General features: G+C 42.8%; 2 protein-coding genes across 6 annotated transcripts; both read left to right on the top strand.

The window, feature by feature from the left end:
• Window positions 1-52,083: 52,083 nt before the first annotated feature.
• Window positions 52,084-54,758, top strand: LOC110520125 (ATP synthase F(0) complex subunit C3, mitochondrial). Of its 2 annotated transcripts, none has more exons than XM_021597203.2 (5): window positions 52,084-52,173; window positions 52,358-52,452; window positions 53,643-53,717; window positions 53,836-54,026; window positions 54,155-54,758. In XM_021597203.2, exons 2-5 carry the CDS (start codon window positions 52,414-52,416, stop codon window positions 54,267-54,269), a joined length of 420 nt encoding a protein of 139 aa, XP_021452878.1. In that variant the 5' UTR covers window positions 52,084-52,173; window positions 52,358-52,413; the 3' UTR covers window positions 54,270-54,758. The 2 variants fall into 2 exon arrangements, with proteins under 2 accessions (XP_021452878.1, XP_021452879.1); XM_021597204.2 differs by having other exon boundaries at window positions 52,139-52,251.
• A 303-nt stretch (window positions 54,759-55,061) lies between these two features.
• On the top strand, window positions 55,062-71,487 carry atf2 (activating transcription factor 2). Of its 4 annotated transcripts, none has more exons than XM_021597198.2 (12): window positions 55,062-55,814; window positions 56,601-56,670; window positions 56,761-56,857; window positions 56,946-57,064; window positions 57,165-57,293; window positions 58,053-58,231; window positions 58,619-58,730; window positions 59,822-59,908; window positions 62,124-62,327; window positions 62,568-62,765; window positions 65,626-65,731; window positions 69,514-71,487. In XM_021597198.2, exons 2-12 carry the CDS (start codon window positions 56,623-56,625, stop codon window positions 69,732-69,734), a joined length of 1,500 nt encoding a protein of 499 aa, XP_021452873.1. In that variant the 5' UTR covers window positions 55,062-55,814; window positions 56,601-56,622; the 3' UTR covers window positions 69,735-71,487. The 4 variants fall into 4 exon arrangements, with proteins under 4 accessions (XP_021452873.1, XP_036830347.1, XP_021452875.1 ...); XM_021597200.2 differs by lacking the exon at window positions 55,062-55,814 and adding an exon at window positions 55,837-56,047; XM_021597199.2 differs by lacking the exon at window positions 55,062-55,814 and adding an exon at window positions 55,837-56,125.
• The last annotated feature ends 602 nt before the right edge of the window (window positions 71,488-72,089 follow it).

The following is a 72,089-nucleotide window of genomic DNA, read 5'->3' as shown; positions in this document are numbered from 1 at the left end:
TTCAAGGTTTAAAAAGGCTTCTAAAGTTTGTAATTTCCACTTTAAAATGTAAAACTTGATTTACCCTAACAAAAAATGTGTCAACCCCTACAAAAAATGTTCATTAATTATAATCCACATTATAATTCAAATTTCCTGTTGCTGCAGGATTATTATCCCGCTGTAAGAATGTCAAATTAAGATCCTACATCTGCCTCTCACACTCTCCTCTACACCTAGACCAATTGAAGGAGAGCAAAGGAAAATACGTATTCCCCAATGCTGATTCTTAGTGCTCCTTGTTCAGGATCTGTAATTGGATCTGTGTTTTCGACTCCCTGCTAATAAGCAGCTTACTCTGGCTCCCTCTAGACTTGACCCACCACATTTTTTGTTTTATGAATTTTACAAGGGGATTTTAATAGGTGCTTTAGGCTATGCAAACATAGGCTGAAGGGAAGTCATGCTGTAGCAGCCTTGACACAGAGGTTGCCTGAGTGGTTGCTTATCATTGCGGACAGGTCTCATAACTTTCATTAAGATTGATGGAGGACAAAAGGGGGAGCGGCGAGGAGAGGGACATGAGAGAATATTAACCTGTGTTCCTGTAACTAACTATAATTGTTTAGTACTGTGGCTTTCCTCAGGCAGCGCACCTCATTACCGTGACTCCTACATGATGGTGTGGTTGATTCTAGTAGCAGGGCTTGTTAGAGGAGGTTGGGGGTCAGGACACAGTGTAGTCTGCCCGGGCTCTTTTTTTAAGGTAGAATCAGACGGCCAGAGGCTGAACTGGGATCAATGGACTTTACAAATATGACTTTGTTTCCTTTCATTTTACATCACTCTAATTGTTAAATGTTATCTACGGGGCTGGTCAAAAGGGGGAAAGCGCAGTGTAGAATTTGGATTCACAAAGATGGTGTTGTTTTAAAAAATATATATTTTATATTTTATTTTTATATAATGTATTCATATTGTAACACATGGTATGATCTTGAAAGATTTTTCTCGTGTCCCATGTATATAATAACAAATGTTAAGTGAACCAGTCCACGCTCACATTTCCCATTCATAATTGGGACGGTCTCTTGTGCCAGACAGCAGGATGTAGATTTTGATGCCCACACCTGTCTCCTCTCTCTAATATAGAGTCCGGTGTGAACGCCGTGCTCATTTGAGAATCGCAGAATGACAGTGTCTTCCACACAGGGTCACTGAGATGAGATGAATGAGAAATGTAAAGACAAGCAGTGACCAGTGGCCCACCCACAGTCTATTCAATCATTAAAATACTTCCAGCGACCACAAATTATTCCATAAGTCATTATGGGAAATATCTAAGTGATTTTAGCTTGGCTGTCAACTTATAATTTTTCTCTTTCACATTAAATGAAATCTGAATTCATTTTCTCAAGAAGAGAAATGAAATAACGTTTTTCAATGTATTTCTAGACGGGTATGAGATGGGCGCAGTCTTAGAGGTGAACATTGTGCGTAGATGGAGCATCTCTTGGAAGATACTAACTAAGACAGTCTATTGGTTATTGGAACACTAATGAACAACACAATCACCTGTCTCGACATGAATACCAAAGATAACGAGAAGAGGTGGGAATAGGTGGGATGCTCTTGTCTTCCATCCTCTCTTCTTTCTCTCGCCCTCGATGGGACTCCAACAAGCCCGATTTCACTTCATCACAAAGCTAACGTGGCATGGAACTTTTAAACCCGCTATTGTCTTTTGTATCTTCCTCTCCCCTTTCCTCCTCGGCTGGTGGGTAATTCTCCCATCTGGAGGATGTTTGAGAGAAACAAAGAAACAATAAGAGGAAGTTGGGAGAGGGGGTGTCAGGCTGTCAGTAATCTGACAGCTATGGTAACTACCCTCTAATCCAGACGGCTCCAGCCACGCTCCGGCCTGACACCCGGGCCTCTGACTGACAGCTGAAGACCGGCCACATTCCACAGGCAGAAGTGACATCCAGTCTATTAAGGAAGACAAGCACAAAGCAGAGATTTGCCCTGACTGCCTGGTACTGAAGCCTACTATGGGGGTGATTGGAGAGGTCCTGGAGAAGGTGTCAGACTCAAGCTCAGATGATAACCATATTGTAATGATGCTGCTGGACAATGAAGTGCCATGATTACCCATGCTGACAGAGGAAGTGTACGTCTAGATATCAGGCAGGCAGCTCACAACGGCACGCGCGCGGTCTCCAGGTCCCACATGCCAGTCAAAGCCTGGCCGCAAACGGATGCACTTCTTATTCCAACACTGGAGCACAGCAAACACTGATCTCTAATGGACTGACCTGAGGCACCGCGTTCTGACAGACAGAGAGAGAAAGAGAGAGAAAGAGAGAGAGAGAGAGAGAGAGAGAGAGAGAGCATTATAATTGTTTATCTTCTCTTTAGATATTTGTGCGAGAACATGTAGAGACTCCTCAAGATTGATTTGAGCTGCTGCCACAGACAACCCCAGAACCCAGATCGTGGTTTCTTTATTGGTACACACTCTCAGAGAAAGATATACATGATTGCTTCCAGGGGGTTTTGTGATGGCAAAAAAAAAAAGGGGTACGTAATTGGTTTCAGTTTAGGTTAATTATTTGCACTGGCAGGTCGTATTGTTGTAAGCCGTTCATTAGACTACACATCCAACACACAGAGCAAATGAGATGTGCTGGCAGTGCTTTGTTGTAGGTTTGCTTTAAAAAGACGCCCGAAAAAACCAAGCTAGACCCTTAATGATACTCTCAGCAGCCTATATAATGGAACAAGTTTACATAAATTAGGCCACAGTGCTGCAGCAATAACAGACATGCCAGTAGACTATCTGTTTGTATGAGAACACTTTACCTAATTAGAAGAGCCGGAGGGTTGATTCGCTCTCAAATATACATGTTATTTGATACGATTATTTACCGTCGATTCTCTGGAGCGCCACAGGATATATCCCAATACCCTTACGTCCAACCTCGATAGTTGCAGGCAGCAGTCCACGTCAAATGCCTATGATTCAAACTTTTCTTTCACAAAGCCTGATGGCATGGGACAAGCTAGACGATTAAATGCTCAGTCTGTGATGTCGCTCGCGACGCCAATGCATTGCAGAGATTTGTAAGGCGAAGAGATCAGCCGGAGAGGAGATTTCCTTTTGGCCGCCTCACGTATGAAGGAACTAAATCCCTGAAACATCTGTAGCTAGTAGCTACGTCCAACATTCCCTCAGTTGAACTCCGATTAGCTGTGTGAAAGACACGCACTCTCCTCCCATCAAGCCAACCCTGAAGGGTATCCTCTCGCCCTTAGCTGAACATTCAAATAAGTCTGAAAGAATTCCGTCCCAGGTGAGTTCACCAAAGGTGGCATTTCTCGTCTCTTTCCCAACCAAAGCCTCCTTGTCTTCCATCTTACTTAGCCCCTCTTGATGGAGACTCAGGGTGTATGCCTTGTTAAGTGACAGGGAGTTAAATATACATTCACACTGTCTTGAGCAGCTCGTTAAGGTGACAGAGCAGCTTTAAATCTAGTCGGTCAACACGAAGCCCATTCGCCCTCCGATCAGGCATGATAACTAGTTTTGGGGGCGTGTGGAATTATCAGTTTGCCGGGTTCACTGGGGAATTTTCACATTATTCATTTACAAACTCATCTATGTAATAGGTATTGCCACTCCTGATTTGAGAGAAGTCGCCTTGGCTCAATCTTTGAAAAAACACGAGATATACCTGTAAAATTCTCTCATAACATAACAATAACAAGGCCATACTTTTGGTCTTAGCCGTTCTCTTGTCTTTAAAAAAAAGATTATCTCTGGACAAAAGGTGCAAGCAATTCTGTCTCATTGAGAGGTAGATTAAAAAAGGTTATATCTTCATCAACATGATCAGTTTGGGGCCCCGTACGTACGACTTTCAGAAACCAACTGCTGATGGTGCAACACATACCCTTCTTTCTATCAAAGAGTAACAACACATCATAGGAATATTGCATATAAATGAATCATTACACAGTGCAATATTATAGCTGAGGAAACATTATAGACATTTTACACCGTGTAGCTAAACTGTTCAACATCCAGCCATTCGTTTCCAATGCTTTTACCCAGCTCTGGGTTTTTATCCACTGAATAGCACCAGATGGAAGTTTTCTGTGGAAATATTTTATTTGCACAGCACATCCTCTTCGCTCTATGTACAATGCAGTCCAATATAGCTGTAATGAGACAGATAATTGAGGATATTTTTTTATTCAATGGCTAGTTAATTGGTTGCCACCAGTGTCTCAGCAAAGGTTAAACTTAAAGTTGCATGTCACCAATTACAATTCCAGCTGGCTTTGTTCATCTGGAAATATTTATGGCAAAAAGTCAATGTTTGGGCGACAAATGACAGGGCAGACGTGAACGCTTTGCAGATCATGCCTGGAAGAGGCTCGCGTTGCGTTCTCTCCAAAGCATTTCATCCGACTTTGCCATGCAAAAACACTCCTTTTTGAGAGTAGAATCAATGTGTGCATAATGAAATCTCCTATTGACAGCACTCATATCCTTTTTTCCCCCCGTAGCAGAAAAGAGGATGTGGACAGGAGAGGAAGGAATGCATTTAACATCCTCTCAGTCAGTCTAGCAGAAAACAAAGCTCACCGTCTCACTGTTAACACTGGAGATTAGGTCAAGTTTTTACCCCTCTGAGCTTCTCTCCTGTAAATGACGAGTTCTGATGTGAAACAAGCAACATGTCAAAGCGAGTTGAAAGATGTAGGCATTTTTCTGCCATGTCCCAATGACAGGCTGCTGAATATTTGGGCCATTAGGGGCTTATTAGTGAATAAATGACCAGATGGTTCAGTGATGCACAGAGATGGACAGAACTGGATGCTACTAATCAGCTGTGTCTGTAGCTCGGTGTCAAATCAAGTGACATGGTAACCCATGGCAACCGAATAAAAGTTAATATTAGCAAGTCAATTTGAGATCTGGGTGCTTTAAACAGACTTCCAAAATGGCCATCCAGTGATCTCTTGGAAAGAAGGGAATGTCTGCTTATTCTAAGGAACAAATAGGATTTCAAGCGCTTCCGTGTGTTGTTATTTTTTTCATCACCTTCCCCACTTGTACAATACATGATTTATGTGTTTTATTTTATGTGATCGTTGACACTTATATTTTCAATTTGTCTGTTCAATCCCGAGGAAAATGTAAATGCCCCGTTGTCATGGGACTTTTGAATATGCTCTCCTAGCAACCTTTTTGTTAAAATGAACGTATTGCTTATTGTTAAGAAACGTTGCCGCTATTTCATATAAATGGTAGGTTATGTCCTAGTCAATATAGTCCAATCAGGTTTGAATGTGTGGAATTAGATTTTTAAAAGAACAGCATATGTACAATACTAGTTTTAAAAAAATATACATTTTATTAGAGGCTTAGTGTTGAGACTTTGTAAGTAAAGGTATATCTTCACAGAATGTCGGGCGATCAGTATGTGACATACACGTTTTCTGCCACAGCTGCAATGTCAAGTTATTTTGGCTCAGATTTAATACAGTAAAAAATCGTCCCATAATATCGCATGTGAAATAGATAATCACGTGTTTTCAATGTCATGTTTTTAGGCATTATCGGCTGATACTGTATACATTTATCTGCCACACCCCTGTTTTACAATATATCCAAAGTAGTAAACATTCACAGTGTGGCCGTTTTATACAGAATACTGATCTGTATCCACAATGCAATGGGCCCTTCAGTTCATTTGAGTGGGAGTGTACAGTAGTGAAACATATGCAGTATATAGTAGTAATGCTCGAATGTTGTTTCTTCTGGAGAATCTGACATTCATATGTTAGACATACGGTGGGATGCCCCTTACAAGAGCTTCACTTTTGTAATTGTCAATATATTTGATTCAATTTCTACTTTTGAGGTGCTTTGATTCGGTTTGATTCCGAGATGCTTCTTTACAGGAAGTAGCCTTCAAATTCCCAACCAGCCGTGTTTGTGCATCAATCTAATTGGGTTGATCTGTGACAGAAAGGGGTTGTATTGCAGCCAACACAATGGATGGTGTGCTGTGTTGGAGTTGCATATGAATGTGGAGGTAAACACCCGGGGTCTCTTTAATTGTATGGTTTGTGAGGGTTTGCTCCAGACCTACAACTGACACAAACAGGCAGCTTGTTTAATGGATGAGAAGAGCCGCGTGGAGACAGTCTGTCACTTCTGATTGGTAGAGGCCTGTTCTACAGAATAATTGATCACTTGTCTCCTAATACCCCACCATTTAACATGTGTTCTCATCGTCATTAGGTCTAAATGGATAGTCTATCAATTAGAGATCTAGTTTAGATATGGCATAGAGGTAGATTTGCAATTAGTTGCTCATTTGGCTTTTTGTAATGGAGAAAATACATTTCTAACAGGGTTAGTACACAACAATGATATTGTGCGTTTTACGGAACACGTTTTTCTTCCTAACAACAGAGAAAACATGATTAAAATGAATAGCTAATCATTTTTTCCTCGCTGATATCTTAACAGTAATAGGCTATGATGAGATTATGATAAATCAGGCATTGTGTGTAGAGAGTGCACTTTGACTTATTGATGTAACTGTGATATTTCCCAATAAACAACCGTATTTGAATAATTTATGCACGTATATTGTATGGTCGTCCATTATACCTTTGAACAGCAGCGTAGGCACTGAAACATAAATATTGGGAGCATTATGTAGGGTGGAAACAGTGGGATTCCATGTTATTATCCCACCCCCATTACATTGAATGGAGCACATTGTTATTATTTGTCATCATATGCTAATTACACATCATTAATGTTAGACCTTAATGGCCCCAAGAGTGGGTAATAGGCTGTAAAGCTGAGTTTGTTGCTTGCAGGGAATCCGAGTCTGGGGGAAAGAACACATGCTAATGAAGCCGAGACCTTTTATCTTAGCAGATTAAAAGGGAAAAGATCACAACCCTCAAAATAAGCGTTTTGACATCTGTAATTGGAAGAGACAACAAGCTTTTGTTCCATTATAGGGTGGCGGAGGCATCAGGCCGGGTGTATAAATCTCTCTAGCGAGAGCTAGTGCTCCCTCAGTGCCTTCAGTCAGTTAGCCAAATGAAATCTCACTGCTGCTTTCATGCTTTTAGCTGCACTTAGACAGAAGATGGAGTGAGCCCTAGCTCCTCGACTGATTCCAAAGTACCCAGGAGTCTGTGATCTGGCTGCATGCATGTGTGCTTTCGGTAGCTTAGCGATGTCAAATAAATGGATGCCCTTGTATGCTGATTCTGAACAGTGACCCCCGCCAATTATAAGGGGGAATTGTCACGACCTGTCTCGTCTCAGACCACTCTCGCTTCTAGTTTACTATACAAAACCACTCATGTTTCCTAAAGGAGACAATGCCATTGCTTATTCTTTGCTATAATAACTAAGTATTCCTTACTACAATGGAATTAAGTGAAACAATGGGAGTGCATTGAATATTACTTACTGAGGCCCTGAGCATGTTGGCTCTGGAAGAGTGAGTGAGAGTGCGCATCTGGCCTCCTCCGAAAGGCCTGGCTCAGAGCTGGGAGGAACAGGGAAGTGACAGCTGGTCCAGCATGGCTCCATGTTTGACCCACAGCACTGTGTGTCCTCCTGGATGGCCAGCGGCGCTCTGTACCCCCACGACACGGATGCCATCCCAACACCTGGCAGGAGGTAGCCCTCCTTGGAGCCTAGGGTCAAGCTGTCCCCACTCTGGGTTATGGGTGGAGGGGTAGGGGGACCATGGTATTAGGTCTCTGACCCCCCCCCCCCCCCCCCCCCAGCCTCTAGATCCTCAGTGCCCCAACAGGCTCAGAGACCAGGGGGCCTGTTGACCGTCCATTTGCTTTCTCTCGTCACCTGCTCAGAGGTCCTGCTACCACAGGCAGCTCTGCTGTCATCCAGAGGTTAGGTGACCCACACCTATCCATACTGTTCGTCACCTGGCTATTTACCTGGCTTGATTTCTCCCAAACTAATGAACTGTACTCGATATACAGTATAGTGTGTGTTATAATGTAATACAATAGGACTGTAATGTTGATTGTATACTAATACAATTGGGTGGAGTTGTGTATTTATATACAGTGCAAAAACCAATCCCAAAGTAAGCATGATATCCTTGTACAGCCATTGTTTAAGTATTTGTTTAAGTATGGCAGCGCAGTTGGCTATAGAGTGAAATCCTCATTGTTAGTTTAATAGCAATTTATTTCAATGCATGAAATCTTATGACTTGGAAAGTCTCCACCATTTCACTCTCCGTGTCTGTTTCATGAATATTTTATGTAAGGAGGTAGGAGATGTTGATCAGGGAAAATGGAATGGAATTTGTCTCCATTATGCATGCTTATCATAATCGCAGCAACATTACGCAGTAACGGAGTAGCAGCGGCAATAAGTCTCCCGGATGACAATGGGGAAAGAAGGCACTCTTCTGTTGTAAATCTCAGCCACACTGCCACATCGTTTCTGTGAACATCATTGGGTTATTGTATGCACTGCAGATGCTACCGCGCAAGAAAGGAAATTACAGGGGAAATGATGGTGCTAAAATGTCAGTTTGTTTAATTATTGCTAGTTATCACATTTACCTCCTCTTTGACTTCAACATGTATGTAATAAGAGTGTTCCTGAGTGCCTGGGAGAAATGTGAAAGGTCAGATGTCACTTTTAATATGACTAGTGCGCCTCTAATGAAACGCTGTTGCAATATATGTTGAATACGAATGCATTAATTTCTTAAATGTCTTTCACATTTCCGGGCGCCTCAGCCATTTTTAACAGGGATAATTTGACAGCAGCCCACAGCCTGGCTCTGACAGCTCCGAGGAGCTGGGGCTCAGCACCTGCGTCCACCCAAGCATTAAACCTCAGATCCTGAACCCTCCTCACAAATGAACTGTCAGATCATTACGGCGCGTGATGCAATATAATCTGTCTCAGAATTAGCATTGGCCGGTCCACACAGGCTTCTCTCCCATCTCTCCCTCCTCGAACCAGCCCAGCTCAGAAGGCGCCGTTTTGAATATGCATCTCGACTGCATTTCCACGAGGGACCCACAGGGAGTACAAGCGGAGAGCAGCTTTCGGCATTAGCATGTCAAGAGAGAAGGGTCCTTTTGGTTTTTGGGTCCCACTGCAGATGCTCTGCCCCACTTGTTCATTACAATTGCATTTCATCAGCTTGATGATGTCCACATGTCAATTGAGTGTGAGGATTTTGCACACAAAGGAGCCTCTGGGAAAAGGACTTCATCGGCTAATCAGCTGATTATCATACCTCAAATGGGCTGCAGAGCTCAGTTCCAAACGCCAGTCAGAGAGGAGAGGTAGAGTAGACGGGCACCGGATGGCCCCAGATAGACAGGCTGCTGCAGGCTGATTAGACTAGCTCCTTTACGAGCACACATAGAGGAATGCAAAGTGGGCAAATGAAATTCAGCACCAGCAGGACAAATAAAAGAGAACAACGAAAGCATTTGTGGTTGTAACCCTGAGGTGTAGATTGATTTACTCACCGTTTCAGTGATGCATGGAGTAAATGTATCTTTCCACCAATTCGGTGCCCTTTGAGAAGTGTGACTTGGTCAAGAAAATACTTTCAATTTCGAAATTCTGTCATGAAGAGCAGATGTACAACTTTATAAAAAAATCCTGTTTTCCCATCTCAAAAAAAATGTGGACTATAGTAAGTGCCAAATAAAGTAACGGGGTTGACCATAACAGGGCTGACCATAACAGGGTTGACCATAACAGGATTGACAATGTCTTCGTAAATCCCCTTGTGACAGGGGGAATGGAAGCTTGTTGTGTACAACAAGGAGTGGCAATTCATTTCAAAAAATGTGTTAAAACATTTCAAGTCTCTATGGGCAACAGGGTTGGCGTGTTATGCTTGACCCTCACATTTTTACCACCAGAAAATGGCAAAACAGAGTAGAATTAGTTCACCTGCTCTTACCCTATGATTTGACTAGTAGATGTTTTATGTTTCTTTAGAAAATAAATCTTTAAAAAGGAATAGTTTCACCGTATTCAAAAAAGGGTTCAGTTCACATAACGGGGTTGATCTTAAAATGAGGGAGACAGATGTAAACTAATCACTAGTCACAGGAAATAGATCATCTTCAGAAATAGTTAGTCAAAGCAACAAAATAACTCGGGCTTTACAATGATGGTGAGAATTTTGGATTAAAATCTTCCTAGAAGTGACGCAGGGTTGACAAAGGGACATGGCATAATGCTTCATTTGGGCACCTTACCAAGCCTTTATTCCTATAAAACAATTTCATTTATTGAATGATTTGGGTATTCAACAACTAATTCACGACTTCGGTTCAATTACTTGAATTCCACGTTTGTTTGTTTTTCTGTGAGCCCAACGTGACGTTTCTCTTGAGAGAAATCAAATCATTCACGAGAGAAATTAAGTCAAGAACTATGTGGGACGCTGGGCTGAAGTAGTTGTAGTATTCATTAAGCAAATATATTCAAATATTCAACCTAGTTTAGTGCAGAAATGTGGTAATTAACTACAATGACCATACTCCATTGCACCTGTTTTTTTCCAGCTCAGACAGAGACCGATCAGAGAGGAAGAGGCGAAGCGAGAGGTTTCATTCTCGCCAGATTGTGTCAAAAAAGAAGCCCAATGCATTTCTATGAGTTTATTTTGGACCTAAGCTTTCGCCTGCCTTTCTGCCTTTGGTACAACGACTCCCATTGTTAGGGCGGAGACATGAGGATCTCATCATTATACAGATCTTTGGACGGATACACTTGTACGCCTTCTACGTTAGGTTAGATACAAACAGACTGCATGAGAGAGGAATGTACACAACACAACGACGAGAGGGGATAGAGACAGTTTGCGAAAGTATGCCTTATCTACTTTGAGGAGCTAGTAGAATGATTTTGTCAAACAGCTTTGCAGCATTCGTCAGACAACTCTGTAGCATACTAGGATGACTGAAGACAGTACAGTATGGAGGACATAAATAACGTTAGATGGTCTGGCTGGCTGCTAATGCCTGAGCAGAGATGAGGTGATGACCTTAAGGAAAGAAAAATAATAAAGTCATATACACAACTGAAATATTGTATTATTTCTTAGTCATTTCCTCTTTTTCTATTGATGTCTACCCATTGTGGACCTGACAGAGATAATGGAATATTTTCAATGTTTTTGCATTTGAATGTTCACTACTGTTGGCTTTGGAATTCCCATTAAAAAAAACTTCAAAATTATTGTAACATTAAATGCATTATCAAAAATCGATAACCGTGCAATTTTTTTTAAAATAATCGAACCGACAATATCTGTAAACCATATTCTTTCTTTCCAAGCCGTTGACTGTCACATTTACCATGTAACAGGCAATAGATTATAATGAAAACCTTTTCATTACTGTGCTCAATAAATAAGGTTGCATGATCGCATTGTTCATTGTTTAGCTATTTCTTGTGTTTAGTCGAGGCTCTATCGAGGCTTTTGATGTGTAATAAATTCATGTATATTGCACATATGGTATGTTTTTTTATTTTTTTATTCCGAATCTCATTGTGTGGCTCATAATCCATCATACATCTTCCCCGTTGCATGTCCTCAAAGGGCACATCTCTCTGTTCTCATCCCCTTTTGTTTGAATGGAGATAGCCTAGCCAGGCAGCCACACACACTGGAAGTCACAAGTGACCGGAAAGCCCAATTATAAAGTCTGCAATCTGCATTGTTCTTGGAGCAAAAAAGAATCAATGTGCTGAAGGCATATCCCCATCACAAGACCTAATGATGTCTTTCTGGACCACAGCCTTGCACACTGCATAGTAATCTTCTGCTAATTAAGTTTATAATGCTCAGGCAGGCCTCCGCATCAGCACTATTCCAGGGAGGACAGTGAAGTTATTTATTTATCTCGCTGTGCTCTATTGTTACTGCTATTATAATTAAAGCAAAATTATTCAAATAGAAGAAGGATTTATTGGAATTAGTGTTGACTGTAAGCATGAGCCAGGGTTGTATTTTCAATCATGAGGCCAAATGAATTCAAATTGAATGCACCCCATATATCAGTCAGGAAAAGTGTTGCTCTCCTACTTAGCTTTCTCAGAAGCTCTTGGTGAATTGTAAAGCCCTGTTGAGAGTCATCAAAGTAAAGCAACGGGAGTGGTACTGTATCCACATGGCTCTGCAGCGCCCAGGTTGCCGGATCAATAACAGCAGCCATATTCTCTATGTAATGCCTTTGTGCTCCATTCACTCATGTGGCCATATTAAAATAGTTCAATAAGCTGGATTCATTGCTGCAGTCAGTGGAACCATAGTAAACAAGAGCGGGAGTATATGCAGGCAGTCACTTGGACAGACAAGGTGTCTGTGGGACACAGGCTCAGAGGAACTAGAGGACAAATACTCCAGCTCAGCTCACCTCAAACAGATCAGTATTGTGTCCCTGGCTTACAGAAGAGGCAGCCCTTGGGCTACTTTGTGTGAATACTCCATGATGGAGACAAGCGGACTGAAAGATACAAGTATCCGTTTCTCAAAGGAACACTGCAAAATGCTCTGCCAAGACAGATACACTACATCACCAAATGTATGTGGACACCCCTTCAAATGAGTGGATTTGGCTATTGCCGTTGCTGACAGGTGTATAAATTCGAGCCCACAGCCATGCAATCTCCATAGATAAACATTGGCAGTAGAATGGCCTTACTGAAGAATGCCATCATAGGATGCCACCTTTCCAACAAGTCAGTTCAAATTTTTTGCCCTGCTAGAGCTACCCCGGTCAACTGTACGTGCCGTTATTGTGAAGTGGAAATGTCTAGGAGCAACAACGGCTCAGTCGCAGAGTGGTAGGCCACACAAGCTCACAGAATGGGACCACCAAGTGCTGTAGCGCGTAAAAATCATCTGTCCTCAGTTGCAACACTCACTACCGAGTTCCAAACTGCCTCTGGAAGCAACATCAGCACAATAACTGTTCGCTGGGAGTTTCATGAAATGGGTTTCCATGGCCGAGCAGCCGCACACAAGCCTAAAATCACCATGTGCAATGCCAAGCGTCAGCTGGAGTGGTGTAAAGCTCACCACCATTGGACACCGGAGCAGTGGAAACACGTTATCTGGAGTGATGAATCACCCTTCACCATCTGGCAGTCCAATGGATGAATCTGGGTTTGGCGAATGCCAGGAGAATGCTACCTTCCCCAATGCATAGTTCCAACTGTAAAGTTTGGTGGAGGAATACTAGTCCGGGGCTGTTTTTCATGGTTCAGGCTTGGCCCCTTAAGATTTCCCTTCACTGGAACTAAAGTTACAGCATACAATGACATTCTAGACGATTCTGTGCTTCCAACTTTGTGGCAACAGTTTGGGGAAGGCCTTTTCCTGTTTTGAAAGTGACAATGCCCCTGTGCACAAATTGAGGTCCATACAGAAATGGTTTGTCAAGATGGGTGTGGAAGAACTTGACTGGCCTACACAGAGCCCTGACCTCAACCCCATCGAACACCTTTGGGATGAATTGGAACGCCGACTGCGAGCCAGGCCCGATCGACCAACATCCGTGCCCGACCTCACTAATGCTCTTGTGGCTGAATGGAAGCAAGTCCCCGCAGCAATGTTTCAACATCTTGTGGAAAGTCTTCCCAGAAGAGTGGAGGCTGGGATCAACTCCATATTAATGCCCATGATTTTGGGAAGAGATGTTCGACGAGCAGGTGTCCACATACTTTTGGTCATGTAGTGTACTTCTTATAAGCTACAATGGTATTTGTCAATCTGAATCTATCTGATCTGTGTCCCACATGCAGTATTTGCACATGTGAATACCATACATTACCTTTTATTATCTTAGGTTCCAAAGGTTAATTTCACCACAAGTTATCAGTCATTTAATTTAAGAATGTGGATCTTCAAACTTTCCCTTTTTAAAGGGGTAGTAACTTTTGGTCTTTGTCTTCTCTCAGGGAGGTTAGTAGCTTTCCACCTCTCCTGGCAGACCGTTAACTGACAAGCTTCTAGCATTTGGCAAGATGTTATCCCACAGCCCAACTCATCTCCAGCCCTGACAGCCCAACGCACCTGCCAAAGGAACTTCTTCATACCTCCACTATATTGCTGTGAGTGAGCAGCGCTCAAAGCTAAGGTAACTGTTTCATGCCCCTCACAATGGAAGATTTCTTTGTGTTCACATATAGTTCCCTTTTTTTCCTTGATTAGACAGAGGGAGTTTAGGTCTAGGAGACTTTCATGGCTAATGAGACAATGGATAGGGTTTTTAAAAAATGTATTTTCCATTTCAGGTCTCCATTTGTCTGTGTGCCGAGCAGACGCACTGTTGGAATTCGAGGAAGAAAATACATTTGATCAATGTCATATTATCCCGGTTTAGTAATCACATAATGGAATTTGGCTAAACTTATTGAGGAGAATAGAGTCCTTATGGAGTGTTGCCTCTCAATTGCAAGGTGCTGGTATTAGCCTTAAGAACTCGTATGGCTCTCTGTCTCCGATGGAGTGATGCAATTGGACACAGCTGAAGAGGTAGATGAGAAGAATTTAATTTGCTCTCCTTTCTACCTCGCTGCCTACAGACGTGAGGCCTTTTCTCTAATGCAGCCATGACCATGATAGATAAGCCTGCATAAGTCTACAAAGCCCGCTTCAATGCAAGTGAGATTAGTACATGGTCTCCCTCTGTGGACACCCCTCGGCACTAAGGGTGACCCTGGCCTTGGTGACAGGACAGCTAACCACGCTGGCCTCAGGGAAAGCAAGACACTTCAACACGCTAGCATGTTCCATAATTAGCCATAATGGCGTCTGACTACAGGACAGGTTAATGAAACCTTGCCTAGATGAAGGAACTAGGGGCTTATGGGTAGAGAAAACAGCAGGGCTCTGCTAAGAGCCCGATGATAGCAATTTGCAGAGTGAGTTATTTCCCATAACCTCGACGCAGCGAGTACTTTGAGCGTGTTGTGTTCTTAAATAGGGTATAGTGTTCCATTTCACAACCATTAATATGCATGGAACGGCTAATGAGGCTGAACCAACTAAGATAATAAGATTCTGGTGCTGCAGCACCACACGCTGCATTAATACTGTGTGACTTTGTGTTGAGGCATTTGTCTCCAGATGCCGTTGGACATGGGCAAAAATGGGACTCTAAAGAAATCTGTTCATTGGAACATGGATACAGTAATTTTGATATGCATTTTACAGTAATTGCACCATTAAAATGCTTGAGGAAAGACGTATTTCATCCACTGAGCATTAGTTTAGGCTTTTCTGGGGTATTACGATGCATAACTAGTTAGTCTTTTTAGGTTTTCATTTGTGCTCTACACTCATAATTCTGTACAGTCAAATAGGATACTGAAATAACCAATTTATTGTAGTGTTGTACTATTAATTGGTATTTTATGTACATGAAGACTAATCACAAAATGGCTGATCTATCAAAAACAGTTCCGAGGTGTATACATGGGTTTGTGTTTGCCTTCATCTTGAGGAGAGACGATCATAGTAAACACTCAACATCTTCATCTGGCCAACTCTACATAAAGTATCGGCGATGATAAGCACTAATGGATTGTTATGAGCTAATTGTTACGTGTGTTTTAATTGCAAATGCTTTCAGGTTTGCATTTGTTACCGAAGGATAGGAACCAAGTGAGCAGGGTCCACACGCGTATGTAAAATAAAAGCATCATTGATTTCTCACATTTCATCTCTCATCGAAGTAGAACAAGTGGGGAGTGAGGTTTTAGAGGTCGCGCACCAAAGGACTGTCAAGTTGTTGGGTGTCATTAAACGTTACTATAAATATAAGTAAGCGTAGCATGATTTCTGCCAGGAAACTGGTCCTCTCCCTGTCAGCAATTTTTTCCGCATTGAGAAGGGGGTGCGTTACGTTGTCTCCTCTCAGTAAATAATGTGTCCTCATTCAGTCACTGTGAGGAGAAAGAGCATTTGACTACAATGGGCTATTATTGGCTATCATGGGGATGAAACAGACTCTCAGGAGAGACTGGGAGACTTTGGGAGCTGGAAATGGCTGCTGTTCATCACATCATGTTGTAGACAGGGTTTTCCTCTTAAGAAACGTTAGGTTCCTCATGATAACTTACACTTAAACCTCTTAGATTGCACAGCGCTGTTTCACTATTGCTTAAATAAGAATGACATCACAATGTTTAGATACTGGACCACTAACCCCCTTCCCCAAATGGATGAATCCCTCTCCCTGGCTGGACCCCTTCATGCTCTTCCTCCCTGTTATGGACACTCACCCTGGGCCTGAACGGACCCCTTCTATAGAGCCTCCCACCTTGACTGAACCCCTTCTCCCCCTCCCTCCCCTGTTAAACAGTACGTACCCTCACCCCTCCCGCTGGCTGGATCCCTCTCTCCCCCCGCCTTCCTCCAGAATGAACCCCTCTCTCCACCTAGCCTGGACTCCTCTCCCCCTTACCCCCCCCCACCTTTCTCCAGAATGGACCCCTCTCTCCCCCCTCCATCCCTCTGACTGGACTCCCTCTCTCTACCCCCTCCCCTTCTAGACTGGATCCCTCTTTCTCCCCTCTCTCCCCCTATTCCTTCTTTCAGAATGGACCCTTCTCCCCCTCCCCTTCTAGACTTGATCCCCCCCTCCACCCCTTAGCCTGGACCCCTCTCTCTCTCTCTCCTGAATGGACCCCTCTCCCCCTCCCCTTCTAGACTTGACCCCCCTCCCTTCCCCCCTCCCTCCAGAATGGACACCTCTCTCCCCCTTTCCCCTCTAGAATGGACCCTGCTGTCCCCCTCACTCCTCTAGAATGGACCCCTCTCTCACCCTCCCTCTCCCTGGCTGGACCCCTCTCTCCTGTGCGGGGCCTGGCTGTCAGGCCCTCTCCTGTGAGTGCGGCTGCTGTGATTTCCTCTGGGCCATCAGGTGGGCTGCAGCTAACTAGCCAAGCCTGAGACAGGGTGACCTCAAGCCTCAACATGATGGGTCTGAATCAACAATGTGTTCGCCTAAACAGGGAGGGAGAGACCAAACAACTTAGAGGGCTGCCAGCAAGTAAACCAACGCCCCTGCATCTCAAAGTTGTTTATGTACCTGAGGAAATACTACAAGTAAGCATTGCATTCTTCTCCCAATCTTTTTAGTAACTGGTCATTTCCATCTTGGATTTCAAAACGCTGTTGTTTTGCGTGTGTTTATCACATGGGTTTTGTCGCAGTGGTGCTTCACAGTAGGTGTATTGTAAATCAAACGGCTGTTGCTTGAACTGTCGTTATAGCGATCATTAACACTTGTGGTACCATCAGTGGATGGCAGGTACTTCATTACCGGATGCTTTGCTGTGTTTCAGAGGCCCTGATGTATTTTTCTCTTTCAGAACAATTTCTAGTGTATGCAAAATCCATATTAGCCTGTCTGATTACAGGAAGCTCAGCTTTAATGAGTTCTTTCAGTGGCACGCTTTCAGATGGAACTCATTAAGGCTAATCATACTGTAGTAGGAGTTTTAAGGAGGAATTTATACCCAGGCTTGGTCTTTCTAATTGATTTTACCCGGCCAAAAGAAACATTTAAGTGGGTCAGATTGGATTGCTCTAATAAACAAATGTCACTCTTCCAGTCAGTAAGACACATCCAGTTAATTGGACAGAGAGAAATAACTATTAAGCAACATTTCGGAATTAAGCACTTTATCATATCCCTTTGTTTTTACAAATCACAGCCTCTATTGTGTAATGTGCACATGGGGTAGTTAGCATTTTGAAGTGCTAATCAGATTTGATGAGGGCGTTACTGAAGAGCTTGAGTCTTGCCGCAATCCCTCTGTTCTCTCCCGGGCCCTCCTTTTCTCAAAATGTTTCAAACTTTTTCTCCTCCACAATTCCCTGGAGCTGGCCTCCCATCATATCTGAAATGCGCTTACAGCAGTGGCCGTCTTTTGCTTGAGAGCTCTTTGCCTTATGCTTCCATCAGAGGAGTGTAAGTCTCACAGATGCACTGCTTAACAATGCCATCCCCCGCTCCCATCAGAAGGGGGAAGGTTGCGGAGCTGCGCCCTGCAGAATAAGGGGGGCAGGTCCCCTGTGATTGGCGAGAGCTGAACATCGATGCCAGCTTCCATCTGTCATGATAGCCTATCTCTGAACCTTCAATCTGTCAAAAGCTTGCAGCCTAGCTGAAGGCTCCAGGAGATTTGGCGTGCTAAACAGATTTGACAACAGGCATTATCACTGCGAGGGGCCTAGGCGAAAAACGCCATCAACGTGTTAATTGTGGCTGGAGATGTAAACTGTCACTTCTCATCTCATTTAACAATCGCATTGCCAATTTCTCCACACCTTTTTTTATTTACTTTAACCAAACATATGGGAAGGTTTAGGCACCCTCTGTCCCCCTCTCGGTTGGTGGGGACCAAAAGCTTCTGTACTGTGGTTTTCAGAGAGATTTAGGCAACACTGTAGTACCACTGAGAGCAGAGATGATAAGAAAGTCTCATGTTGTCTGCTTGTAGTATCATATGAAAACAAAAACAAAAAAGCAGAAATATTTTTGCCCATGAAATTTAAGGGTGGTCAACCATTGTACGCTCACTTAAAAGTAATGTGTGTTTAATGCTTTTGTTCCCTTCTTGTTGTCCTTATCTTGTTCCTTTCATCAAATGAGTGTGAATTGCTACAATTAATGATGAAAGCAGCCTATTATATGTAACCAGTCCCCTGACAGGTCTTCATGGTGATGCTTGGTTTAACCCCCAGGCTGTGCTAATGGGATCTAGCAGCAGGTGACTGGTAACACACACACCCACACCCCGCTGACCCTTAACCCCTAGAGACAGTCCCCCAGCCCAGCCAGCCAGCCCCCCTCCAATTGGCTGCTCAGCGCCCAGTATGAGCGCTAGCTGTTTGTTTGTTTACGGTGTTAATCTGCCTAGTCACTCTCCCCCGGTAAGACCTGACTTTAGCATAGAGAAGCAGGTCTGTAATCATGCCAGTCCTGGCTGACTCCCCTTTGTGTTTTTTTCTCTTCTGTAGAGTCAGAATGTATGTACACATACATATGCAATGGCCAATGCAAATAAAGCCCAGGCTAGCAGACACAGACAGCAGCAGCAGTAGCAGCATCTTGGAGATGACAGACGACAGCCAGACGAAAGGCCATCCCCCTTACATCCCCCCGTACTCAGGTCCACTCACAACACTGATTGTCAGACCAGACCACGAGAGCCTCTGTGTGTCTGATGAAACATGTTTCCAGTTTTTGTAATTATTGAGATCATTTTTGCTATTGATGATGACTAATTGTCAGAACGAAAGCAGCATGAATTGATAGTTAATGTACAATATTTTATTTTGCTATAATAATTAGCCTGTTTTTTCCTATTACTGAGTGTACTTTGGTCTCTCAGCATTGACTAATGATGAAACCATTAATTGTGGTCCAGAGGTGACTAAGGTGATCATGACATTTTTAACGATCCGTCATTATATCATCAGCAGAGGACCTTGCTGAGCTTCTGATCCACCCATCAGCAGAAATGGCTTGTGTAAAGGGCTCCCATTACGTATGGACAGTGGAGCTGTCAGAGGAGCTAGCTAGTTTAGCCAGGTGAGGCCATGGTGTCACCCCGTCCTTCCTGTGCCCCTGTCCGTCAAGATCAGAGCTGCTGCTAACTGAGGCAGGGCTGCTCTCTCAGCTTTATTTGGTGCTCCGCCCTGTCGTCCCTCCTCTCCGCAAATCACTATAGAGACCATCCATTTCCACCTCTACGCTGATGGGGAAGACGACGCACTGGGAGCCTGAAACGGTGTTGTGTTGGTCGGCTGGGGGGGTGAGGAACACACCGAGACCAGAGCAGGAGCAGAGAGGCCGGGAGGGGATGGCTTTGTTATCCTGGTAATTAAGGACAGAGTGGCTCTCATTCAGGGCCTGGACAGGATGTGGCAAATTACTGTATTCTTTGTGTGGAAAAGCTGCTCCCTCTCTGCTCTTTCCATCCTCAGGGGACCTCATCATCTTCCCTAACAGTCAGAATGGGATTTTGTACCCTCTATTCCCTCACCTTCCTCTTCTTTCTCAGTGTCTTCTTCTCCCTCGTTCACCCTGTCTCTTATCTCTGTCACCCTCTCATTGAAATGTAGACCTATTTCCCAAGCTAACATTTCTAGAGACCTATATGTTAGGATGTTTTGTTATTTTCCCCAATTCAGTTTAGTTTATTTGATTGCGAAATTTGAATTTTGAAGGAAAATAACTCTGATATTACGGTTTCAGTCTTTAGCTAGAGTTCTGACAGTGCACAATTCAAGGGAGTGACTTTGCATATTTTTTTAACATAACAATAGGCTAATTCTAAGAATATTTTTCTCAGCTTAAATTGACGCTGATAATTGTTTCTAGAGAGGAACAGGAAGCCCAAAAGATAAACCCCAAGACGTGCAGAACGTCAGCGGCACAGTCACTGAATAGATGACATACAAATAGAAAATGGTAATTTATGTGTAAATCCCTATCTGGAGAGATCCGAGGAAATACAGCCCACCAAGTCCCACTGAGGCCACTGGAGAAATATTTTGTAGCTCAGAAATCACTGCATAATGTCTGGGAAAAAGGATAATATGCTTTTCCCTCTTTTTGTTTGGCTGTTTTGTCCCTGCCTCCTTAGGAAACGGTGCTCAGGTGGGGACGGGGGAAAAGGTGCCCCTCACAGCAAGCCTCAGCAGCAGCAGTATGGCAAGAGGGAGAACACTCTGGGGTTTAAAAGTACCCAAAGCATCCTGGGTAATTAGCCATTACGGCGCTGTCACAGAGGGTTCTGCAGTCAATACAGAGATAATTTGGGCAATGGTGAATGACAGTGCTGTCCAGGCTTTTGGGATGATCAAGGACAGATCCAGCTGCACCAGGCATCTGTCAGGCCCATGAATCACTTCTCCAGCCAGCAGCTGGGTGAGTGGAGCAGAGAGAATCGCTGGAGAGGCATGTGCAGACACACAAATAAACATGTTCCTCGCTCCCCTCGCCAAACCCGGGAAATGGCTATTAAAGAGCTGCCGTTACAGAGCACCGGGTGGAAAAGCCTTGTTACCTTCGGATGTTAAATGAATGACATTGGGAATAAGGTGAGGAATGAAACACAGACCAAGGGGACATTTTCTCCTGTTATGTCATTCAATATGTGCAAATAGAAATAAAGGAGCGGCACACATGCGAAACCGCATAATAAAACAAAAACAAGACAAATTCATGGCAAAATGATCATGTTAATGAACCGTAGCATCTTGATGTTGAGCAGGCTTGCTGTGTATAGGCCTTGTTGAAGTCATTATCCTATCACCAGGCTGCCAACGGTATCATTATTTTCATTGGAAAGATTTTGAATATCATAACTGGTTTATAATGAAGGTTCTGTCAGTTTTTATTGCCAACATACTGCAGCAAGATACCTGAGCTAGCTTCGAGGCCTAGCTGGTTTAGATATAATAGCTACAGCAGTTGCTATTGTCAATGAATGTGTTTTACTTTCGGGTATTGCGCTTAATGGAATGGCTTGACGTCATTGGCGAGACAGAGAGCCTTTGACGCGGTGATGACCCTGTCAGGTGAGTTGTCGTTTGTTTTATCTTACATAGCTGTGGTTGTGTTGGAGAGAGTTTTTGTTCCTCTCTATAATATACAAGTCTACCATTAGCGCAGTATATTTAATCATGTCTGTAGAAGCTCCTCAGTTCTGGTACTGGGGTTTCTTATCATACTTTAATCAATATCTCTCTAACAATGGTAACAAAATGCAGCCGCTACTTGCAGCAGAGCTGGAGTGTACATGTATTATGGATAACAAGGTCTGGGGAAATGGCGCTGGATAGAAACACTGTTAATGAGATGGAATCTTTTTTTTTTATTTTTTTATGTGGTTTTGTTATAAAAAACAGTCCCGTACAAATGAGTTGGTATTTTGTTTATAGTTATTTGACAAGCACAATGTTACCTTGGCCGAGGCAGTCAAGTGTGAGTCACGTGGTGTATGGCCCTCTCTAAAATACTTTTCAAGCCAATTCGACTAAACGACTTGAAAAACGACTTGAATGAAACGACTTGATAAAACGACTTGATAAACGACTTGAATCCTCACCAGGAGTTTATTTAATCCGTTTCCATTATAGTCTGGCAGTGACCTAGTGCAGCACCTCAGAATAGGGAAGGTACTTGTAGAATAAGTCAACTTCCTGCACCGTAACTACCACCATTCATCTAAGAACGGCATTAGCTTCATGATAAAGACAATGAAACCGCCTATCCATCTTCCATAGAATGACTATGTAGATGCACAACTGTGACAGTCAATTAAAAATGAAAGATATTGCATTCTTTTTACTTTTAGTGGAATGCTTATATTCAATTTCAAATATGTAAATACCTGGCAGGGATTCAAAGCTGTTTTCCAATTTATTTTCCCATTTTTCTCCAAAGTGAAACACCATAAACTGTGAATATTTACCTGCCATTTACCATAGCTGGTGCTGGTGGCTTCTCCTGCGTGACTGCCGTATGACCACATTTAGTATTCCTCAGGGATCCATTCCCGTGCATGCCTCTATAAAGGGAATTTGCAGAGAGGGAAGTGTACATGTTATATCGGTCGTTTGCTGTACAAGGAGATTTTCCTCCAAACTGCATTTTAAATGATAAGTTGTTCCCCATTACTCTGCTGAGATAAACATTTAAATGCCCTTTAATTAGTGTGTCCTTCGCTTTCTGTCGATAGGCCGCTGGTAACCACTCAGAGACCTAATGACTCTTGATTGAAGTGGTTTAAGTGGAACACAATGGGAAAGATCCCATCATCTGTATCCAGAAGGGGAAAACAACCCAAATACGTGTCATTTTGTTCCCCTAATAGATATTGCACACGTCTACTATTAAAAATAGATAATAATGATCACTTAGCACTGTTGTAGTTGTGCGAAACCATGATTTTATTCCAGTAAGAACTTGGATGGTATACCATCAGTGTCTCTGGGAATATTAACGAGCTCATTTTCATATTTGTTCTAAAATATTTGTGTCACATATTTCATATTTTGTGTCATACGAGCAAAGCTGCAAAAGATATTTATGTATTCATCACCAGGTCAGTACAGTCATTATGCCATACATACATTTGCAGTAATTCACAGGTACTCTTGAAATAGCACAGAAAGAGTATTCTGACATTCTTCTTAAGCGGAGGTCAATGTAACGGTTTGAAGTTAAACAGAGGTGCTGAGAGCTCAAATGTAACCAGTGTAGGAAAGGGATGAGCAATTAAAAAAAAAAAAACTTTCCAAGGAAACTTAATGTCCCTGTTCTCCTGTACATTGTCGCTGGCTTGGGTGAAACTTTCTGTCCCAATTACACATTTCAGCCTGTCTGTTTCACATCTCCTACACTCCCTCATTATCCCCCGGGCCACCTCGCAGTCTGCTCAGTGTTACATTAGTAAAATAGACCCTTTTGATTTGTTCTCAACCGCATAGACATTTAGGGAAAAGAAAGAAGAGAGGGTGAGGGATAAGTTCTCGGTGGTCTGGAGTGGAGCTCGGCGTGCTGAACGTATCGACTGGGAATTTAAGCGCCACTTTCCCCCCCCCCAAGAAAACGACATCTGATTCAAGGGCAAGCCATTTAATGTAGCCTTAAGACATTTTGTTTTCCACTATGCCCACTATGTGTCCGATATTGGGAGTCCCAATCTGTTGGTAGATGAAAGACAGTGAAACTGCTTTTAAAATACACACATTATAGCAACAACAACTAAAAGTGTGGATTGCAGTATCTGAAACAAACCAAAAAGTGCACCTTATGAACAAATCCCTGTACGGGCTACCCTAAGTCCCATTGTTCTGACATTAAGTCAGGCTTATTAGTACTGTTGGGTTGTACCTTCTTGGCCATAATTCAGGCAAGAAATGACAGCAATAAGAAGCTGATCATGCCGGGTCACTCTGGAAGAGTGCGGCCCCTGCCTCTGCCTCCCTTAATTAAAGCTACACAGCCCTCCTTCATCTTTGCATATTGTGTGGCTGGGACATTGATACTCATTATTTCTTAAGTCTAAACACCAAGACTGTGTCAAGAATGCATCCATCACCGAAGGGCTGCTTGTAGTCAGCAGAAACACTTCTGTCCTGTCAGCAAATTCGGCAATTTGCAATTTTCTACGGGGTCTGACATGTTTTTATTGCTGAAGATCACTTTCAAATGCGAAGATCATGAGGACGCTGCCTTGTTAGTCCTCTCTCCTGGCCCCCTGCTCTAATGACTGTCATTAACAGGGCTGCATTAGAGAGACACCTCAGGAAGCATTGGAGTGTTCATTTGCATGGCACTAATACGGGGGATGCTGTGCTGTGAGAGGCTAGCCATGAGTGCTGCTCCCGCCGACTTGGCAAGCCCTCCTGTTCCGTTCTTAACTGCGCCAGGGCCTATTCTCCCATTCATTATGTGCCTAAAGCTTGAGTTATCCTCTCCTTGGTGCGCGGATGAATGTTATTAAAGGCCTAGCCTTCTGACACGGTTCTAATGAAAAATAGGATGTTTCTGAAGGTTATGTTGCCAGCCAGCTCAGAAATGCCTGCTTCATTTTCCCCAGCCTAACACAGGGCAGTGTAATTCCCACCTCCTGATACATATTTTCTGTTTAAGTTCTGTGGCTCTGTGTGCCAGAGCCTCATCATAAAGAGACCTTTATTATCTCACTTTCTCTGTCTCTCTCTCCATGCTCATCATAAAGAAACCTTTATTATCCCACTTTCTCCGTCTCTCTCCATGCTCAGCAAGAAGAGACCTTTATTATCTCACTTTCTCCATCTCTCTCCATGCTCAGCAAAAAGAGACCTTTATTATCTCACTTTCTCTCTCTCTCCATGCTCAGAAAAAAGAGACCTTTATTATCTCACTTTCTCCGTCTCTCTCCATGCTCAGCAAAAAGGCCAGACTGGACTTTTTGGCACATTACAAAATTGCGAGACCCTAGAACTAGGCTACTGTAATGTTTTGGAATGGTGGCCGCCAATATGGGCTTATAACATGGAGACATTGTTTCGTTTTTGTTTTGCTGCAGAAATGGCTGCAAATAGGCAGATATTGCTGACTTAAATTTTACGACTATCAACCTTGCTATCACCAATTGAATTTGCTCCTCGATAGAACACAGTCATTTCTTAAACACAAATTTGGCACTATTTCCCGTCGAACATTGCATGATACATTATAATGCCGTGTATAAAATTGAAATCCTTTTCACGTTATTGTGGGGCGACATCCTTCGAAAGATAAAAATACGGTGCAGTCTTTCTCCAGACGACGCAGGGTTGCGTGACAGCGACAGAGAAACGAGTGCTCAGCAGTAGGATCAGATTGCAGACTGTTTAAAGGCCAGTCAGAAGTGGCAGGTCATGTTAAAGTTGACCCCGCCCGCCCACACTGACACTCCCCAGCCCAGGCCTATAAACCTGTCCCCTCCTCCTCCTCCCCCGCTCTCTGCCCCACCAGGCCAACCCGTCTGACTCAGAACCACATGAGAGGCCAGCACAGTCACACACAATATGCCAGGGTGCTAACATTTGGGATTGTGTTTGTACAGACTTCTCCAGTTGCTTTAAAGACTATGACTCAGTGTTCTGATACTTATTTAAAGATGAGAAAAAAAAATGCTCAGTCTGGATACTGTTATGGTCATACCGAGCATCACACCTTCTATTCATTTAAGCTTTTAATATATACTCTACAGAGGAGAAGTATGTGGTCTGCATAAATTACCCCAAGGACATATATCATCCTTCTGCAGCCCCCCCACAATGCATCGATTATTTATCACAGCCAATGTGGTGGAGATGCTAGTATAACATACAGTATGCCTTCTCTATTTTCATATCTAACCAATCAAAGTCAAATGAAGTCACACATCACAACAGACCCCTGCTCCGTAGGCCAATGGGTAAAAGTTACAACGACACCAGAGCCTGAGTGATTTCCATCATACGCCGGAGTCAGAAGACTGGCGTCAACATCAGAGGGCAGTGAAAATCACCTCAAGGTATAGGGATCTATCATTACCCACTGACTTGTCCTGACAAGGAAAAGCAACGTGTCAAAAGACAACAAACTATTCCGCGTCGCCCATTTTGTTATGAAAGAGTCCAAATGTAGGCTACATTACATGCTATTTTGAATGTCCCTCCACAAAACCTTGTTTGTGGCTCTATTTGTTTTTCCTTGTGAGTAGCCATGTGCTGGTTATGTCACGGTCACAGCTACATGATGTGACATCATGCCAATGTGTTGCTGCCACATTGGGAAAGTCTTTATGAGTTTGCAGTATTGCATGGTACATGCATTCTACAGGCAGCAGGCCCAGTCTGCAGTCCTGTCTACTAGGCAGCAGACCCAATCTGTAGTCCTGTCTAATAGGCAGAAGACCCAGTCTGCAGTCCTGTCTAATAGGCAGAAGACCCAGTCTGCAGTCCTGTCTAATAGGCAGAAGACCCAGTCTGCAGTCCTGTCTACTAGGCAGCAGACCCAGTCTGCAGTCCTGTCTAATAGGCAGCAGACCCAGTCTGCAGTCCTGTCTAATAGGCAGCAGATCCAGTCTGCAGTCCTGTGTAATAGGCAGAAGACCTAGTCTGTAGTCCTGTCTAATAGGCAGAAGACCCAGTCTGTAGTCCTGTCTAATAGGCAGCAGACCCAGTCTGTAGTCCTGTCTAATAGGCAGCAGACCCTAAACACAGCTGTTCCAGGGTCAACCGCTGAGACCTTTAGGGTTTGGCCGCCACCTCTTACTGGACATAAATCACAGCAGACATCGAGCCCCCCCAAAAAGCAGCAGTATGTGGGTGTTCCCCTTGCCGAAACACTTGAGTTACAGGCTGATAGCAGTGCCTCGTCACTTTAATGGCAATTCTATGGAACCTGGGTTTAAACATGTATTGGGGCTGCCACCCGGGCAGACTTGTTCAAAGGGGCCACGGTGTGTAGGCTATATAGGCTCCACTGATTGGTTTGAGAAGCCCATGAACACGATCACAGTACACACTATTCTCTTGAAGCTGAGAGCCAGTCCAGTACGGCTGTGAATGGTACTTACAGTCACTAATCCTTTGAGTTGTGAAGTAAATTAAAAAGCATTATAGTATCTTTGCAGGGACAAAACAATGACATGATGTTAAGCACCTGGTTAACGTCATTTACAAGTCAGGCTGTGATTGTGTCTGGCACCTGTGGCGTTTTTTAAAGCACGCCACATATCCTCTCTGTGGTACACCAGTGTGGTTTGTTAGGGTTGTTTTTGAAGCTGAGACTCCACTTGTCAGATTATGCCACATTTCCATTTGACTTTCATAAGCTGTTTACGCTTCAGAAATTGTGGCAATAGCTTGTCTCTTGTGCAAAGGCTTTTACATATGTTGCGTTTCTGGAAATTGCTGGCCCAGTTATAGCAATAATTTTAAAACCAATCCCACAAGTCTTTTTTTTCTACCACATTTTTTCTGGGTTTTTTTCCTCTGGTTTTTTAGTGCATAAGAACCGAATGGAATGAAAATGTAAATGTGTAAATGCAAAAAGAAAACGTTCTAAAAAGAATAGCATACACCTTTTGACTTGCTAAAATGCTTCACCACGTGTGTTTGTGGAAACCGACTAGTATCGGCATCACCAAAGAGTCAACATTTCACCCCGTTATGACTCAAATCTCAAGGCAGTCCAACAAATGTTGAGAGGCCCTGACTCTGAATCCATGTACGGCTTTGTGCTTTAAACAAAGCCCCTTAATAATGTGTTTAATGTGGACAATATTGCTTACACATGGGCTCTTATTAGTGGTTGGGAGGTGGGTCCAGGGCTCAGTGGCTGTGTCCATTAGGGATGGCCTCTCTTAGGGGAGGATGAAACAAGTGCATGAGAAAAAACCAGCCGTGAGTCCTGTTCAAAGGCACAGGCGAGATCTGACTAGATTAACATTTATTGACCGTTTAAGCTTGCCTTTTCTTTTTGTTTTTTTTGCTCCAGGACAAAGATTCAAAGATAATTGCAGTGGCTGTTCCAGCAACTGATCACCAATGTGCCTACAAAAGCCTCGCTAATAGACGCTTCATTAAGGATTAGAAAGTCTCTTAATACAAAACAAATTAAGCATGCTCTGATCTTAACCTGTAGGTCGAACGGCATTACAGCAAAGTTTAAGCTGTTAGATAGCTGAAAAACTTATTACGGGTTAGCGCTGAGATAGCACTTTGGTATTGATTTTACGATAGCTAGGTATGATGATTTATGGAGTGCTTGTGTCAGTATAACAAGCTGAAGGACACACAATATCATCTCCAACATCATTAAAATTCAGAAGTCTCCAGAGCGAGCTCATCAAGTACTGTTCACTATACCTTGGAATTTCACATAGATACGTACATACATGCAGGCCTAGATATAGATATACCTGTAGGCACACATAGGCTACACTGTTCCTATTGTGGTACATCTATTGAGTGTATTTTACAGCAGTTTTACACAACAGACTACATGTACATGTGCGATTTTGGTAATTCTACATATGCACTTTTTCATGTATATTTCATTTAGGTTAAACATTTGTTTTGTTTTCAGTGTTCTGTTTCGTTCCTAAAATTGTTTAAAGTGCACAGTGCACAGCCCTGTCTCCCCGACCAGTGCCACGGTCTTTGAAAGGTAGGGAATGGTCCTGCTGACAGAGGCCAGTAGATTCTATGGTACACTAGAGCCCCCTGTGGGCACATGAAAGTAATACCAGCCAAATTAGATTGTGCATATAAGTGGACAGGGGCTTCCCTTTGTAAAGGTAAACATGTCCCACTTTAATTTTCTTAATTTATTTATTTAGCTAATAATAATGATTATTAGTCTATACTAAATGTGGTTATATTTTAACCTTTTATAATCATATGTGTATTTGTCACATTAGACATTTTGAAATGAGATCAATGAACATGTTTTCTGTATTAATTAGCTATATGTGCGATTTAATTAAGCAAAAAACTACAGTTACAAAACTACAAATCATTTTTTTTTAAATCTCAGAACTGTTGTTGAGAGTAGACAGATGTGGTAAAAGTGAACAGACTCTTGCAATGTAAATCTTATTGATCATCTCTGCATTCCACAGGCAGATGCAGAGCTTTCAAGCTGTTAAGTGTTGTCACTCAAATGAGTTCTTACTACAGTTAATTCAATGCCATTATTTTAGAAATTCCCCTTGAATGAGACATTTGTACATTCATAAATTATTTCAAGTTATTCGTTTAGCTGAGGTCTAATTTCATCAGCAACATCACAAAGCAACTCATACACATTACATTCAACAGAAAGAATCTCAAAATCATCACATTAAATTAACTATCACTTCAGTGGTACCCCCACCCCCACCTCCCTCAAAGCCCCCACCCCAATGAGGAGACTCAGAGACTACCATGTCATAGAGGGCTGTCCGTGGATCTGCCTGTAGGATGGAGGTGAGGCTAGTACCTGGGCCTCTGTCTCGGATTCCTCTGGATCCACCCCCCTCCTGGATCCCAGATTCTCTCCATCATCTCCTCTAGCCGAAAGGTCTGACCGGCGGCTCCGGGGCAGAGGTGTGTGGGCGGACACGCTGGGCGCTGGCAGCCTGCTCCGTCTGCCACTGAGTAATGTGAAGCAGAGAGAGAACCCCCCAGAAAGAGACGGGCCATAGACGGAGGCAGGCGTTCCTGCTGTGACTTGGCGCACCCCACTGGACAGCTGGAGACTCAGGGAGCAGAGACGCTGCCAAACATGCCTGGCGGAGCAAGGGGGTGCTGGGGCTGCAGAGCTGGGCGAGGCCCGGGGTGGCTCCCATACCTGCAGCTGATCACCAGCCCATCATCTGTAATTAGGTACACTTATATGCCTGTGAAATAAAGGGGGGATCACACACCCTCACTGTCATGTTAAACGATCGCAAGGTAACTGGGCGAAAGGGCTCTTATAAGACTACTGTATGGGGTATCAGGATTTAGAATGAGGAAAATAAAGGTCATTTTCTTACCACCCATTGGGAAATAGGTGCGGTATACATTAATTAATGAATTCATAATCCATGGCATTTCATATTGAGCTGAAAATGACAATACGCAATTCATATTCTAACGCATAACTCCAATTATAGTGTGGACACGTTATGAATAATGTAGGAAATATGCTTGAGCTCTATTCTTTCACGGCGGATTAGAGTTCTTATCGGAGAGAGAGCATTATAAACAATATGAATAACAGCAGTAAATCTCCTTTTGCACTGTGGAAATGATGATTTCTGTCTAAGGAAATGCAGCTGATATGGGCAAGTATAATGGTGGAGATGCTTTTAAAACCAAACTAAGATAAAGTAAAATAATCACATAAATTATGTATAAGCTTCTCAAATGGAACAAAAATGTTTACTCACATGCATTATTCATAACGCAGGTATTATCATATCTTGAGAACTTAAAAAAAATAAAAAAAAATAAGGGTGGAAATGGCATATTTTGCTGGTATGGCAACATTTCGAAATTCCTCATATTACCCCGGCTATGAGACCTGACATATATGCAGATTAGAGAAAAGTGTTGCAATATTCAGTGGGATGCTCAGCTCACTCATGATGCTGTGGGATTGCAGGTGTTTTGCAGGTCTCTCCACCACCATCTCGCTCTGGATAGATTCTCCTATTAGAAATAATGTCATATTAATATTCTGTATATTGAACGAAGCTCCATGAAATGTGGCTCTGGCACCATTTCTCTTCCTCCGTTCTCAATCTTGGGCTTAATCGTGATTCATCAGTTACAGGGCCCTTATTATAGAGCTAGGACAGCGTGCTCGGGCTGGTGATAAATGACACCGCTCTGGCCAGATTTAAAACGTGCAGGCTCAAGTGCCAATTATCTATGCAGACCTGGTTAATAACGAGATCTCTTGTTAAAGATCTGATCTCAGCGTGAGCATCATTTGTCAAGCAGGCTGCATGTTTACCTCCGAGACAGGGTTCCTGAGACCCCCCTATGCCTAACATATGTAAAACCTGGATCTGTGTGCTTTTAATGACCTTTTATTAGGGATCTGACATCATGATTAAGCTTACCCCAAACACACACAATGAGGTAGACAATTACCCTCAGCCACTCGCACGTAGAACTGCTGCAGATCAGAGGGAAAATAATAAACATTGAGTTGGTGTTTGATCCCTTTCCCATCCAAGGCCCCAATTTGCTGAGAGCACCTGGAGCTGTGCCACTGCATGCAGTTTTTGAGGTGATGATGGATTCTCTCAGGGTCTGCTTTCAATACGCTCCTCCTTTTGCTGATTTTGTTAAGACGATCATTGCGTTAGCCTTAACGTATCGTTTGTAGCTCAATAAAGCTATGTCGTTGGTTTACAGCTTTCAATGCGAGGTTGTTGGAACCTGCTTATTTCTGGCTCACTTTTCGAGCCATTTTCTATTGAAGCGCTTTAAAACTTAGTGTCTGTGTTATTCACTGTTAAACTGCCCCCAGGTCTCTAGGTCTCAGATTAATAAACACTCACTGTGTGTACTGCAGGAGGAAGGGCGGGCCAGGGGAGGTGAGATGCCCCCTGTCCTCTCGGAAACCCCAGCCTAGCCACCCTGTCTACCCGAATCTGGCTGCCTCCCGCATGGCGAGCATTCTGCACGCTCTACTCATGACAAATAAATATATTTGCAGAATATTACTTTAGTTGCAGGGCTTTGTTTTATGTCAAGAAGCGCCTCGAGCTCATACCGTATGTGCAGTACGCCTGTTTCAAATGGGACTATAGCAGTTGGAACATTTTCTTTAACCTTAGTTGTCTGGCACACACATTCACATGATTCCCTGCTTGAAATGAGGGGGGGGGGGAAATGAATTGTGCAATGTTTTGGCGTCGTTGCTCAGATGTGGAGTCACTGGGAAGCCAGGTGGAGAGATGCTATCTATCCGGCATCTCTACTTCCTGACTGGCTGCACACAGGACACAGGACTGTCTAGGCAGCATCTGCCCAGGAAAATAAAGCCCCCATTTCCTCATCATGTAGAGAAGATCATTTGCATAATATCCCTCTCTGTAAGGTGAAAACAGAATAATAATTGGCTTGCCCTTTTCTCTCTCTGTGTTGTAAAACAGTTAGGAATTAATTTGAGGATAACTGCGCAATTAATTCTAAATGCTAAAGATGGTGTGGGGAGCTGTGATTCAGAGGAGGGGGAAAGGTACACAGGCTGAGGTCATGAAACAAGGACTTTCTGTTGTGTTGCTCCTTGGTCTTGGTAGACCTTAACCACAGTAGTTATACTTGCTTACAGACAGGGGGCACCAATATTAGAAAACACCTTGAGAAAGGGAAATTGAGGATCAACTCTCGACCACAATTCCCACTTTCTAGAGGCTATTCTCACCACTTCTATATTTGTATACATTGCCAAGTGTTGTTATAGCAGTCCCGGCCTCTGCCTGACTTAGTGTGAATTATAGTGTTGCAGTGAACGTTCTGTATGGGCACTATTAGGATGCATGAGTCTGTTCTTACCCTCATTACACAAGCCTGCAAATTACATGCATCCCCATTATAACTAATGAGCAGCACTGTAATCAGAGCCTGACTGGGGCCGGATGGCTCTCCCTGTGAATCTTAACTACTGTGTTTACAATAATGGAACATACTCCAGATTCTACAGACAGCTGTCAATAACAGCCTATGCATGTAATGTGTACCTTTAAATATGTGGGTATGTTGCACACACTCAGGATTCAGTTCACTGTCAACATCAGACAAACAACATCAGACAGGCAGTTTGGACTGACACTTGATATTGCTAAATGGCTTATGCATTGCACAGTAAAAAAGCACCCATACATGTTTCTGTAGAGGTTTCTACACTGAACTAAAATATAAACACATGTAAAGAATTGGTCCCATGTTTCATGAGCTTAAATAAAATATTCCAGAAATGTTCCGTACACAAACAGTGCATTTCTCTTCAATTTTGTGCATAGATTTGTTTACATCCCTGTTAGTGAGCATTTCTCCTTTGCCAGGATAATCCAACCACCTGACAGGTGTGGCATATCAAGAAGCTGATTAAACTGCATGATCATTACACAGGTGCACCTTGTGTTGGGGACAATAAAAGGCCACTCAAGAATCTGCAGTTTTGTCACACAGCACAATGCCACAGATGTCTCAAGTTTTGAGGGAATGTGCAATTGGCATGCTGACTGCAGGAATGTCCACCAGAGCTGTTGCCAGAGAATGTAATGTTAATTTCTCTACCATAAGCTGGCTCCAACGTCCTTTTAGATAATTTTTTTACGTCCAACCGGCCTTACAACCACAGACCATGTGTCACCACGCCAGCCCAGGACCTCCACATCTGGCTTCTTCATCTGTGGAATAGTCTGAGACCAGCCTCCCAGACAGCTGATGAAACTGTAAGTTTGCGCAACCGAAGAATTCATGCACAAACTGTCAGAAACTGTCTCAGGGAAGCTCATCTGCATGCTCGTCATCCTCACCAGGGCCTTGATCTGACTGCAGTTCGGCGTCGTAATTGACTTCAGTTGGCAAATGCTCACCTTCGATGGCCAACGGCACGCTGGAGAAGTGTGCTCTTCCCGGACATGAATCCCGGTTTCAACTGTACCGGGCAGATGGCAGACCGTGTGTATGGTGTTGCGTGGACGAGCGGTTTGCTGATGTCAACGTTGTGAACAGTGCCCCATGGTGGCAGTGGGGTTATGGTATGGGCATGCATAAGCTACAGACAATGAATACAATTGCATTTTATCAATGACAGTTTGAATGTGCAGAGATACCGTGACAAGATCCTGAGGCCAATTGTCGAGCCATTCATCCGCCACCATCACCTCATGTTTCAGCATGATAATCCACAGACCCATGTTGCAAGGGACTGTACACAATTCCTGGAAGCTGAAAATGTCCCTGTGCATACTCAGCAGACATGTCACGCATTGAGCATGTTTGGGATGTTCTGGATCGACGTGTACGACGGTGTTCCAGTTCCCGCCAACATCCGGCAATTTCGTACAGCCAATGAAGAGGAGTGGGACAACATTCCACAGGCCACAACCAACAGCCTGATTAACTCTATGCGAAGGAGATGTGTCGCGCTGCATGAGGCAAATGGTGGTCACACCAGATACTGACTGGTTTTCTGATCCACGCCCCTACTTTTTTTTAAAGGTATCTGACCAACAGATGCATATCTGTATTCCCAGTCACGTCAAATCCATAGATTATGGCCTTTGACTGATCTCCTTATATGAACTGTAACTCAGTAAACATTTTGAAATTGTTGCATGTTGCGTTTATATTTTTGTTCAGTGTACATACCTATCATGTGTAGTATTCAAACATTCTGTTCTTACAGCTTGGACACCTTTCTCTGTGCTGCGTGTCTTATTAGGAGTGGCTTTGAGATATCCTGTCCAACCAGACTCCTTGATCCGGCCAAACGCTAAGCAATGAGTCTGGATCTGAGTACATCTTGACCCTTCACTGAATGCGAACACATTCGGGCCGCCTGATTGGTCCAGAAACTGATGGGTTGGGCCAGAGCCAGATCACACGTCGGTAAAGCGGCAATTTGAAAATGTGGTATTTGCCTTTGAAGCTCTGATTGGTTAGAGACAATCCAATCGCTGAGGACTTTTTGTATAATACCCCTAGTTCCCCACGTCACCACAAACGACTTCAATGATGGCAGACTCGGACTAAAGTATGTAGCTAACAGCAGAGCAGAGGAGGAATTTAGTGTGAGTCGTCAGGCTAGGCTTGAGAAGCCTCGTTCCTAAATATGGGCTTGGAGGAAGAACATCGCCATGAGTCCCAATTACACATAATGATGGAGCACATGCAGATTGTGCACCAGTTATTTTGTCACGCGAGGCAGTCCATACTATCATTTATCACTGTAGTAGTCATATCCTGCACTACTCCTCCTAGAGCGCTGAGACAATGCCTCCCAGCTCATCATGCATGGTGTTATGTTATTTGTGTTTAACTGCCAGGAAAAGGAAAATAAAAGCCCAGTTGCAAGGCATTGTGGCGTTTGTCTGTTTCCTGACCAACCGTGAGAGTCTCTGTCATCAGGGAGGAAATGCAGTTCTATTCCACTGTTTGACACATGGGTCTCTCCAGAGCCCAGTGAGCATTTGGCCTCCCTTGATAAAAAAAAGTATAAAATAATAGCCAATCAGCCTTGAGCTAAGCTGATTGAGCTCAACTATGAATGGTCCTGGCAGACCAAAAAGAAACGTGCCAAGGGAAGCCAGTTTGGATTTGGCTTCACTCCAATCACATTGCATCGAGAGCATAAGTCATTGGCAGAAACTCGTTGTGCATTTTGTTGTGTTGTTGTCATCTGGTGGCTAGCTAGCTAGCTAAAATTGTCCCTTTCCTAAATTAGCCATGGATGGATATAGGGATTTGGACTTGTGGTTTTACTTAATTCTCCTTACTGGCCAATGATTATAACGGCGATTCTGATCCAACCATTAATTCATACATTGTTGTGCCCCTGACCTGAGAGAATGGATGTTCAATATGTAGCTAGATGTAGAAGGCTAATGTTAACTAGCTAATGTTGCCCATGAAATGAAGTTAGGCTAGCGAGCAAGCATTTTAGCCAGGTAATTTAAGCGTGTAATGTATGACAGTGTGGTAGACCGTTTCATCAACATGAAAGAGAGGAGGATGGCATTGGAGTTTCTCTACAAGTAGGGTGAGTCAGCATGTTTTTTCTACTTGCATGAACACACACACACACACATACACACACACACACACACACACATGCACACAGAAATCACAACCATGGACAGCCACATCATATTTAGCCTATGTTGATTAGACAAAATCATTTTTGGTATATTTTAGTATTCGACTAAGCATAGGTGATTAGATGATGTTAAAGTTGAGATGGTGCTGGAATAGTGGAGGCAGCTTCTGTTTTCTTTGTGACTTGCGGTAACTCCCTGTGGTTCTAAATCAGTAGTTGTTTAGTGGTCCGAAAATGTCGAAAACATTAACTTGCTTGACCATGCTGTAGGTCATGTACAGTCTGTTACTGTACATGCAATATGCTTTGTGGACTTGATCGGACAGAGGTTGCTCTCCGGTTTTGTGATGAAACAAAGGTGTGGTTGAATTTATTCTGCCAAGGGCTTCTTATTGTCTCGGCCTTAGGCCTATATATCAGGTGTCAAGGCATATGAACTAACAGGTTATAGTTCAAACGACGCAACACGTAGGTTGTAATATGGCTTTTTTTTCTGTCTTGGCTTCCCTAGTGATTTTACCCGCGCACCACTACTGCTAGAGCCCTACCCACAAAGATATCCTCTTGTATTTGGATACCTTCTCCGTTTTCCAATCAATGTGGGCTTTGAAACCCAAATGAGCTGGAGGTGTAAGGCATTTTGTATTACATCTCCAGAGGCGGGGGGAAAGCTTAGTGTGAGATTTGGGGGTGCAGTATGAGTGTGGAGCTGCTGCAGGAGAGAGGACTGTGTGCTTGTTCAGTGGCTTTCTCCTAATCCAGGCCTGATCTTTGTGTTTGATCCGCAGCGTGTTCCTGAGACAGCATGAGCAGCCGCTATTGCTGTAATTTAAAGTCAATATGCTACTCATGATCCCTCTCTCCGGGCCAAAGAACAGCCCCTCTCTGAGGTGGAGATAGTCATCTCTGGTGCTTAGAGGGAATCCTCAGCTTGACTTGCTCTCTCTTCTTTTGGCTCCTGAATGAGATCTGTCCAGAGAGGAAAATGCAGGTGTCATACTTTCTCGGCTTATGTTCCTGGAGTGAGGTGATGACAAGCTTGGGTTCATTTTTTGGTCGGTTCCAGTGTATATTCTGATCTGTTTCCTTTCAGAATGATGCTGACCTTGTTGCGTTTCCTTGTGTTTTCAAGACTCATATTTCATGGTAGAAATTGATAGGGAGTGAGTCATAATATGGAGGTCCTCCAAGTTCCTGGTGTAGCGTTCTTAGCTAAACACCTACTGTAATATTGTTGGAGGGATTTGAAATTAACATAGAGAATACCATACATCATAGATGTACAGTATTAGTCCACCAGCCTTCAATGGTTGCCCGGCTTCTACTGCAACAACAACAAATGTATCAGCTTCTATTGTAGTAAAAGATAAAGATCACTCTAGAGGCACCCCCTCTGCACAAATACCATCAGAAATTGGTATTACTCCATTGTAGCAGCTATTGACTTGTGGTTCGGAATAACAAGCCTATGGTGACATCAATACCTTTTGATGGCTCATTCAGAGGACTTTAACTGAGCTAAGATGAAGACTCGGGGCCTGATCCACAAATCCCCTCCCATGTTATTAAAGTGAGGGGGCCTAAGCTATTTATCCTGTGTGAATGACATGAGATATAGAGGGCTGACTCAAGGGCCCATTAAATCCATACATATGTCATGATCTCCAACGTTATGCACTAAAACTTTCAACAAAACACATATCTGACAAACACGGTGACATAGCTGTAAATTTGATAGCTGTGGTCAGTGAACTCTAGATTGAGGTGAAATGTAAAAAAAATTGATTCCTTTAGTGGCCACAATTTGTTTTGACAAGGCTTGAACCTTTTTTGTTATTAGTATGTACCCTCTCCTCCGCTCGAGGGGTACGGGGGGTTATGTTCTACAGCTTCCAAGACATGGATCCCTGTCCCAAGTTAAAGAACAAACTCTTCTTTCACATTTCATTTAAAACAATCATTGGCTTGCAAGAAGCCATTCATCTGCTGGTTGTTTGATGTTGCTGACTTGACGTGCACAGTCCATTTATGTTGGTCAAGGTTAGACCAATAGATTAGAAGATTCTGTCATGGCTGATCACAATCAGGATTTTCAAGGATTCTCCGAATTTCATTAAAAACAAAATATTTATATGTATATCTTCTGTACATACCCCGTTTTCATGCCTTGACTTGCAAGCCCAATATTTATTTCAAGAGACACTCTTACTACGGAAACCATGATATCCTGTTTTTATGTAAGCCACTGGCCCACTTATAACTTAAATGACTAGTTTAGTTAACCTTCCTGTTCAAGTCTAACATATCATTATGGCAGCAACAGTACCCTGCATAATTTCCATGGCATTAGCATCCGTCATGTTCCTCCTCCTTGCTATAAATACCCCTGACAGGTGAACTGTTTCGGGAAGTGTTCCTCCCTGTGAATGTGTGCAGGGCTTCACAGGTGAGGCACTTTGATAGTACAGCTCATGAAATATTTGCTGACTTCTAACACCTAGGGGACTAGTGTTCTGATGGAGCCACTGATATGTGCCCCTATTAGTCTCCAAGGGTTCTCCCTAGCCCACTTTCACACGATCCATGCCAATTAAGCAGCCGAATTATGTATAATAGCGGCAGTCACTTGCATTTGCCGAGCGCGGGAATGTATAGGGAAGGATGACAGAGGAAATACTGTTGAATAATTAGAGTGGATTTCCAGAGCCCTGGAAACTCAATCATTTTTTGCCATATGCTAACTATTTTTAACTTAATCGTTCCTCCCCTCTTACGCTCTACCTCTCTCACTTACTCCACATATACAGCGAAGTACTGCACCGTTCTCTGGATATTTCTTTGTTTCTCAAGGAACCACTGCACACCTTCTCTGTGTCCTTCTGAAGAATGGGGGTATGTTGACAGGTATCGTGCTCTTGCGGGGTCCTGTGTGGCTCCGTTGGTAGATCATGGCCCTTGCAATGCCAGGGTTGTTGGTTCGATTCCCACTAGGGACCAGTATAAAAATGTATGCACTTGCTACTGGAAGTCGCTCTGGATAAGAGTGTCTGCTGAATGACCAAAAGTCTTAGTCTTGTATATTCTTCTTAAAAGATTGTCTTACAGCACTACCTAGTTGTGTTAAATCAATAGTTGAAATAGACAATATGTTTTTTCATTTCACTTGATTGGTCATTTGAATCCTTTTTGGATCTCTACTGGATTGCGCCTGTGTGGTCCAGACAGTCATCATCCTGCAACCGAATCGCTCAAATGTTATGTCTCAATAACATATATGAGTATGACTTAATGTCACGTTTACCGGTGGTTCCAATTGTGGTTATATGGAGCTGTAGTGGATTGTGTGTGTTTGTCTGCATTATGATGTCACGAGCAGGCTTCTCATCCTCACAGACACTTCCCTTAGTCATCAGTATTCTAATGATTCACACCACAACGATTCCCTAATGGTTATTTTTAGAGATGGAGAGATTGATGAGACGCTCATATCGTCCTTAACCACCAACTAATTAACTAATTAGGACGTCTAAATGAAGACTTGCTCTCGATAACGCAGTGTGGCTTTGGCATGGGTAAACAGCTCTTAAATAAAATCCAATAACTGCTTGACTCAGCTTTTGGGTTTTAGGATCTCTGTTCCTCAGCAGAAAATGGCCCATTTTGTAACTGTAGACATTCAAATAGCATTGTTATTCATAGGCTTATTGAGGTAGGTGCTCTGTGATCAATGTATAGGATATGACATTGTATAAATACAGCGGTATGACCTTCATTATCAAAATAATGCAGTTCTTTAATATATTCCTCTATTAGCCAGGTGTTGGGAGAGGTTGAGTGAAAGTTGACAAGGCTGTCCCCTCTTGCTCCACGCATGTGCACATGATTGTACAGTACATGAATCAATGAGGCCTCTCCAGCCCTCTGCCCCTGTCCTTACACACGCTCCACATCCCAAATGATTTTCCATCGCGCTCCTCATTGGCTGACTTTGATTCTATGGTCCTGGGGTGGAAGGTCACAAAGCCTTGCTGCCGCTAAGATTCCATCGTCTGTATTATAATTAGTTCTTTACCATTGACATAACACCTCTCACCTTGTTCTCGCACATATCTTAACCTGTTCTCGGTCTCCTGCTCTTGTGGCGCTGGGCCTGCATTGAGCTCTGTACATAGGCCGCCTACACATTGTCGGCCTGAGAAGTGTGAAGTGTCAGCATTCTGTGTGTTTTAATTGAGAGGAGCTATTTTCTGATGGTTTATGGCTGTTGTTGGTCCGCTGTTGTTGGTCCATTCCGCAGCAGTGCCAGCCTGTAATGAAGCTCTGGACCATCTGACCAGCCTACTGATTATGATTGAATATAATGCCTGTTTTGCACTTCAATCTCAGCATGTTTTTGGTGCTTTGACACTAACATTTGAGGGTGTAATCCCACATGGCTCCATCTTAAAGGTTAATAATCCTTTTAATTAAAGGATAAGCCCGCTATTGAACACAAAGTATAATCACTGAAGGATTACCAGGGAAAATGAATATAGCCCGAGCAATTAGTCTGATAATTAAGATTTAAGTGCTGGACCGAGATCAGAGAGCTTTCGTGATGTGTCATAAAATTCATAGAGTGTTGTGGAAATGTTAGTTTGCGCTTTACTGCAAAGCGCCTGCGTGTGCACCCAGGGTGGCTGTGAAACACGGCGTCCCAGTGGATGGAGCTGCAACAGCTGTTCCTGCCTGAACCTGGTGTTTCGCACAATATGATCGCTCCATCAGCGCTGGTGCCCGCTCTCCAAACAGGCGCATCTGCATTCATCAAACACACTTATCAATAAACAGGGCTGCAACAATTAGTGATCTCTGAGGGGGAACAAAACAGCAAGCCAGAAAATAAAAAAAGTCGGCCGTACACTTTAATCACTGATGCCGTTAATCAATAAAACGCCTTCATATCTTTTAATTAAAGTTTTATTCTCTGCGAATGTTTGGAGAATCTGTTTGAGCCTCTTTTTCCATTAATGGAAACAGTTGGGGTTGGGAAATGGTGGTGGCAGCTGCTGATGGCCAGTCACGGTGGGGCACTTCATGTTTGTAATTGCATTTTGTCACCTACAGAGGGTGTTAAGAATCCTTGTTAAAAGCAGGGGAAATCTCACAGTAACAATTATTGTAGAGCAAATTACCAGGTAGGCAATATCTAAGCTGTCAGGAAAGGTTAGTAAGAACGCTAGCAAGGAAATGGACCATTCAGTCATTCATCATGGCCATAGTTGCTGCCAACAAATTGAAATTTGAAGAAAAAAATATCATCAATTTCCCTAAAAGTTAGTTTTGATTATCACAGTGATTGACAGGGGGGGATGGATAAATACATTGAATATTGCTTGTTTATTCATGACCTCTTTTCAGTCTTAAAAGCTGTATGGTATATTGAAGACAGATGATGGATAATATGTGTCCATATCTGACTGTACACATGGTCTAATGATATTAATTATGTCAATCAAATCGACCCATGAACATCTGAGAGTCTATCAAAGATGTGCTTATAACACTTGTAGACATCTAAACTTCACACATTCCTCCATGGCCTACAGTATTGTCAATGGAACACACGTTTGTACAGTATGGTCACATGAGAGTTTCACTCCACCATCTGTTTCTATAGTAGTGCATACATAAAGTACACATCCAGACACGTGTACACATAGTTTTAATAGGAATCTAAGACAAGTGTAAAATAAAGTATTTTAAAAAAAATCTTCTGGTATAGCCATCGTGTTGAATGGGCCAAAAGTATCCTCATTGTCTATTGGCAGAAGCCCTATCCTTTGAATTCCATTTATTTCCAACAATAAATTGAATTATTGGAAAAGTATATATTTTTTTCTGGCACGAAATCAGTGAAGCAGTAAAAGGGTTAAAGCCACGGAGCCATAAAAACAATAAGAGAGGGTGTGAAAAATAAACTAGCCCAATCAGACCAGGCTCAATATCCAGCCGCTCCTGTATCACAGAATTTAATAGGTTATGCTCCACATATATTTATAGATTGCAAACGTTCTGAAAATATGTGGTAAACATGTCACCGCTGGCCTCAAACAGCCTCCCAGCTGTGAAAGAAAAGCCGTATGGCCTTTTGTTGACATTGGAAGTACCATGTTGTAATACAGAGCACCCTTTCAATTTGGGAAGATACTTTAGGACTTGATCTAGTATGATGAAAACTAGGCTTTACTTTCCAGGACTAGGAAAGGCTGCGCTGCAGAACCTGTCCAAGAGACTATTATAGAATGCTCTGTTGGCCTTATGGGTAATTACAGTAGTACTGACAACTTTGGCCTATATCAACCATCTTGTAGCAGCTGGTCAATAAACATAACAATAACGAATGCCAGGACGTGACCTTATAAACCACATGATGATTTGGAGAAGAAGAAAAAAACGGTAGAATAATATTTCCACAGAATATTTCCAATACACAGCCAAGAGCCTCCTAGATGCCCTCATATTGTACATTTAGACGCCTCTCTGTTACAATTTTTATTTTACCTTTATTTAACTAGGCAAGTCAGTTAAGAACATATTCTTATTCACGATGAGGGCCTAGGAACAGTGGGTTAACTTGCCTTGTTCAGGGGCAGGTTTTTACCTTGTCAGCTCGGGCATTCAATCTAGCAACCTTTCTGGTTACTGGCCCAACGTTCTAACCACTAGGCTACCTGCCACCCCAACCTTTCTTACAAGGTCTCAGTTTAATCATTTACAAGCTGTGGCCATTGTTGGTTCAAGGTAAAATATGGTATTATTGTCATGTAGGCTCATGATTTCATTGTTGTTATTTTCAAGAACAGGCCTATTTGACTATTTAATTGAGGCTCATGGGCTTGGCTGTGAAACGGCACACGGGGGAGTAAGCACGTCAAGCGGGTGAGTTTCCACAGCCATTAACCGCTCTACACTCAATTAGAATGCATAGAATCCTGACATTTCAGAACTTATGAGTTTCCATGCCAGCATAACACAAGCCAGTAAACACAGCCACATTCTGAAGATACAGACCTCTAAACTGATATTCACTTTAATATGAAACTAATCACTTTCTGAATTTTGCGCTGCAAATTAAATCTGGCTAAATGGTGTAAATGATGTGACAAAAACTACCTGGTGCTCTATTTTGTCACTGTTGTGTAAATGTGGAAGGGTATGTTACAAATAGGATGCCACAGAGGACTCTGGGTGAGAAGCTGTTGCCGCTCTAGCTATCAATTAAATTCCCTTTCAGGGCAGCATTCTCATATTTCCATGTCTAATAAATCATGTTGCGTATTAGACATGGCGTGGATACCTATTTTAAAAACAGGGCTGCGTAGGAATACATCATCAATATGAAATATGACGGGCAACAAAATAACTCGAGACACTTAATAAAATTGAAGATTTGTTACACTGCTAGATGCTGTATGAGGAAAGGTGATTCTGACAATCAGAAATTATGATGGTAGAAATGTACTTTGATTGCGGTTTAATTTTCTTTGGTGATCTTTCGCCGCCACGATATCTCCGTAGCAGAACAGACAGGTCCCATTTGGCATACAATTAATAACCCGGGCGCTTCTGTGAGATTTGGCTATTATTTCTAATATGTTGCGTGATTGTAAAAAGCACCTTTTCCAGCAGTACGATTACATTCATTTATATCTTGTTATTGCTTAAATGCTTTTCCATGCCTTTCATTTCAACAGAATGAAAGGAAATTTCTACACTGCCATCAGTAACCCAATCTGAAAAGAAACTTATTTGAGGGGTTGAACCCACAGAGGGGGATAACTTCACATTCATCGCCTGCCCCTACACATTACATGCTGCAATCTCCAGTGTTGATTGTGCCTGTTGTGATTATAAACAGTCATTTATTATGTGCAACATGCAATTAATTAGGAGCAATCATAATATCTAATGAGAAAAGCCCTAATGTGTACCAAGTCGAAACATGAATACTGAACAGATTCACCCTAAAATGACTAAAGGTAACAGAGTTTTCAGAACACTTGGTGTCATGTGTGAGAAGTTAGTAATAAAGTCCACTTGTCAAGGGATTAAGGTGTCTACTGGAGAGTTGAACTGAGAGGTCTGAGTAAACTGAGTGAAGAGTGAAGCTAGTAGCTCTTCTCCCTTGGTGGTCAACCAATAATGTTAAAGCACAACAGAGTCATCAGCAATACCTTGAAGGTGGGGCCACCCTTGGTCAGCGCCGCTGTGACTCCTGACATTATGACAGATTAACGGCAACGAGTTGAGCCCTGCACTTTGGGCCGCCCACAATCTCAATTATGTCTGTCTTAATGTACATTGAACAGCCACAATCGGAGGGGCCATAGACGGGGTAAACACACTTGCAGGAAGCAGACTAGTGACAGGCTAATAAAGCACCACGATTGATTCGGCTTGCTCTGTGCCAGCTTGGTTTATTGTGTAGGAGGAGTGGGACCAGATTGTGCGGGTTTCTGTAGTAACTGATCTGGCTCCCAGTCGAAAGAGAGGCGTGGAGGCAAGGTGATGTTTATGTGTTGTATAGTAGGCTCACACAGGAATGTTTATATAAGCATGTGTAACACACACTTATATGTTGGTAGACAGACAGTTCTCTTCAGTCCATGAATTTTTGTTATTGCACACCTTTGTAGTGGTGGATGTTGTGTGTCTTTTGCAGGGGGAAAAACATTGCCACTATGGCTCTAGGATTGTACTTTATTGTATGGTAGTTCCTTTTCATTTGCTTATGGATTCTTTAACACTTAATTTCCAGAGGGATGTAATTGTGAGAATACTACTATGCCAGTTGTGGAGCTTTTCATTGTTGAGTCAATATCCTGGTATGTTCCTCATCCTTTTCTTTCTTTTTCTCATAACAAGTGAGGGCGATGGCAGACCAGACGTACATGAATGCGTGTTTCATGTGGTGGCCAATGCTTGGACTTTTATGGCCTTTTTCAAAATTGGCCTCATGCTGCCTTAATTAGGATTGTTGAAGAGTAGCTTTCCAGATTATTTCGTCATGGCCAAAACAACATGACTAGACCTCACTGAGAGAGTCATGTGTTATAAATAAATGCTTCCAGCTGTGGCTTTTTGCTTGCTCTCATATCTTGGGAAAGAAAGTTAATGCTTATTAATGGAGCCTATAAAAGCAACTCATTGAGCATTCCGGAACTTGCTGAGTTTGGCATCTGCTACTGACATTGTGCAGCTTCAGACCTCCACCAGACCACTTTTATTAGCTCTATGAACTGGGCTGTAGGTCAGCCCATTAAAGGCAGGAAGGGCTTGTTCACTACATTTTGAGAGAGCCTCATATATGACACCTGATCTGAGACCAGTGCTTAGGAGAGATTTGCAGGGATCTATGGTGAATAGGTTTTCGTAAGGAAGCATTTGATAATGGAGGGTCTTTCAAAAGCTAATCCCAGTTTAAAACCATATAAGTGAGCACAATAAATTCCAACCATATGCGCCTCTTAAAATGAACAATGTTCCGAATGAGTGCCACTGCACGTTCAGAAAACCTGTGCGGATAAAGAAAAACTCCAACTTGACTCACTCACACTGACAATGGCTTAAATTAGTATGTTCCTACTGACTACAGCCTGATTGAATAAATACATTCAAGCCATATTTGAGATCTATTTTGAGTAGACTCTTTACAGTAATGCATGTTAACTACCCCCCAAAACTGATAAGAAAGCACATCTCTAAATGCAGCTTTCTTCAACCTGTACCACATATTGTCTGTCCATCAACACACTTCTCCATATGCCTGCAAGTGTGCCTGCTCGAACCGTCTCCCTTCGTTCCGTCTGTTTGTGAAACTGCACGTTCGGAGCCTTTCTTAGATGTCATATGCAGATATGTTCAGGTACCACAAAGTGGTGAACAAAAAAAGGGCCAAGCACATTCCATTACGGTGGACAACTCCTGGCTTTTTAAATCAGCTTCAGACGCCCGTTATTAAAGAGCCATAAGCGCTTTGATTGTAAATCTCAGTGACCTTGAAGACACCAGAGGAAGCGCACATCTGTAAACCAATCATCGCACGGCTGCCCCTGTCAGCCACGCTACCTCACATGAAGCCACTGACTGCCACTTGTGATGCTGAGCAGAACTATTTTGATGGGGAGAGAAAGAGGAAGGAGATAGAGGGGTATGCTCATTTTTTATCTTGAAGAGAATATATCTATTGCTGTAGTTTTTTTCTTTACCTAAATTCTATTTGATATTGATCAGAATATACTGTGGATGATTACATGATTACAATTACATGCATGATTGCCCCACGACCTCTACATCTTTTACACTGCCGATCCACCGTCAACACTAAAAGTCTGCTCTGAAGAAAATCAAGTTAGGGGGCTCCCGAGTGGTGCAGTGGTCTAAGGCACTGCATCTCAGTGCAAGAGGTGTCACTACAGTCCCTGGTTTGATTCCTGGCTGTATCACATCTGGCTGTGATTGGGAGTCCCATAGGGCGGCACACAGTTGGCCGGGGTAGGCCGTCATTGTAAATAAGAATTTGTTCTTAATTAACTGACTTGCCAAGTTAAATAAAGTTTTTTTTTAAAAAGAGTGATTTGATGAGAATTTGGAATGTTGAGCGTTTTAATTCCAGGCACAATAGAATTTTGTATTCATTAATCAATTGTAATGAAGTCTGTGGGGAAAAAAAACAACCAAGTATTTTACAGCCACCCTTTTAGGGGATCAAAGTGAGATTTGGCTGGAGGGCCCCCACCTCGTGGGCAAAACATTTTAGTGCCCCCCCTCTTGATGGCTGAGAGTTTGAAAGTTAATTTCCTGCAATTCTACACATTTTGTCTTGGGGTGGAGAGAAACATTTGTAAATTCATAACACATTTCATACAATTCTACACATTTTTACCATGGAAGGAGAGAAGAACTTGCAGTTTTACAGCTAATATCCTGCAATTCTACACATTTGGCCATGGAGCGGAGAGAAACGTTTGCAAATGTATGAAATTCTGCACCTTTTGCCATGACTTATGCCATGCTATTATGATATCTGAGCTGCCGGGTGCTCTAAGCAACCGCTTATGCCCAGGGCCGGCCCCGAGCGACCCTTTTGTCTCAATCTAATTTATATGGTGTGCAACTGAGCGCAGTGTGTGAAATGAAGACCGTTTGGTCCTTTTTATGTTTCCCTTTTAAACATGTGTCCATGAAAAGTGGCTGTTTCTCTTGGCTCTATTTTCAGCGTTGCCCATTTTATAGCTTCTCTGTTGATGCAGTTGGAGCAAATGCTTTCGGTGTCGAAATGTAGAACCTCCAAGCAGAATGAGGTTAAACCAGCCTTACCCTGCTCCCTCTCAGAACATATATACACAGTACAAGAGGGTGCCTGCTTGTAGAGTTGTTACAGGCCTATAAAGTCAGGATCTTTTAAGAATGATGATACTGCAAGCCTCAGCACTTCTTGCCTCACTCCAACGGCCCTGCTTACCAGCAGCACAAAGATCAGTGTTATTATGGATTTGTGGGTAAAATATGTATATTTTGTGAATACTAATGTCCTTTAAATCTTTGCATTCTCTTTGAGAGAACCTGTCTATTGGATATTGTAGGATGATTTCCAGCTGTATCACTGAGCTCTCTGGCCCCTCCTACAGTGCCATGGGTTATTGGACCAACTGTTTGAAGGCCATCTAGGAAAAAAAATTCCAAGTGATCAAGTAGATAGTAAACATGCCATTAAAGGTGAACATGAGTTTGATGGTACGGAAGATGACAGTAGCCAGTAAGGGTCTGTTCTGCCTGTGATTGTTATTATTTGACCATGCTGGTCATTTATGAACACTTGAACATCTTGGCCATGTTCTGTTATAATCTCCAACTGGCACAGCCAGAAGAGGACTGGCCACTCCACATAGCCTGGTTCCTCTCTAGGCTTCTTCCTAGGTTTTGGCCTTTCTAGGGAGTTTTTCCTAGCCACTGTGCTTCTACACCTGCATTGCTTGCTGTTTGGGGTTTTAGGCTGGGTTTCTGTGCAGCACTTTGAGATATCAGCTGATGTACGAAGGGCTATATAAATACATTTGATTTGATTTAATATTTAAACCACTGATAAACTCCAGTTCACTTTCTTCTTAGCCGTGGCCTTGTCATAGATATCAGTGGGTCTATACAGTATATTTGTGCATCCAGAGCTAGAGATTAGCATGGAGCCATCACCAGCAGCGCTGCCTGCAGTCCTTCCTTCTCTGGCCTGCCTCCGCTGTCAGAGCGCCTCACCTCCTCCCAGCTTGTCAGGAGCTCCGGCGAGGAGCTGTAAAAACCTTTTCCCCTCTCCTTAACAACTGCAAAACAACACGCACACACCCCTCGGCTGAGGTGCCCACATTTCTGAGACCTCTGACAGGACGTGCTGCAGGCACAAATTGTAATTCATAAAGGTTAAGGGGGTCAATGCCTTTTATTATGAGTCTGAGTGCATCCAGCTTGATGGGGCCGGCATGCAAATGGAATGTCTCTGAGTGTTATATGCAACACCACAGACAGGGAGAGCAGAGCGTGCATGCCTCAGTGAGCGAGGGAGGAGGCGGGAGTCAGGGGAGAGACTGGGCTGTGCTTTCTTCACCTTCCACAGCCGTGGACCCCCCCCCCCCCCCGTACTGCAGTTCTGTTAATTAGACACTAAGACAGTGACCTCAGGTGGTTAACCACTTCTTTGATATGCTGTCTGTCTAGTTGTTGCAATTAATACATTGCTATATGCTACTGCTTCAAAATATTTTTGGCCGTAGAGCACACATAGGATGGTATGTATCATGTAGCCTATACATTGAAAATGATCTACTAGCTACACTTAAATAGGACTTTACAAAAACAGACATTGTACACTTATTGTATATTCATTCTGCTACCTGGTCAAGAATAAAGATACAGGTAACTACCAAAACAATGGAAACACTTGAGTAAATGTGGGATACAAAGAGTATTGAACAAAAATATAAACGCAACTTTTAATGTGTAGATCCCGTGTTTCATGAGCTGAAAAAAAAGATCCCAGAAATGTTTAATTAGCATAAAAAGCTAGTTTATGTCAAATTTTGCACACAAATTTGTTTACATATATGTTAGTGAGCATTTATCATTTTCCAAGATAATCCATCCACCTGACAGGTGTGGCATATCAAGAAGCTGATTAAACAGCATGATCATTTACACGGGTGCACCTTGTATGCGGGACATTAAAAGGCCACTCTAAAATATGCAGTTTTGTCACACAACACAATGCCACAGATGTCTTAAGTTTTAAGGGAGCATGCAATTAAAATGCAGACCGCAGGAATGTCCAACAGAGCTGTTGCCAGCAATTTGAATGTTAATTTCTCTACCATAAGCCAATGTCGTTTTAGAGAATTTGTGAGTACATCCAACCAGCATAACAATCACATGCCACGTGTAACCACAACTGCCCAGGACCGCCACATCTGGCTTCTTCACCAGCGGGATTGTCTGAGGAGGGAGAGGAGTGTTGAGGAGTGTTTCTGTCTGTAATAAAGCCCTTTTGTGGGGAAAAACTCATTCTGATTGGCTGGACCTGGCTCCCCAGTGGGTGGGCCTTGCTCCCAAGTGGGTGGGCCTATGTCCTCCCAGGCCCATCCATGGCTGTGCCCCTGCTCAGTCATGTGAAATGCATAAATTAGGGCCTAATTTATTTATTTCAATTGACTGATTTCCTTCAATGAACTATAACTCTGTAAAATCTTTGAAATTTTAGCATGTTGCTTTTGTATTTTTGTTCAGAATATATTGAAAGCAGGTGCTTCCACACAGGTGTGGTTCCTGAGTTAATAAAGCAATTAATGTCCCGTCATGCTTAGGGTCATACTGGGCAGGCCATTATCTTGGCTACCATGGCTATAGGATGACAATGCCCCCATCCACGGGGCACTAGTGGTCACTGAGTGGTTAGATGAGCATGAAAACGATGTAATCCATATGCCATGGCCGTCTCAGTCACCAGATCTCTACCCAATTGAACGGTTGCCTGAGACAGTGTTTTCCACCACCACTATCAACAAAACACTAAATCATGGAATTTATTGTGGAAGAATGGTGTCACTGGTAGAATCTATGCCAAGGCGCATTGAAGCTGTTCTGGTGGGTCGCGGTGGCCCAACTCCCTATTAAGACACTTTATGTTGGTGTTTCCTTTGTTTTGGCAGTTACCTGTAAATACCATATGTATCATTTAAGAATAAATTAAATACACTTGGAATATGGAATATAAAATTCACTCAGTGGATATGGTCATGTCAAAAATGATGACCGCAAAACTATGAGAAGAACAGTAAGCCTACGACATTCCTGTAGTTAACCAAAGTCCTCGACCCTTCTTGACAACAAAGGCGATGGTCACAGCCATCACATTAGCCTCAATTGCACCCTCTGCTGGACTTTAATCCCACTGACTGCGCTCAGGAAAAGCACAGGGGACTGGTTATTTTGTGTAACCTGGGCCTAGTTTTTCAAAAGTTATCTATCTAAATTTTGCCTATCGGGTATAGGATTAAATGGCTAAAAATAGAATGAATAAAGCAGGACTCCCCATTCAAGGCAATGATTCATCCGTTCAATCTATTTATATGGATTTAATCCTATCTGACAGGCAGAATCAAGAGAAAGATTTTTTTTTTCTCCACTGGGCCCATAGGACATGGACTTTTTAATTAATATGTAACAATATGGTGCATGACACTGTGATACATTCTGTAATAATGGTGATGTAAAATCCCTATAAATAGAAATACTTGAAACTAGCTACGGACATGACATGTAACATGATGTGATTGTCAACATAGCTACATTTCAGGTTGATCAATTGATTGGAACAAAAAATTGACCTATGTCCCATTACACAGTTTCCATTATTCCACTACTTACATTGTGTGTTAAATATACCTGTATGTATCTAAATGCAATTATAGAATTCTACCTTTGGTTGATCAAGATGCACTCCAACTCAGTGCTACTGTACTCTGTATAAATAAAGTCATTCTTATTTCATCTGTGCTCTTCAGTGAGATGAAAAATGAAATGGATCCTTCAGTGACTGTTGATTCATTCATTTCCATAGGGCGTTGGAGGTTTATGTGCTACATTAGTAGGACTGATTCTACATTGTGCTCATGAGATCTAGAGGCTGTGACTTCAACCCCCTGTGCACCCGCAAAGATCATACCTGACAAACCAGTGGGGGATTCCTCCCTTAGAGCAGTCTTACGGCAGCAAAGAGGGGCTCGATCCCCATCCTCATTACCTTTACCTTCCAGCCCCAGCTGCTGGCGAGCCATTCATCAACATTACAAATCCTCCTGGTGTGCAGCTACACTTCCAAGCAGAGAGATGCCTAGACAGGGCCCTGGGACGTCCCCTCTGGGTAGTGTTAAATTCACACCTCAACAGATGCACTGGGAAAGAATAGGCCTAGGTGAAATGTTGAAGGCACTGTCTACTCAATGAGTTGTATAACAGGGGAGAAATAGTATATGACTTTATATGTACATCAAAATATGATTTTGATTTCATGATGAATTAATTACTTAATTAATTTATGGATGAATGAATGAATGAATACAATACATGCATTCCTGTATCACCTGGCCTATGACGATGATGCTCAAGATGAGCCACTAGGCAGGCCATAATGTGCCCAACAACGTGTATAGAATTGTTGCCAATTGCCTGTTGCCTAATTCAGCATATACTGTACAGCTAAATAAAAGTAGGCTTAAATAATCCAATCATTGATTGCTTAGTTCTGTCAATATCAACCCTTCAATCATATTTTTGTCTAATGCTGATATTCTTTAAGCCAGACATTCTGAAGAAAATAAGTTGATTCTTCCCCTGCTTGTTTGTGCTATTTCTTTAGAATGTTTTGGTTTTGAGATAATACTGAAGACAATAGGTCTGACCTATTAAAAAGGGTATACATAAAAGCCCTAAATACTGTACGTGCTATTCACGGAGCTCTGATGGATTTCCATGGTCAATTATCTAGAACCATCTTTGTCACTGAAATTTACTGTACACGGTTTCATTCATGGTTTCTTTAGGTTTAATTAAAACGTTGAACTGGTTTAATAAAGTTATAGTGAAATGACCTTCCGTTGTCCCAAAATCTTCATCCGGGAATCTATAAACACCGAAATGCGCGTGCGCACTTCTCTACTGTGGTTCGACCTTCTACAGTCGGTAAGAGGGATATGTTAGACATTGTCCATTGTAAATCCTTTTTCATCCTTCTTTAAAACAACACCTAGCACAACACAAGTGAGGGGTGAATGTTGTACGGACTATTGTGTGCATTGGACTGTCATTATTTTCAGCATCGTGCATTTTAAAACCCATTGACCTTATATTTGTGTTGTCTCTGCAGAAAGACCCGGCTTCAATCAAATTTGACCGACCAGGTTAAAACAGACTAAATTGATCATGTACGCCTGTGCAAAGTTCGTCTCCACGCCGGCTCTGGTGAGTATTTTTATTTGTATGTTTTACTCAATCTGATTAAACCAATGTTTTATTACATCTGAACTCATTCTCCGCTGTATTCGTATGGGCCTGTGTTGAACTTGAATAGAGCTGCCTGACAAGGGTATTAGCTAACTAGGTAGCTATTAAGCTAACGATAGTTGCAATGAAATGCCATTATCTCTCCAAGTTTTACATTATAGAAGTAGCTTCTTTGATTAAGTGAGAGGCTCTTATTTTAGTTTCCTAACGTTAGCGATTTGTGCACATCTGAGACTAGACCCGGCCTAGGAGCTAGCTAGGTAGCCTGTTAGCTATAGCCTAGGTAGTTATGAATAAGGTCAACATGACACTTAGATTTGCGTGCTTAAGAAAGCCATCAGTAGCTACCTAACGCTAACTAGTGACATATTTTGTTGAGCTCTCTTATTCCCTTTTATGTGTGTTCGGGGCTATTTGCCCAAGGTCATGTTTGGCTAGAAATATTTCAGGTTCAGGTGAAACCTAGCTACAACATGGATAACAGGTTATAGCTACTTTTACGATAACTGTTAAAGGCATGACACTAGCTTATGCTAAGTGCACTCAGCTGGTAAAATTAGTTTAACAAAAAAGTTTTGTAAATATAGCCTTGTATCCAGTAGTGTTGAGGAAAGAATATTACATGTATCCTGGTTGAAAATGCATTTTGATGATTTAATGGGAATGCAGTTGTACGGCTCTGACGTTTGACCACTTCAATGACAGTGACTAGCTTTGTCAAGGTGCCTCCCACAGCCCATGGTGCACTTGTGCTGCCTTTGACAGAGGGAAACACTTGTGCTGCCTTTGACAGAGGGAAACACTTGTGCTGCCTTTGACAGAGGGAAACACTTGTGCTGCCTTTGACAGAGGGAAACACTTGTGCTGCCTTTGACAGAGGGAAACACTTGTGCTGCCTTTGACAGAGGGAAACACTTGTGCTGCCTTTGACAGAGGGAAACACTTGTGCTGCCTTTGACAGAGGGAAACACTTGTGCTGCCTTTGACAGAGGGAAACACTTGTGCTGCACTTTGAACCGTCGTGTTTGCACCTTAACATCTGTATTTTTCTTTATTGCCTTTAAGATCACCGGTGTGTAGGCTCTCAGGCAGAATGTTGTTTCTTTTTTGAATGTTTCTTTCTTGTTTTGTGCTTGTTCCTGGTGCAGGTCCGTGCTGGCTCCCGTGCTCTTTACAGACCCCTGTCTGCCTCTATGCTGTCCAGGCCTGAGGTCAATACAGAGGTGAAAAACATCTTCTTGTAGTGCGGGGCCTTATGCTCTTCCAAAGCTTGTCAATCCCTTTAATAGTTATTGATGTTGGAGTTCTTTTCCCATCACTAAGGAGGTGTTTGTTTTTCAGAGAAACGTAGCCCTCATGCCACAGAGCCCCTTCACCCAGGTAGCTCTCAGAGGCTTCCAGACCAGTGCTGTGAGCAGGGACATTGATACCGCTGCCAAATTCATTGGTGCTGGAGCCGCCACAGTCGGAGTGGCTGGATCTGGTGCTGGAATTGGAACAGTGTTCGGCAGTCTCATCATTGGATATGCCAGGTAAGTCCACTGCTACAAACTGAGTACTAGATCTGTGCTTGTCAATGTCAGCTTTCAGAAAAATTATGATTTCCAACAGATTTGACATGAAATGGTCTGATAATGGTTTGTCTTGTTCTTTTCCGCAGGAACCCATCATTGAAGCAGCAGCTCTTCTCCTACGCTATCCTGGGATTTGCCCTGTCTGAAGCTATGGGCCTATTCTGTTTGATGGTTGCTTTCTTAATCTTGTTTGCTATGTAAAAAAAAATCTGTCTATAGAAACTGTAATTACAGATGTGACTACATATTTTATTGTGGCTACCAAAATTGTTCTGTGTTGGTGTCATGGAAATGTACATTTTCAAGTCTGTCCGACACTCTCAAAATAACAGAAACATGTATTGTAAAAAATGTAAGAAATTACATAATTAAAATGCATGTATTTGACTAGTTGACATATGGCAGTATGTTTTCTATGTAAGGAATCATGTTTCACCACAATCAAGACGCCAACTAGCTTCTATTGAATGTCAACATGGGATTATACAAAGGAACTGCTTAGACGTAATGTAAATCAGTCTGGTGCATTTGCCATTTTCAGTGCATCATGTGTTTGCTTCTGTGGGTCCACATTTATGTTGTCGTTGGTTCAAGTGCAGGTCAATAGCATTCTGTAAGTAGGCAGCAAGTGGGCACTTTCTCTTGTAAATGGAATTAAATAAATCTAGACCACAATTTGATTGTGCTAAATAGTGGTCACTGGTCCAGATTATTTTGGACGTTCTCTGCATGAACGTGTTCAGCCTGGAGATCATGACATGATTGCCCTTAACAACTCTATTACAGTTTGGTTCACGCTAAGCTTGCATAAAGTTGATTTATCCCGTAGTGATAGATTTTAGAGCCTTTCAATGTGCCTAAGAACACTAGAGGTACATTGTCAAATCGAATGGGCCTGGAGGAAATTGGATCTGTAATGTATTTGACGCGATGGTTACGTTCTCACAAAAATGCCATAATAGATCACAAAGATAATGTAAAAGGAATCTGCATGTATTTTCTGAAGATGGTCACCCTTCATACCCAAGCTCCCGGATGTCATCCAGTTTAAGACCCAGGGAACAGAAAACATTTAAAAACTAAGGATGGTACTGCCTGAACTTGTACAGCAAAAATACACTCTGTTTGAGGTTTTACTATTGTGCTCTGAACAAAACCATGGTGTATATACCTGCCTTCCAGTGGAGTTAATTTCTCCATCCCACAGATGGTAATAACGTTCACTCATCACCTGGCTTTCCCCATCCTTGGGGGTATTTAGGATGCTTCTTATCCCTTCTCTGTTCTGGTGGGATCCACTTCCCACTGCTTTCAAGCAGAGTTGTTTGTTCTACCAAAGACAGAAGACCCTGCCTTGTTCACCTGGACTCCGTTATGGATTGTTCCCTTACTCAAGAACTTTTCAAGATTGGATGCTATAATATTCTGGACAATTTTGTCTGCTACTGTGCTTCTTTTTTTTTTTGCATTGGGGATGTGGCATTGTCCCAGCACATTTGTTGTATTCACCACATCTCTGTTGGCATTATAACAGCATCTCATGACTAGCTTTGAAGTAAAATATATAATTGAAATAGTATATTGTGACTTGATTTCTCTGTACTTCTATATTATTGCTGGCGAGTGGCAGACTGCTTTTCTGTGGCTGTGGTGTGTCGGAAGTAAGTGACGTATACGGAAAATATGCTGCTCTCGCGAGACCGTTGTACAGACGTGGGATTTTGATATCAAGGGTTGAGCCCGTGGGTAAGTGTCCAAGAACTGACAGTGATTGTACACAAAAATATCGCCCTTGTAACGATTTCTTGGCATTCGTGGGGATATAAGCTTGAATAAAAATGATTGGTCTGTGATGAATGCAGATCCTGTCTGTATTAGCAGTTATAAATAGAGCTAATATGGCCACGGTGATATGCTTGCAGATGCTACCCTGCCTAAATGGGCGGTGTGGATGGATAGGGCTTGGTAGCGTGATGATGGTGAGGGGCTGTGTAAACAAAACCACCCGCATTGTTTTGTTAGCTTGTGCTGAATTTGTCAACAATTTAAATTGCAAGGTTTGTGTCTAATGTTGTGGCTAAATTGTTGCATTTAATATGTTTGTCTTCTAAATAAGGACAACGCTAGCTGAATTAAAGCTAGCCAGAAATATTGCATTGTCAGTTTCATAATAGCTAGCTACTGCTGCTGTAGGTTACCCAACTAGCGTTACCTAGCTAGCTAGTGATGCTTTAGCTATCTTGCTAGCTAAATATACAGTTGTGTCATCTGTCATATTTCGAGTTTCCACTATTCATTTTGATAGATATCCTCTATGTGACCAGCAATGTCTCTCACTCTTTCTTCTGACTCAGAGAAAGACCATACATTTACAAGGGACAGTTGCCAAGTTGCTATCAATAAGCTTTGTTCCCACACAAAGTCCTAAAACAGATACAATATTTGACCGAGCCTCCTATAAAGGTGATGATCATTGATCTGGGACATTCTACCTACAACAGTGCAAATCATGATTTGAATTTTGCTTTCCAGGGTATAAAAGGAGTTCCTGAATATGAGTGATGACAAACCTTTCTTATGCGCTGCTCCTGGGTGTGGTCAGGTATGTTTTTATAGTCCATTTGGTTTGTCTTTGTTAGTTATATATGAAAAGTGTTATATATTTAAATTATACATTTTCATCATTCCATAGCGATTTACAAACGAAGACCACTTGGCTGTCCACAAACATAAACATGAGATGACACTCAAGTTTGGTCCAGCAAGGGACAACAGTGTCATCGTTGCTGGTAAGCACTACAAGAGCCCACAATTAAATGACTAAATGTTAGTATTCATTCAAGTGGTATGAGAGAGAGACCCTGTCTTGTGTTGCAGACCAAACACCAACACCTACACGCTTTCTGAAGAATTGTGAGGAAGTGGGACTCTTCAATGAGCTTACCAGTCCATTTGAGCATGACTTCAAAAAAGCTACTGAGGATGACCTCAAAAAGGTGAGTAATTACTATCCAGTGGTGCTATCAAATCTAAGGCTGACTTGGTAGTACCACTTGCTCCAGATCTGATCTGTTGATATTTGTTTCTGACATGCAGATGCCCTTGGATCTGTCGCCTCTTGCCACACCAATGATCATACAAAATAAAATTGAGGACCACTCAGCTGTGGAGGCACATCGGGGCAGCCCTCTGCCCCATCCGGAATCTACAACAAGTGACGACAAGGTAAAGGATTTGGTATACTTCATACATTGATATCCTGGTGGATCAGTTGATCTGTAGGGCAATTCTAAATCTTTACTTTTGGACATTAACAACTATTGTCTCACCACTTGAACAGCCAGGGTTATATTCAACCCAAACAGTTTGATTCATTGTTGAAAAGTGTTCATTAAAGGTTGGACAATACTCGGATTGCTGAAGAAGTAATTGTATTTTCTACCATATAGACTAACTTTTCAGATGTCATAATTGTGATAATACAGTGTCCATGAACTCTAATGGATGGCTTATCAGAGATGTTGCTCAACAACATTGCAATAAGCTCAGAGTGAATTACCCTCAAATGACCACCCAATGTAACAAAGTTAAACTACTGTTTTGACTATTTTGCCATCTAAGGATAAGGTTTACCCTCATATGCTCATTTGCAGCATCTTTGAATATTTTCATCATAGACTAACAGCTCTTACTGGGATCACTGAAACACTGATTCCCTTTTGCAGTGCTTTGGTTGATAGTTTCACAGTTTCCCCAAAATAGTACACAGTAGTACCAGAACTGCAAAAAATGATTTGGATAAATAAATCCCTTTTTATATTTTGTACATCAGATCCTTGTCTATTAGCAGTTATTAATCAATCCATCTTTTAATCTGTACTATAAGAATGACACACAACTAGGGCATTATTTCGTGGTTGAAATCTAGAGAATGGTTGTCATTGAAGGTTTTAATGCAGCTAAGGTCTCGTATGGTGTTTTCAGGAGGTATCTTTGCAGCCGACCTCACTGCCAACCTCTACTATAGTCCATCCTGCATCCCTCCAAGTCCCAAATGTACTCCTAGCAACCTCAGACGCTAGTGTTGTTATACAGCAAGCTCTCCCATCGCCAACATCTAGCTCTGTAATTACCCAAGTCCCATCCTCTAATAGACCAATAGTGTAAGTAACTAAAAAAATGTTAATTATTTGATATTTTTTTGTATAACTTTTTTTTGCGTGTTTTTGCTTTTAATTTATTTTTTGTAATTATGTTTTGTGTCTTTATGGTTTTGCATTTTGTGGTAAGATGGTTCATTGAAAAGTATGCTCTTTGGTTTGTTGTCAGTGACCCATACTGGTACCATATCGTACGAGTACAAATCCACAAAGTTCTGCTGTCCATTTTACGTTACCTTATGTTCCTTTTGAGTGTCTGTTTTGTGTTTCTTTGTTGTAGTGTGAAGTGTATGATAACTTTCTTAAAGGAGAAATAATTTAATACATAACATGACTAGATATTATTTTGCTGGTTGTTGTGTAACCCATAGTCTCCTCTCTCCCCTCCAGTCCAGTCTCTGGAACTTTTCCTGTACTCTTTCAGCTGCCTAATGGACAAACCATGCCCATCGCAATCCCAGCAACCATTGCATCTAGTGTACATATTCCAACCGCAATTCCTGTAAGTATTGCATGTCAAGCTCGTTGCTTTATGGAGTTCCAATGTGTATTTTAAATGCATGGATTTACAGCGTGCTGCACATTCGCTCAGGCCCATTTTAACTAGACCTAAATCCACGTTCCAGTGATTAGTTAATGCCATGTATTCAGCCCCTAGAACAGGCTCACTATTTACTACTTTGGCACTAGTGTCTTTGGCATGCGTTGGACAGGCAGGGGACGATGGGGGAACTAATGGGCCTTAGAAGAGAGCAGCTGTATGTCACCTTGGCAAAGACAGTGAGTAGGCCAAACGGTTGTATGTTCCAGTCCAGGGTGCCTCACTGCCATTTGTCCTTGTACAATTTGAATCACCACACTTGACTTCTGGCAGACTGGATGTGTTGCAATCAATTAATATGCCACCCCTGGATATTATGCTTCAGTGTCTGTTAAGGACATTAGCTAATCTAGCCATATCATAGGCCCTATAGAAATCTCCCTGTCCCTAGTTCCCCCAGAGCGACGTGTGGCTGGTGACGATAGACAGACAGGGTCCCTGTCTTGTTCTCTCTGGCCCTGATTGTCTGTGTGGAACACTGAGCAGCAGATGATTATCTCCTGATGGCGGCGCAGCGGGGAAAAGACCTCCGTTCTCCCAGTCTGTGGGGAGCCACTGACGAGGAAAGGAAGAGATCCCACTGCTGGGTCTCCTCTCCCCTCCTCCCTTCATCCCCTTTCCTCTCCTCCTCTCTCTCCTTTTCCATCCGTCTCGTTGTGAGGAGACGGTAGAGGAGACCCGGCTCTGGCCTTCCAGCTCGTCTCTCCCTCCATCCCTCTCCTGTGCTTAGCCCTTCTGTCCATATGCTTTCCACACAGGCAGGCAGGAGCTCATTAGCGTACATGGTGCATCTCCATGTGGCGCTGCCTCCACAAAATAACAGGCCATCCAGCCTAATGAGGCTGAGATATGAGGAAAACTCTGAGCGTACGGCGCTCTCTCTCTGTGTGTGTGTGTGTGCACATATTGGGAGGGGAGGGGGCTGCCTGCCTCTCACTGGGAGAGACTAATTCTTCTTGTGCTGGTCTCTCTGTGTGTGTCTGTGCTGTCAGCTTGTCAGACCCGTCACCGTAGTGCCTAACGTCCCTGGGATCCCTGGACCGCCCTCGCCTCAAGCCGTCCAATCAGAAGCTAAGCTGGTAATGTTTTTGTCTCATACACATACCGTCAAGGGTTCTGTACATATGTGCATGCCTGAAATTCCCCCAAACAATGTCAAATTGATCCACAAAGTAATGTTACATTTGGATTATGTACAATAGTAGTTCATGCCAATACTGTAGGTACTATGTCTGTACTGTATGTAGTTCCTTGCTTTAACCAGAAGAGGGAACTAGAAACAAGTGTTTTGCAATGATGTTAGCAGTTTGTATTTGATATAAATTGTCATTAATGTTGAGTATGTGTTACAGATGCTAGTGAATGGTGTATGACCGTGACCTGGCTTAAAGAGATACTTCGGGATTCGGGCAATGACGCCCTTTATCTACTTCCCCATAGTCTTGTGGATACCAGCATGTTAGCAGATACCCATAGACTTCCAGGCATTGTAGTTAGCATTGGCTCACAAAAAAAACTCTAACTTCCTTCATACTAGACACAGAGACATGAAAATGGTATCTACGAGTTCATCGGACTCAAAATACCCAAAGTATCCCTTTTAATGCCTCAACCAGGGTGGATGAGCAGTGTCTCCAGCCTCTGGCCCTTTGTGTTAGTAGTGACTGTTGAAGGGCAGCGATATGGACCGTTGTTGGGTAGATCATTGGCACGGTGATGAAGCACGTATCACAGAACCTGTAAATGCTCACAGCACGCCGCACCTCTGAAAATTAACAGGTAAAGCTTTACAAGGAGGGCTGGGGGGGGGTGGAATTTAAGGTGGGTGAGGGGTGGTTTATTGGTCGCAGGGCGCAGGGATGACAAACGCAGAGATGGCGACGGCGTGTTGAGCACAACGCTGAGGCCAACCGTGGGGGGGGGGGCTTCTGCCGAGAGCCAGCTGGGGGGCATCTTGGCATGGGCTCGGAGAGGCACATTAAGTCAGCCTCACCCTGCATGGAACCTTTTGTTCAGCAGAATCCTGGCTGACCTGCGAACCCCCCACCCCCGGTACCCCCCCCCCCCCCCACCACCACCACCACCACCACACTCAGCTCATCAGCAAACACCTAATGAGCCCACGTCAAGAAAACAGCCCCCCGCCCAGCCAGCCCCCCACCCACCCTGCTCTCCGGGGGCGCGGAGACGGCGCTTTACAAGGACTGATGATGCTGCAAAGACCACAATAATGATAATTAACTTGCTGAATTTAGAAGATTATGCTGTTAATTAGTTGCAAAATAAAGATAAGTAATACAGCAGCAGATGGTTGAATAACACCCATGAGATGGAGGGTTATTACACTGATGAGGTTTCTGTGGCAGAAATGAAATATGAATCTGACTGGCTTCTCCCTCCTTCTATGGGCCATTCCAGGAGAATAATATCTTGTTTCTGCCAGAAGAGCTTCTGGAAGGGTATTACACGATAAACTAATTTGGTAGATAGATTGGTCTGGCAAAAAGGTAGTTGTTAGAATAATGTGCTCCTCTGTTCTCCCATGTAAATGTATTCCCACTCACTTTGTTACGGGTTGAGATGGCTCATTCACCTTCAGCTTGTTTACTCACTGTTTGATGGTGGAGTATTTGGGCTTTAAATTACTGTCTGTCACCTTTATCAAGATGCAGGACGGGGGAAGTGTGTTGCGTAGATTTTCATGTAAAACATGAAAACAATTACAAATCTGGATTTGGCATGTGATTTAATTCCCCGGTATGTCGTATGACTAGCTACATGTAGATTAGAAGGATGTAGTTGTTTATGTCTTTTGTTAGGAGGATCGCCAATAAGATAGTTGTTTTGTCTCTTCAACGCACTGTAGATGTCTGTGTTCCTGGTGACTTTGTTAGCTAGTTTTATGGCTTGTCTGACAGATGCCCAGGGACAGAGAAGGGGGTTGGGCGCTCTAGATGGTGGGGGGGGGCACTATGTTATAAACACACCCAAGAGGCAAAGCTTCCCCTGACAAGTTGACATCCCCAGCTCATCAGGGGAATAGGATATTGGCCGTGACAGCTATTAGATTTCCTATGTAACATTACTGGAGGAAGTCTTTGTTTTGATGTCTAATTTCCCATCATACAGGATATAGTGTTTTGGTTTTGTCTTTTGCAACTCCTTGTTTTTTTTTATCTCATTGGTCTACTTCAAGACTATGTTCATGACTTTCAACTCAAACGGAACATCGCTACATTGCAGAGAGGTGTTGTCTCGAGGCTCATGTGCTCTTGTGTTGTTTTCTTCCCCTAGAAGCTGAAGGCAGTGCTAAGCCAGCAGCTCCCTCAGGTAACCAATGGAGATTCGGGTGATGTCCAGAGCAGTGCTGTGACCCACAATGCAGCCCCGGCCCTGGTCCCTTCCCCATCTCTGTCTCCTGGCCCTCCCCTGGCCCCGCCTGAGGAACCCTGCCCCCAGACCCTCCAGCAGCCTGCCACCTCCACCACTGAGACGCCTGTGAGTACACTACCACAACTGGCCACCAGAGGGCACTATGCTTAAATTTGGCTATTCCACAACTAACCATTGAAGTACCTTTTTTTAAGGGTATTAATATATTATTACCCTAATACCCTAACTAGTGATTATGATGAACATTACATTAGCCATGAAATACATGTTTGTAGCCTATGTGTTATAGAGCTTGATAGGTTGGTTCTGATGAATTTGTGTCGCGCATTCTGTTCTCCATGCCAGGCGACTAAGGCGCACCCTGCCCAGCACACAGGGGGCCGGCGGCGCAGAGCCACCAGCGAGGACCCGGACGAGAAGAGGCGTAAGTTCCTGGAACGCAACCGAGCTGCGGCGTCCCGCTGCAGACAGAAGAGGAAGGTCTGGGTGTCTTCGCTGGAGAAGAAGGCTGAGGACCTCAACTCTATGAACGGACAACTACAGGTATATGCACACCTTGGCTCAGTCTGCCATTTAGTAACTGCTTATTGCATCAGGTATGAGGGATTCTACTGTGTGCGTGCGTTTTCTTTTTCCCCTTGTGCGGTGATGAAGTCATTAAAGCCTATTAAGAGGAGTTGCGGTGTGACAGCGGGCGGCGTGCGAGCCCCCCCATTCTCCGATACATCCCTGTCAATAAAGCTGTATCCTCCAGATGTCAGCCGCACACAAGCGTGTCCTCGCTTCTGTCTCAGCAGTTTACTGGATGGCCTCTAAAATCTCTCAGGGAAAGGTGTCTTTTTGAACCTTCATTTTGCAGAAAGCAATTAGGATCTGACGCTGACAAGTTCTCTACAGTTCATGTGACTGTTGTCTCTGTTGATAAGTGTGATTCGGGGTGCGGCACATTGGCGTTCCACACAATTAAATGAGATGTGCTGTTTTATTTGCTTGCTGTCTTCTTTGTCCATGGAGGCAAAGTAAGACATGGGGGGGTTGAGGCGGAGGGGAAGAGCACACGGGAAAGGGGAAATGAAATGGAGGGGGGAATTGTGATGAATTTCCGTTACAATAACCGATTGTCACCAATGATGGTCATCGGTGTGTCTGCTAAGGGTTAAATGAACGCAAGCAGATGAAGGTGGAGGAACCGAGAGAGGGACTGAGGAAGGACGGGGTCGCAGAGAGCACCACTGTTAACTATGAGGAACGGAATAAGTCGCGGGCGAAAATTGAATGTCACAGAATGAAAGTGTTCTTTTATATGAAGGCATTAATCAGCGGTGCGGTTTTAGTTCTAACTCCCGTGCTGACACATTGGCCCAACTGATCAGCGGAGTGGGCCCTAATGATGCACGATTACTATAACATCATCCTTAACGGGCTTTTTTTAATGAGGTGTCAGAGCAGGCAGCAACCCACAGGGCTCCCGGCCTCCGAGTCAGGAAGGAAAGGACCATTTGCTCCCATTCTATTAATTCACAAACTTAGAAACAAGTTAAACTTCTTCAGGCCGCCATGCTTTATCCTACTGTATGACAACATGATCCATATTAATTGGATAAGGAATGCAGCCATTTGTTTTTTTTTCGGGGTTTAACATCCTAGTTGTAATAGTACACCTCGTCAGACCTGGGTGTTTAGTTGTTCCACCAATGCAGTAGTAACAATAACACACAGTCTGGTTGTGTAGTCCATACCAGGCTAGATTCCTCCACGTCATACCAACAATCTATGGTCTTAATGGTATTCGGAATACGGTAGCTAGTGTAATCAAAGTATTCGCTAAACACTGCTTGTTGGGGCCACCCAACATCTATCAATACCATAACTTCTATTCCCTGTAGCCATGCTAAAAGATCTCTCTCTGTGAGCTGCACCTGCACTGGAGGGTTGATCCAAACCAGTGGTTCCCAAACTTTTTATAGTCCCGCACCCCTTCAAGCATTCCACCTCCAGCTGCGTACCCCCCTCTAGCACCAGGGTCAGCGCACTCTCAAATGTCGTTTTCTTTTTTTTAACCGTCATTGTAAGCCTGCCACACACACTATACGATTTATTAAACAAAAGAATGAGTGTGAGTTTTTGTCACAACCCGGCTTGTGGGAGGTGACAAAGAGCTCTTATAGGACCAGGGCACAAATAATAATAATCAACAGGGAATACCTGGAGGAGGAGAGGATGAGCATGTTCACAAAGCAGCAGTGGTAACTAGGTTGTTTATCTGTAATGAGAGATGGTTGCGTAGTGAGCGTGGTGTGGTAGACATGTGTAAGGGCTCTACCAGCTGTTTAATAATCTGGATTCACATAAATTGGCCACTTTCAGACTAATAGATTAAGCTGCCATAGTCCTTTAAAAAAAAAGAAAAAGGAGAACAGAAAGAGTCTAAATCTGCCATAGGGCGTTCTGTGGGCCTCCGGCTGCTCTAATTCCAGTGAAAGTCACCTTCAGCGTAATGTGGCCTCTCTTTACTGCATGCAGAATCCCCAGCTCCCATGGGGACTGTAATGACACGGGAGTGTAAATCTCAGCAGAATCCACAAAGTTGTGCTGACAATCGGAAGAGCTCACCTCTGACAAATGTGTTGGTCGGGTGCCAGTAAAGAGCCGTAATTATAGCGCAAGGAGCAACATAATTGAAAAAGTGCATCATACTTTATTCACCTTGCCATCCATTATCCAGTTAGCTACCTTTCCCTGTGTCTGTTCTTCTTCATGGGATGGGTGGGGGATGAGTATTTCTGCAGTAATGTAATGGTCATATAGGCCTCTCATACAGACTGACAATGAGAGAGAAATGACTTGTGGTTATCCCTTTGTCAAATAAAATCATAATGGTTTTGGGTACTGAGAAAATAGTAGCTAAAGTCTCCTCACAAACCTGGCTGTTTTCATAACTGGGGAATGTGTGTATGCTGGACCTGGCACCTACAGTACCATACCCCGTTCAAAGGCAGTTACATATTTTGTCTTGCCCATTCATCCTCTGACATACAACATACACAATCCATGCCTCAATTGTCTCAAGGTTTAAAACGCCATATTTAACCTGTCTCCTCCCCTTCGTCTACACTGATTGAGGTGGATTTAGCAAGTGTTGTGATGTAAACAAAGGTTTATCTAGCACATCACAGCCCCCCACAGAGACAGTCGTTGATGGCCGATGGTTTGACAGGTCATGCTCCTCATGGGATGGGGATGGTGAAGGTTTAGCACTAAATATAGTATGTTTCAATCAGAGATGCATACAATACAGATGGTTATCAGACTCTGGTATCTGTTTGGAAGTATGTGGCAGTCAGTCAAGTCTCCATTTTATGGAGTGAGTGTGTGTTTTGTCTGTTTCCCTCCTCTCTGGCAGAGTGAAGTCACCCTGCTGAGAAATGAAGTGGCTCGGCTGAAGCAGCTTCTTCTGGCTCATAAAGATTGCCCTGTAACCGCCATGCAGAAGAAATCTGCCTATCACAGTGAGTTATGTTCCATTATCCTCAGCCCCAGGCCGCCCTGCAAATACATCCAAAACGAGCCCTGCTAACCTCTCGCCAGAGGGACACGTCTCGCTCATCGCCTAGCCCCGACACCTCCAGAGCTATGGACACATTAGGCCATTTTCTGGTTTTGGAAAAACTTCAGAGAAGTTTGTCTATTCATGTGCCTTTTTGTCTCCTGCAAGTCATCTGTTTTGAGCTGTCATTTCAAGTCATATGGTTTTAAATGTGATTCACCTGCACCATTATGGAAACCTAAATGCATCAGTCTTTAGCTTTTTATTCTTTAATGATGCCTTTTGAAATGTGCAAATCTGTGCATAGTGTCTGCCTTATGCAGCCTCTTAGTTTCAATTTGCTGTTGTCAGTAGAACGGCTGTCTGGGAGGCGATGGTTGACTCACTTTGCCCAGAAGTGCCTGTTCCTCAGGTGCTCATTGTAAAACTTAATGGCTGCCAGGTTTCGCCAGTCACTGTGTAAGCACTTTTGTAAGAACAGGCTATAGTTTTTAATTTCCACCATTTCAGCCCCCTTTGCCTCTCTAGATTTTTTTGTCAGCTCAGCTTTGTGCTCATAACTCACCATCTCTCTTTAGATGGGCCAATATGCAGAACGTGTACACATAGCCACGTCTCGGCAGTGCTCAGGAGTCTGCCGCTGACTTGTATTGACAATGATTGCCTCCAAAATGAGTCCATTATAGCGGAGAGCTTGACAAGACTGCGGCTTTTTCTCGATGAGAGGTGCCGCGGTCACCGAGCGCCACTGTTCATTCCACATCCCTATTGTTAACCATAGCACTGTCGCTGACACGCCTCATGCATATTATAGGACTGATGACTCCCAGGCTATATTGGCCTGTCACAGACTGTGCTCATTTGGTTGTCTGGATTGTTTTGACTACCATTTGCAGATGAATTGGGTCATCTTTCTCACATATTGTTGAGGATTCTTCCTATCTTAGACCTCAGCGAAGGCTGATCGCTTGCAGCTAGTTGATACCATGGAGAAATATAGCCTCATCTAGTGATCCCATTACTTTACGGAAGCATTCTGTTGTTGAAAGGTGAGGTTGAGTTAGATGATACAAGCCTCTACTGTACCGTTAACAATAAAACGTTACGATAGCGTTCGAGTTGGCTGCTGGGAGTCTCCCCAGCTCTGCTAAAACCGTTTTCAATGGATTGGTAAATACATGTATAACTAACTATTTGATTTTAATATCACCTCCTTGAAGAGCACAGTCAAAACTACACATTTCCGATTATTCCACATTTTTAGCTCTATCATCGGAGTTTTACAGCAATCAGTAAACATCAATTGATCAAGTAGTTTTCAAATACTGTACTTGAGGGCTAGCCTGATCCTAGCTATAACAACGTGTCATTTAGCTTGCTTCATCAGATATTAGGCGTTTGGAAAGAGCTTGACATCGTTCTGGTAAATTTGTCAGTGGGACTACTGTCATCACCGCTTTTGATGGCAAGCAAATCAAACATTAATTAGATGTAGCCATTTAGTTTATCCTCTGAAAGTGAACTTGTTAACTAGCCATGTTGATGTGATATGTTATTAGCTAAGCCAGCCAATTTCACGTGGTCCATCACGTGGTCCGTGATTAAACACTATTTAAAAACATCAAATCATGGGATAATGTTAGCTAACTTCACTGGGTAAGTCTACATTGAAGAAAAATGTGCATTAGGTCTACTTACCACAATGTTTAGCCAACTGTACAAAGTTTCTACCTGTAGCTGGCAAAGTAAACATTATCAGCTAACAGTAACGTTAATCGGCAATGCACCAGTGGTGGAAAAAGTACCCATTAGTCATACTTGAGTAAAAGTAAAGATACCTTATTAATAAAATGACCCAAGTGAAAGTCACCCAGTAAAATACTACTTGAGTAAAAGTCTTGGTTTTAAATATACTTAAGTGTCAAAAGTAAATGTAATTGCTAAAATATACTTAAGTATAAATTATTTGAAGATCCTTGCATTAAGCAAACTAGAATTTTGTATGAATTTTTACAGATAGCTAGGGGCACACGCCAACATTTAGACACAATTTACAAAGAAGCATGTATGTTTAGTGAGTCCGCCAGATCAGAAGCAGTAGAGATGACCAGGGATGTTCTCTTGATAAGTGTGTGAATGGACCATTTTCCTGTCCTGCTAAGCATTCAAAATGTAACGAGTACTTCTGTGTGTCAGGGATGTATGGATTAAAAAGTACATTATTTTCTTTAGGAATGTAGTGAAGTAAACATTGTCCAAAAAACGACTTAAGTTACTTTAAAGTACTACTTAGGTACTTTACACCACTGCAATGCGCCCTTCTGCTTCTTGACAGGCAGATCCCATGTAGGATGGGAAATGAAGCTAAACCACTCATATTTGTCAGATATAGTTCACTTTTATTTTATATCACTCAAATATCCAATTAATGGTGGCTACCCTCACGTATCTGAAATTACATGGTCAGTTGATGTTGTACATACTGTCAATACTGTGACAACATAAGGCAGATCATGTAAAGATTCCATCATGGTGTTGCCTCAGCGCAGAGGTCTTTTCAGCTACTCTGTGTTTTCTCCCAGTCCTTACCCCCCCCCAATACCAGTGGTCCCCCAGGCCCCCAGCATCCTCCATCCCTGTCTGGTAACATGTTTCCTCATCCAGCCCAGGCACACTGCTACAGCAGGTGGGAGGATATTACCCAGCCTGCCCTACAAACAAGCCAGACCATGCTTCCTCTTGGCACACCGAGCTGTCCATCTGCTTATGGTGAAGGCTGCTCTGGGTAGCTAGTAAAGCTGCATATGATAATATATCAGCAGTCTACTCTCGCCTTCCGCTCCTGTGCTTAATGCCATTAAGAGTAATAATACACACTGGAATATGGAACAAAAAGGTTGATTTACAAGGGGATCGACCTTATGCAGGGAGAAATGGCAGAGCGATTTACGGTGCTTTGACATTCACCTGCACTAAATCACCTGATCAAAGTCTGATCAATGCGAACGCCAAGGGAGCCCCACACACACACACAGGGCCTTTTTAAATGCAATTTTATTGCAAACTTCTCTTATTATGGAGTCTGTGTCTCACATTCTCAAATACCAAGCCCAATTGTTAATTACTTAGTGCCATTTCAACTGACTTCATATCATTAGCTATATTAATTATCATAGTGGTCCTCCTCATTCCTTTGAGTCGGAGCATGAGAGAGGATTTTTTTTTTCTCATCAGGATCCAATTAATTCAATGCAACTGCCTAACAGCTGGTGGCATTTCGACTCCAAATCTTGCATACTCTCCAGTGTGAGCGTCATTAAAATCAGGTGCTGTAATCATCTGTCGCTGCAGTAGTTGGCAAGGTAGCAAAAAACAAATGAGAACTCAGTGAGGAGTGGGAAACACTGCCACATGCCCCAGAATGTAATGTCCCCTTATGATGTTGGTTTAAATTGACATTGTAACTGAACTTTAATTAAGAGCAGAAAAAACAGTAAGTAGTATTAACAAAATGTCCTAGGATATACATATTAGTTCCTAAATAGATTGGCCAACAGAGGTTACTCCTGATCCTATTTTGGAATAGGATCATAGTGCAATGAATATAGGCTGCATTTTGTTGAAGTGAGTCGTCTACTTTAACAAGCACTTTTGCTGCAATAATGTACTGTATAAAACGGGTGATGATCGAACCATAAAGCCGTAACAGGCCTTTTTTTTTACTGTGTGTGTGTGTGTTTGCAGCATCTGAGAAGGAAGACAGCTGTGAGGAGATGTCAGTCCCAGGCAGCCCCCAGAACGAGGCCATCCAGCACAGCTCCGTCAGCACCTCCAACGGAGTCAGCTCCTCCTCCATGACCCCTGCTGCCTCCGCCCCTGCCACAGCAGACCAGAGCACAGAGGATGGCCAGGCACAGCGTGGCGCTGCCCTGTCCACCATCCAGACTCAGCCCTCAGGAAGCTGATCAGCCCCACCGCACCGAAGGCAGTGGCCCAGCCTCGCTGCTGCCTCTGTAGGGGAAAGGAACTCTCACTCAGCTTCGGTTTGGACTATACTGTATTTGCTCATTGTTTGGTTTCTGTTTCTTTCGATTTTCTTGGAATGCAATGTAATGGTTTGTTGGAAATTGGTAAAGATGCAAAAGAAGGCCCTTTACGAATGGTTCGAAGATGGAAATGATTGTCTTATTTCCACCTTGTTTTCTAGTCCTTCTGATTTATTTATTTAACTGTACACATGTCCTTTTTGTTTTGGACCTCTGTGAACTTTGAAGTTGTAATGATTTGAATCAGTGCATTGTCAATGAGACCTTACCAAAGTGTGTTGTGGCTCACTTGGAATGTATTTGTTTTTAATGGCCTTTTATATCCTTATTTTATGGTGAGAAGACGTAAGGAGCAGACACTTTCATTGTTTTGCCTTTTTCATTTTGCACATAACAGATGAAGGGTTTAACTTTTTAGTGTTTTTTGATTGTTCCAATAAGATGTACTGGCAGCTTTTTAAGGTAGATTTTAATACCTGTCTCGTTACAAAACTTCAACGGTTGAATCAGATTTGAACTGACAACGTTTATGTGAGTGATTTTAGTTTGGCTACGTCTGCCGGTAGCATGATGTGGTTTAAATGTTCAGAGTTGCCTGCACTTGTAAAATAGGAGCTTGGGTCGAATTCTATGTGCGTTCTTTGACCAACATTCCATTTGTAGTTTGATTGTTTCATGAACCAGTGATTGTAGGATTGCAGTACATTTTACATTACATAAACATGTTGACTCAACCATGTGCCATTAATTTTATCACACAGATTGATTTGTCATTAGAATTATGGGTGTTTCCATGTACGTAATTTCTTGGTATAGGAGATCCGTTTCTTCTGAATAATGTTTCTGCTTACTAAGTGACTTGTCCATTGCTTTGATGTTTGACTCTGAACCCTTGAGGAAATATTCATGTTACTTAAGAATATGACATTTTTAGGAAACATTGTAAATAACATCATTACTGACACATTGTGGTTTTTCCAGATGTCATACTTTTTAAAAACGTGTTAGAGTCCTAATAAGTTTTATTTGTATTAAATAAATATCAACTTGAGGAACCTTTACTGGCCTCCAACCTAAAACGAAGGCTCTGTTTGCCTTGCATAGTAGTACAATAACTTTGAAAACACTAATAGTCACATACTGCGCCAGAAACTTAATGAGGAATCAATGATGTATGTGTATATGTTGATCTTATACTGCTTTTAAGGCTAGTGACGTTTTAGAAAATAGTTGTAGTTGGCAAATCATACAATTATTATTTTGTATCAAATTGCCTTTTCTCTTTAAACGTATTGGCTTACTACTGTGTAGTTTAACGAGACACTACTACATTTAGTTTCAGACCTCATTTGTTCCTTTTTAATTTAACCAGGTTTTTTTGTACTGTCACTTATGTGCTCTCAGCATGATTTCAATAATTCTCTGAGAGAATTAAACTGATATTTAATAATGTCTCAGTCAAATAAGTAACATTGAACATGTTTCACCTTGAGTTATAACTAGCTGGTCTTAAGTTTATGAAAGGTTTTGTCAATTATTTTACCCCGGCTTAGCTGCTTAAACGGGGTGTGATATTGTGTTGACAGTAAACTTGTAACTTGTGAAAGTTATGTATAAAGTACAGTATCCTAAATTAATAAGACTTAATAAATCTTTTATCTCTTTAAATCCATTTTTGCCTCCTGGATTTTTATTTTATTATCTAGGGAGCGAACCAAAGAGCTGGTGTAAGAGGCAGAAAAGGGCAACTTGTGGCCGAGGATGAAGGAAATTAGTAGGAGAATAAAGAGCTAACATCTAAAGGAAGGCCAGTTGTAAGGGTGTGGCAAGGAGTCCCTGCCACTGCTCCGCCACCAGAAAATGTACCGGCACAATGAGCAGAACATTGAGGAGTTTTGGCCACTGGCCCGATGACCATGTAGCTTCTTGTCTACTGGCACCGTTGGAGATGTGACAGGCAGAAATGTCAAGCAGGTAACCATGGATATACACTATATATACAAAAGTATGTGGACACCCCTTCAAATTAGTGGATTCTGCTATTTCAGCCACATCTGTTGCTGACAGGTGTATAACATTGAGCACACAGCCACGCGATATCCATAGACAAACACTGGCAGTAGAAGGGCCTTACTGAAGAGCTCATTGACTTTCAACATGGCACCGTCATAGGATGCCACCTTTCCAACAAGTCAGTCCGTCAAATTTCTGCCCTGTGTATTTTTAAGTGGAAACGTCTAGGAGCAACAATGGCTCAGCTGTGAAGTGGTAGGC

This window comes from Oncorhynchus mykiss, chromosome 3, assembly GCF_013265735.2.
Source record: "Oncorhynchus mykiss isolate Arlee chromosome 3, USDA_OmykA_1.1, whole genome shotgun sequence".
NCBI classification, from domain to species: Eukaryota; Metazoa; Chordata; class Actinopteri; order Salmoniformes; family Salmonidae; genus Oncorhynchus; species Oncorhynchus mykiss.
Note: the sequence above shows the minus strand (reverse complement) of the source record. Positions and strands in the feature narration are given on the sequence as shown.

What these genes read in the sequence shown, in the direction of transcription:
- LOC110520125 (XM_021597203.2), top strand. Translation starts at nt 52,414, where the DNA reads ATGTACGCCTGTGCAAAGTTCGTCTCCACGCCGGCTCTG. An exon ending in TCGTCTCCACGCCGGCTCTG is followed by an intron (nt 52,453 to 53,642) that starts GTGAGTATTTTT and finishes TTCCTGGTGCAG; the next exon opens with GTCCGTGCTGGCTCCCGTGC. An exon ending in GGCCTGAGGTCAATACAGAG is followed by an intron (nt 53,718 to 53,835) that starts GTGAAAAACATC and finishes TTTGTTTTTCAG; the next exon opens with AGAAACGTAGCCCTCATGCC.
- atf2 (XM_021597198.2), top strand. Translation starts at nt 56,623, where the DNA reads ATGAGTGATGACAAACCTTTCTTATGCGCTGCTCCTGGGTGTGGTCAG. An exon ending in CAACAGTGTCATCGTTGCTG is followed by an intron (nt 56,858 to 56,945) that starts GTAAGCACTACA and finishes CTTGTGTTGCAG; the next exon opens with ACCAAACACCAACACCTACA. An exon ending in CTGAGGATGACCTCAAAAAG is followed by an intron (nt 57,065 to 57,164) that starts GTGAGTAATTAC and finishes TCTGACATGCAG; the next exon opens with ATGCCCTTGGATCTGTCGCC.